Source organism: Macrotis lagotis, chromosome 3 (genome assembly GCF_037893015.1).
Source record: "Macrotis lagotis isolate mMagLag1 chromosome 3, bilby.v1.9.chrom.fasta, whole genome shotgun sequence".
In the NCBI taxonomy this organism is placed as follows: Eukaryota; Metazoa; Chordata; class Mammalia; order Peramelemorphia; family Peramelidae; genus Macrotis; species Macrotis lagotis.
The window spans coordinates 132555112-132627200 of NC_133660.1; the positions used below are offsets into that span (position 1 = coordinate 132555112).

Sequence of the window (72089 nt, forward strand, 5' to 3'; positions counted from 1 at the left end):
CTCCATCAACAATGCATTAATGTTCCATTTTTCTCATATCCCATCCAATATTTGCCATTTTTACTTTTCTTTCCAATTAGCCAATCTAATTAGGTAGAAAGTAGTATCACATAATTGTTTTAATTTGCATTTCTCAAATAAATAGTGATTTTGAGCATTTTTATTATGGTTGTAGATAACTTTGATTATTTCCTCTGGAAGCTTCATCTTTTGATCATTTATCAGTGGGAGAATGACTTTTAATTTTTATATATTTGACTCAGTTATCTGCTAGTTTGAGAAATGAGACCTTTATCAGAGAAATTTGTTTCAGTTACTACTGCTGTCTTTCCCTCCATCTTGTTCTCTCATTTATTCTATTGTCTCTTACGTTTCAACCTATCCCATCTCAAAAGTGCTTTGCATCTGACTATCCCCTCCTTCAATCTTCTCTCCCATCTGTAACCCATCTCTCCCTTCTCTTAATCCCTGTCACTTTAACTTTCCTATATAGTGTATATGTTATTCCTTTTTTGAACCAATTTTGAGTAAGGTTCACTCATTGCCCCCCTCCTCCACTTCCACCTCTTTCCCTTTTTCTTGCCTCTTTTATGGAAGGTATTTTTCCCCCATTCTACCTCTCCCTTTCTGTTTCTTCCAGTAATTACCCTCTCTTTTTTTTTAGGTTTTTCAAGGAAATGGGGTTAAGTGATTTGCCCAAGGCCACACAGCTAGGAAATTATTATATGCCTGAGGCCGAATTTGAACTCAGGTACTCCTGACTCCAGGGCCGGCCGGTGCTCTATCCACTGTGCCACCTAGCCGCCCCCACCCCTCTCATTGCTTAATTTTATTTTGTAGATATCATCTCATCATATTCAACTCACACTTCTACCCCCATCTATATATACTCCTTATAACTGCCTTAATAATGAGAAAGTTCTTATGAATAATCAATATAATCTTCCCATGTAGGAATATCAGCTGTTTAACCTTATTAAGTCCTTTATGATTTTCCTTTCCTTTTTACCTTTCTAAACTTCTTTCATTTCTTGTATTTGAATGTCAAATTTTCTGTTCAGCCCAGGTCTTTCCATCCATGATGCTTCACAAAGTTCTCTATTTCACTGAATATTCATCCCCCCAGTACTAGGCTCAGTTTTACTGGGTAGGTAACTCTTGGTTGTAATCCTAATTTCTTTACCCGTTGGAATATCATATTCCAAGCCCCCCAACCCTTTAGTATAGAAGATACTAAATCTTATGCTATCCTTACTGTTGCTCCATGATGCTTTACAGTTATTTCTGAATGCTTGTAGTATTTTCTCTCGACCTTGGTTCCATCCATAAAGCTTAAAGGAAACATTAGGAAATATGTTGTACTTAGAGTCAGTAAAATTGGTTTAGATTTCGACCTTGAACACTCATTAGCTATACGATCATGGATAAGCCATTTTACTTCTTTTATTCCAAGTTTCATTTTCTGGAAATTTGGTAAAATACTGCCTGTTCATCCTTCCCTATAGAGTTGTTGTGAAAAAATTTCTATGAAAACATTGGAGTAAAATGTAATTGTGATTTATTATTCTTGATCACTTTTGATGCCTCAGTTTCTTCTTTGTAAAATGATCTAGAAAAGGAAATAGAAAACTGCTCCAGTTTTTCTACTAAAGAAAAAATAGACCTAACTGAACAATAACATATGAAAGGGATAGAAAAGCTATGCAAGTTACAAGGATTATGTGATTTTCAAGACTAGGGAATAGGATTCCAATTTCATTGCTTCAAAAACTCCATCTCCCAGTTTTGGTAGGCAGCTTCTTTTTCAATTTATAATTTGAGAGAGTAGTTAAGACAATGAAAAACTACAGAGCAATCCTGGGTGTGACAACCAGTGTTTACCAGAGGAAAAATTCAAACCCAGGTTCTTATGTTATTGAGGACGGGTCTTTAACTCCTATACTACCATGTCTTTAAAAAGACAGTTAAATGAGCTAAAAATAACTGGCACTGACACTTGCATGGAGTTTAAAAATCAAATTTATCACTAGGTTTTCCTGCTAGTCACTCACTTGAGGTATCCCAAATCTCCTCTGGTGTATGTTGCACATACCAGGATGGGAGAGTAGTATTGTGGTTCCAAGACAGTACAAGTCAAGTCATTTTGTATTAAAGACTCCATGTCTGTGGGTCCACTCAATTGGGATTTTGCTCTGTCTTACTTTTGAATGTATTCTATTTAATTAAAAGCTACTCACATGTCTTCATTAAAATGACCTTGGCTCTCCATGAATAAAGACAAACATGTTTGAATGACATGTGCAAGATTTACAAAAGAGAATCACTGAGAAACTAAACAAGGAAGGTAGAAGGTAATAGTCTATTATATACTTCTAGGTGTGCTAAGGGCTTTAAAGATATATCATTTGATTCTCACAACTTTTAGAAATATGTGTTATTCCATTAATATCCCCATTTTTCATTTGAGGAAACTGCCACATACAGAAGTTAAATGACTTTTCCAGGGCCACACAACTAGGAAGTGTCTAAATCTAGATTTGAACTCAGGCCTTCCTGATTTCAGTACTTGACTCATTGTAGTACCCAATTACCTTATAAAAAGCATATGATAATAACAATGTATGATAGAGTAAAATATTAAAATATCTATGAAATGTCTCTTTGTAAGCTGAGATATCTCCTAACTCTAGACTGAAACTATGAGTAGGGCAATTTCTTCAGGATAGAACAGAAGATTAATAGTCAGGCACATGATAGATGTTTCATTAGTTTACAAAGCAGTTTTATTATGTAGGGCAACTAAGTGGATCCATGGGTAGTGACAGACTTGGACTCAGGAAGTTCTGAGTTCAAATCCAGCCTCAGGTACTTACCAACTGTGAGACCCTGTCAAATTATTTAACCCTGCTTGCTTCAGTTTTCCCTCAGTGAAATAAGCTGTAGAAGGAAACAGTAAAGCACTCTATGGTCTCTGCCAAGCAAAGCTCAAATAGGCTTATGAAATGTCAGACACAACTAAATAATAAAAACAAAATTTTAAGTACAATTTAAGAGCCTATAGCTTGTTAATGTTATTTTTCCTTGAACAGGAAAAATAGTGTAAAATTAAAAAGAAAAAGTCATAACTTTTGACAGACTTTCAGTAGTACCAATCACCAGGAGCTGAAGCTGAGATTTTGGCAGAAATCTCATTGATCTGGGATACATAGCACATGGTTGGAAAACCATATCCAGTGTGAATCCAGGAGAGTTGACATTTTGCCTCATTGTCTGATAGCAGACTTTTTTGATTGGTTCTGTCCTCAAATAGTTCCTCATAACTGGGTGAACAAAAGCAATAACTATACTTCACAAGAAGCAGTCCAGTTACTTTTTTTTTTTAGTTCAGTTACTTCTTGAGAATGGAACCCTTGGGATGGCTAGGTGGCACAGTGGATAAAGCACTGGAACTGGAGTCAGAAGTACCTGGGTTCAGATCTGGTCTCAGACACTTAATAATTACCTAGCTGTGTGGCCTTGGACAAGCCACTTAACCCCATTGCCTTGCAAAAAAAACCTAAAAAAAGAGAGGATGGAACCCTTCTGCCATTATTGCTTCATAGCTCTTCCAATCCCATTCCCCTGGCCCAGTCTTTACTGCTCCATGCATCAGAGAGGAGAGGCAGATATTTACCAAAGGGAGACATTAAATTTAGCTGCAAACGTTTCCCTCCTTTCCTTCTCTGTATCCAAGACCTTAACAGAGATGGTCAGGAAAATTCAAGAGGATATGAGATCAAGGTAGAATGAGAGAAGAAACTAGAATTTAATTAAATCTCCTAATGTGATTTAGAACTTGACTGAGACTTTTTTTTCCTTATCTGCCTTAAATTTGTGCTGGGTTTAAAAATGTAATTGTACCTTTCTGAAGATAGACTAAAGAGAAATATGCTTAATATATTTAAGAGGAGCAGGAATTTAATAGTGAAGCACAATTTTCACATTTGCAATGGTCTTCTAAGCATTGACTTGTGCATAGGATGAAGGCTTTAAAATAGCAAAATGGATAAACAATTGTCACCAGGTTTTTGTTGCTGTTTTGTATAAATCTCATTTCAAATAGATGAGTTAAATGGACCGACTTTCACATCTCTTTGAGTTCTCGCAGTTAAGATTTCTATGAGAGGAGGTGTCTAGGTGGCATGGTGGATAGAGGACCAGCCCTGGAGTCAGGAGTACCTGAGTTCAAAACTGTCCTCAGACACTTAATAATTACATAGCTGTGTGGCCTTGGGCAAGCCACTTAACCCCATTGCCTTGCAAAAAAAAAAAAAAAAGATTTCTATGAGAGTAATAAACTAGAAAAGAAAAATCTTTTTTTTTTTCAATTAGAAGAAACTATTGAATTTTGCATTTCTCTGTTGTTAAACCAGTTCCCCTATCCTGGATATGCCTTTCAGTTTATTTTAACTCCACTGAACAAGAATATATTTGTGCCAGGCACTAGCTATCCTTATTGTTGAAGATAGAAGTATGCTTATATCTTCAGCATTCTCTGCTCTCAAAGAATTGATATTCTACTGAGGAACACATTATGTACTTATATCTAAATTCAGCATATTTACAAAGTAAAACCAAAGAAATTTAGAGGAGGAAAAGTCATATGAAATTCTAGAAAAACAGATTAATGCCAGACTGAGAAGGGCTTTAAATACCTTTCACAACTGCTTAATCATAAAACTTCTTTCTGGAGGGGAAAACATTCCAAAAGTGAACAAATATAATCCAAATTTCATTTCTACATAGTAAAGTAATAAAGTCTGTATTATGCTCTATGGTATCATGCCCCTGGTGTACAATACATTTTATTAAAATTAGACATGCCTAGGCCCAGGTAATATATAGTAATATAGCAAATATGTGGGAACATAATTATTTCCACATGTTGCTTCATTGTTTCAAATTAAGCCTTTTTAAATATTCATCATGATCAAATATTAATATAATTGCTTCTAGTCTCAAACTTCAGAAGGTACAGAATGAAACCCACATTTACTCAACAATATAAGCTTCATATTCATCAGTACTTCAAAGATAACACTGCTGTCTCAGACACACTTAAATATAATCATCAGAGGCAGACCATTCATCTCTTCTTTAACCAATCAAAGAGTTTTTAAAATACTATTTCTGAAGCTGAAAGCAGACATATAATGTAAGTAGTGAATTTGATGTCAAAGGATCTAAGTTCAAATCACATTTCTGCCAATTTCTAACTGTATGCTTGGGCTAGTCATCTAGGTTTTGGTTTCCTCAGGTTTAATATGAGACTGTACTAGATGGTCCCTTAAGTCCCTTCCTTCTGTTGTCATATTGGGACTCTTAATCAGAATTCTCATCAGCATGGGGGGAGATGGTTAAGATATGAAAGTTACCACATTAATGTCCGAAGTCAAGTTTTAGTCACATAAAATCAAACAAATCATAGAAGCAGAGACTTTGAGAGTTAGAACCTTGGAAACCATACTATCTAATGAACACAAGTAAGAATTTTCCCTATATATCCTTTTCAAGTAGAAAACCAGAATCTACTGTATGCTCTACAGGGATGGTGGGATTATCAACCAATTGAATCCTTTCCAACAACAACAACAACTGCTGACAGAACTTAATTCAACTGGTTTATTTAGATGTAGCATTTCTGGTCTGCTGACTTGTAGCATGGATTCCTTAATCCATTCTGATGAGTAATGCTTTTGGGTTTTCTAGTCCAGAAATCACATCATTCTCTTATAGGGAAACAATTCCTGTTCCGAATGATAAGTTAATTTTTCAATTTATTTGTTTATAAATGAGGAAAACATTTCTTCCCTCATGCCTTTCTTTGACATTTTTCTGGCTATTCATTAGAGAAATAAGCACATACACACATACACATGTAAAAATACACACAAATGCGTAGAACCACATATATAAGAATGTATATATCAAAAAACACATCTGTGCATGTGCACAAGCATAATAAATGTAGCCTTTTATACAATCTTATATCTCAAATACTATATATATATATATAATATATATTTGTCAAAGATATATAGCATATTTATATGTGGTTATACTTGTATAAATGATATACATCAAATATAATATTAAATATATATAAAATACAAATATGCATGTTCATAGTTATTATAAGACTATAACTCAAAGTTATTCTGTTCTACTCTTCTCTGATTATTCTCAACCTTATAACCTCAGGGTCAGTTGCCTCACTTACCCAATCAGTTGTTAGATATTAGAATTTTCCCTAAAGAATATGTCATTTATTTATGTATGTATTTGTTACCACCCTAATTCAGTCCTTCACCACTTCTCACCTGTATTATAGCAATTGCAGCCCACTTTGTTTCTTTACACTTCCAAATTCATCTTTCAATCTTCTACTTTACTGGCTTTCCTAAAAAAAAGTCTAACCAAGTCAGATCTGACCATGCCACTTCCCCATTTTGTGAACTCCAAGTTCTTACCTCAAGTTAAGTGGTACAGTGGATAGAGTACCAACTCTAAAGTCAAGAGGACCTGAGTTTAATTCCAGCTTTAGATACTTGACACTTACTAGCTATGGGACCCTAAGTCACTTAATCTGTTGTCTCATGTCCAGGACTATTTCTAGTGCTCTTGATCTTGTCACTGGACTAAGATGGCTCTGGAGGAGAAAGTGAGGCTGGTGACTTAGCACAGCACCCCATCCCTCTCAAATATGCTTCATGTGTATGTCATGGCATACACCACATTCCTAGTGTCATGGTCTTCTTCGAGAATAAAGAACAAAAAAGAACAAATATTAACTCATATTTTATACCTTGACACCAATCTATATTCCTAGTCCATAACCTTTCATAGAGATGAATGATGCATTAACTGATTACTATAACAAAAGACTGAGCTAAGTATTAGAGATACAAATATAAAAGTAAGACAATTCTTGAACTTCCAAGGACTTCATATTTTAATATCAGAAGCAACACAGATAGAAAGTTTTAGTTGAAAGTTAAATGGAAAATACCCATGGTTCTTAGGTACAACAGCAAAGCAAATGGTAATGTTTCTTTTATATCATTTCTGCTGATAAAACAAAAACATTTCTGATGTTTAGCCTTTTGAGAATGCCAAGCATTCTTTTCTGATATATTGGTAGATCAGTTTTGAACACCTGTAACAGTAGTTGCCAGACTTGATCTATATAGGTGTGGCTTCCTGGGAGGATGGCTGACAGCACTGGGCTGAAAGCACTACCATTTTAATGCTTTGGAGTTCAGGGTACTGGATGATTGTCTCCATCAGAGTCGGAGAGGATATGGTGGTCAAAATGATGAGAGTGATTTAATTTGCCTAGCAAATGATGCCTTCTGTCTAACCACTGGGAACCTTACAGATTCTACATGCTTGCTTACCTACCCTACTTGTTGCAGTTAGGTATTAGTTGGTTCAAGTGGCTGACTGCTTCTCCACAAGAGTTTCTTCCCTAAAATCCTTAAAGCAGTTCTAATTGTTTGGGACATATTATAATCCCCAAGACTCCTGTGTCTGTTTGTGGTAGTTTTATCAGCGTTTATTAATGGTAGTGATGAGAGAAATGGTCCCATCTCCACAATGATTTTTCTCCTCATTTATGGTGGTGGGGATTAATAATTTTGGTCCAGTTACATTGATCTTTTTAATTCTTCCTTATTCAGAACTTCCCATTTCCTATCTCTGTTACTTCATTCTAGATGTCTACTATGCTTAAAATATTCTCCCTTTACTTTTCTAAGCATAGTAGACATGCTCTGGAAGATTCAAGGGTCACTTCCTACAAAAACCTTTCTTAATCTTCCTAGTTTCTATGCCTACCCCTCTTGCCTTTTACAAATCATCTTGCATCCATTTTGTCTGTGTATTTACACTCACACATTAAATTCTGTCTTCTGGACATTTTTATTTAATCACAAGATTTTCCCTTCCATATATCAAGATCATCTAAGATTCTTTTGACCAAAAATGACCCTATGATGATGAACACTTGGCAAGATGTAAAATTGCAAGTTGTATACTTGCTAAAATTATTTTCCGTGGTGATGGAGGAGACCCAATGTAGAGTTTAGATCCGAGAGGAATTCCCAGTGGGTAGTGAGGTCCTCTAGATAAATGCTCCTGTTTACTAATGTCATTAGGCTGACTGAATGAACCTTTAGATTAAAGATTCTCCCTGAAGACCTGTTATTGATGACTTATTTCAATGCAGTATTGCATGACAGAACAGAGGATAGGTTGCTCAAGTGGCAAGAGTCAGGTGTACAAGCAGACAAACTGCTCTACTGGCAGGGTCCCTCAGGGTTGAATTATGTAAAGGAAATTCTCCAACCCTTTGGTTGAATATATTCTGCTGAATTTATAAGAAGACTTGGATGAGATCTGCACAACATATATAGGTAAATATGAACTGTTATATTTATCTTTAGAAGAAAGACTGAATATTGAGGTCCTCCAAATGCTCCCGTTTGTTAATGTTGAATTGAAGAGATCATATATCCATTTGGGTCTCTAGCTTGTTAGAGACAAGGACTGTCTTTTTTATATTCATGTATTAATACATATCTTATACAGTATGTATAATGCTTGTTGAATAATTCGATTATGCTTTTTTGAAATGTATACCGTCACTATCCCTCATATATGGTACAGCCAGACAAAAGAAGCTCATATTTTTGACATGGTTACTATTTTTTTCAGTAATTCTTATTGTTTTCATTTTTAAATGAATCAGCATTTGCTACAATCAGTGATATCCAAGATGCTAATTGAAAAAAAATAAGTTGCTAATTCCATTTTCAGAGAATCAAGGGCCAGTATTTTAGCTACTATAGACAATGGTATAAATTAGAAGATGTCTATGCAGGATTTTATTTTCTGCAATTTATACTCTTAGAATTGTCTGAGGTGCAGAAAAGATAAGTGACCCACATAGAGTCACCTAGCCAGTATATAGCAGAAAGAGGCTCAAAGCCAGATTTTCCTTTCTCCAAAATTAGCTCTTTATCTACTAGGTCAGGCTATTTAAATTCACTCACACATGCATGCATGCATATGTAAACATACATAATATATTTACACTGCACATTTATATATTATATGAAAAATACACAATATAGATATATTTATGCTTTTATTATTCAGTCATGCTTAAATCTTTGCATTTCTAGGCAATTATATTAGAATGGTTTGCTACTTCTTTCTCTAGTTCTTTTTACACATGAGAAAACTAAAGCAAATATGGTTAAGTGTTTTGCCCAGGATCACACAACTAATAAGTGTCTAAGGTCAAATTTCAACTTAATTGCTCCTGCCTCCTGACTCTCTATCCATTGTGCCACCTTGTTGCCAGAACGATCATGTGTGCTTGCATCTATGATAATTGTCTATCATTCTCAAAGAAGACTAACTTTCAGGAGGTGTGGCCATGACAGGTACATGAATTGGATTTGAATGAGGTGGGTGCTACTATGGTAAGTCACAAATCTCATTCTCTCCTCCAGAACCAATCTGGATCAAGTGACCAGATATGAATGAGGATAACTGGAGATGGTCCTGGATGTGAGGTAATTAAGGTTAAGTGATTTGTACAAGGTCATACAGTTAGTAAGTCTCTACTGTCTGAGGTCGAATTCGAACTTCCATCCTCTTGACTCCAAGAGGACTCTATCCACTGCTCCATCTAGCTGCTATTGTATATAATATAATATATATACATACATATCTAAACATATATCTTCTCTGCTAATATGCATAAACCTGAATACAATAAATACATGCATGTTTAGGTGTATATTATCCTATATATATATATATATTTAATATATGTTAATAGAGTAATACTATATATATACATATACTAATATATGTATAAATATCTATAAATAGGTAATCTAAAATTTATGCTTTTTATACTCAATAAATATTGACTGATTGATTGATCTGTATGGGAAATTATATATATAGACAATTTTTTCCGCTAACCTAAATAACTAGTCCATGACTTAGTGCATAAATCCTGGAAAGGTTTTTTTAAGTACATAAAATATACTTGGAGACTTGACCAGGTCACATAGCTATTTAATGTCAAAGGATGGATTTTAACCCAGTCTTTTCAGATTCCAAGCTCAGAACTCTAACCACAAAACTTCCAATAACATAGTTCTATTATATCACATAATACAATTTCATTATAATAATATATCAGTACACTAAGCTACCAATCTTCTTAATATCATGATTTAATGTAATATATTTCCTTCTTTTAAACTTCATAGTTTTTAAAGAAAATGCTAGAGAGGAAAATAAAAATTGTGGAAATGAGCTATGGGTGACCTGTGTGGTACCCAGAAGAATAAGCTTTAAATGGGGAGTTTTAACTGCTTTTTTTTTGGGGGGGGGACTGTTCTTACTTGTCAGTGTACTCTTTGGCATACTGAAAAATAAACATATATAAATCTTCTCTGTTGAAGAGGCAGATCCATAAAATTTTGTTTGCATAAGCACTGTAACCCACACATACTCATCTAAACTATGCAATATGCCTGGATCTGAGAAACTGGGCCAAAAATCATTCTCAAAGACTTTCAAGATTAAATGATTGTCTTAGGGGGAAAAAAAGATCCTCCTAATGTCTTTATCACTCTATTAAAAAGACATATCTTCGAAAAGCTTTGGTCAGTATCAAAAGCATCTCCATCCAATCTGTTGTTGATGCTTCTAATTATGTGCTACATTCCTCTAAAGTCACTTCCTCTGTTTTCTCATCTATAAAATGGTAGGAGCACCCAGCTAGATACTACAGAAATTTGCATTTTAACACTGAGAAAGACACTATATAAATATGGCGACTAAATAGCCCATTGCTGAATAGCCCAATAAAATGCCTCTCATGAGGAGGGAGAGGGGACTCATCAGAAACATCAATAATGAAGTGCATATGTTGCTTACAAAGCTCCAAAGGGAAGTTCTAATTAATTTTATCCCTGTGAGTCCTATCCAAATCTCTTAGATGCCAATAATTTTCATCCCCTACTTTTAGCATTTAATCATGGCTATCCCCAAATTTTCATAGCTTATCTTTTTCACACTTATTTTTTTCCCAAAACAAAATAATCAGTTTTTTGAATAATTAAAAAAAGAAATTCTCTGGTTTTGTTCAGTGGTGAGGTTTATATCACTCCTTAATTATCTGAACCATCAACTCAGTAACTGGTGAATACAATCCCCTTAATTCCCTTCCATGGTTACCACTTGTGGTACAGTGAAGCATGGCAGAGTACAATAAAGCCCCATGGAACATGATGTAAAGGGTGTCAAACAAATAAAGACTGTCAATGTGAGCTGGCCACTTACAGACGAAGCTTAATAATGTCTGCATTGGAAGGTTTAAGGCACAGCATGTGTTCTGGCTACACCAAACCCAGCACACGCTCCTGGGTTTCATCTATTAAATGACATTATCTACACTGGATGATCTATAAGAGATTTTTAAGAGCTTCATTGTTAAATGGATATTTTTAAAGAAAATAACAGATAAATATTTTTATAATATTTTGTATTTTTGTTCAGAAAATTGTTGTGTTATCCTAAGAAAGGAATATTATCTACAGAATGAATAGTGATAAAAATGACCTTTTTGATGCTTGAAAGAATTGTGCTTATATAAATCTTTTCTAACAAAGGTGCAAATTAAATTTACTTTTTGGAAGAAGATATCATTTCACATATGTATATATGTATAAATATAAAATGCATATGTGTTTGTAAATTGACATACAGATATGCATAGATATATACACATAAATACATACATATACAAATACACATTTATTCTGGATCTGGGATTTCATCTCTTTAGAATTACATATTAGCAACTCTCTTGTAACTTAGTCTTTTTGTTGTTGTTATTGTTGTTATTATTGTTGTTGTTGTTTGCAAAGCAATGGGCTTAAGTAAATTGCCTGAAGTCATACAGGTAAGTAGCTCAGGTACTCTTGGGCCAGTGCTGTGTCCACTGTACCAGGACCTAGCTGCAACTGTAGCATAGTCCTTTTTTTAAAAAAAAAAATTATTCATATAAGGCAATGGGGTTAAGTGACTTGCCCAAGGTCACACAGTTAAGCGACTATTAAGTGTCTAAGGTCAAGTATGAACTCAAGTCCTGACTCCAGGGCTGGAGTTTGATCCACTGCACCTCTTAGCTGCCCCCATTGTAACTTAGTTTTAGAGTGTTAACCATGGCAGTGATAAAGAGACATTGAACCCCAAACTGAAACATTCTTAGGAATTGAATCATTCAATTGTGGCAGTTTATTTCAAAACCCATGTGGTTTCCAAAGCCTTGGGTGCTCTGAGCATCACAGCTTTAGATCTGGAAAAATTCTTCATGGTCCTATATTCTACCATACATCCAATCCCCATCACCATGACCTCCGAGGTTATCTTAGAGTTTAAAGTTGGGAGAGATGTTACAAACAATACAATCCAACAACTAATTTAAGAGATCAGGAAATTCAGACACAGAGAAGTGCATGATTTCCCCAAGATCACACAGTAACAAGAGACAGAACCAAAAATGAACTTCAAGCCCTCTGACTCAAAAATCTGATATTCTCATCCCTGAGACACATTTTCCCCATATTTTTTTTCACTATTTTCACCAAACTGGGTCAGAATATTCCATGGGAAGTTTTAGATAAAGTGAGATTGACTCATGTCAGCAGCACACAAATGAAATAGAGAACATTCAGGACATAGAATAGCCAGTGATTAAAATAGACATCTGTGGTTTTCATTAGTTCAGAAAACAGGGGGGAAAAAGAGAAGAATGAGTTGTTAGAGATGGATTTAAAAAAATGTGAGGAAACAAAGAAAATGAGGTATAACTATCTGAATAGTAGAAAAATAATAACTGGGAGGGCTCAACTTGAAAGAATCAGAAGGAACTTGAAGCTTTCTTATTACCTAAATTTTTATCATAAATAATTATACACTTACTTGATTGGACTACAGGGTCTATCACTTTTGAAAATAAGTTAATAACAAACACTCTTTCAGTCCTCACTTTCCCATTTCTGACTCATTACATCCATTTCTTCCTTCAAAATGCAACTTAGATGACTCCTCAAGGTGGTTGCAAGAGTTCAAATTCTTCTTCTGATATTAGCTTTGTGTATAATGTGTATAATTTCTCCCAGTAATTTCGTATAACTTTCTTGAGCCTTTATTTTCTTATTTGGAAAAGGAAAAGTTGAAATTAGATGGTTTCTAAGGGTTTTCCAGGTCAAAAACCAATGTTCCTATAATCTGTGACTTTTCTTGATGGTTCCAAGCACAGTCTTCCCACCTTATAGTGCTTTCTCCCTCTTGAAAATACTGGGAGAAAGAAAGCTACTTGATGGTAATGACAGTATGTTCTTTGTCCTTATATTTTTAGCATTTCTAACAGTGACTAGCTTATAAGATATCCTTAGTAAATAAGTGAATTAATATTTTAAAAGTCTAAAATCAATGTTTGCTATATTCCAGGGGCACCTAAATGGTACAGTGGATGATAGTACTATTACTACTACTACTACTACTACTACTACTACTACTACTACTACTACTACTACTACTACAATACTATCACCACCACCACCAGCGCCACCACTACTACTACCTACTACTGCTGTTATTGCTGCTGCTGCTACTGTCACTGCTACTTACTTCTTGACTAAATGACTGACTGAACTAAGGTAATTTAGATGGGGTGGGTAAATAAAGGGAAAGAGAGGAATTTTGGAATATCATAAATGCTATATTGTTTCTACTATTATTACTGAGCTCAGAGTAAAATTCAGAGAAAAACAGAAAAATTGGAAAATGGCAGCGAAAAAAACACAGGGCATCAAGTTGATGGGACAGAAAGTATGGTCTGGTCTGATGATTTGAAACTCCCTTGATATAATGGATAGATGAGTTTGCTCAACTAGAATCACTCATTCACTCCAACAAGACACTCTTTTACAAGACTAGAGTTCTAGAACTAAGTAGATTAATTTCCCCAGGGAGTGAGAGAATTATTTTTGCTTGGATCCAGATAGCAAATGTTTGTTGAATTGAACTAAAGGTAATTGTCTGCCTTCTCTGCATAGTTCCACATTAGAAACTTATTCTGATAGCTTTCCAGTCCAAATACATATTAATGTATTCATTCATATCTAATATAGCAGTTTTTAACTCTAAATATAACATTAAAATACAGGTTTTCTAATGTTGCTTGGAAAGTAATGATGGTGTTTGTCTGTGTCTGTGTGCGCGCGTGTGTGTGTGTGTGTGTGTTTGTGTGTGAATGTGTTTTAATTTAAAATTTTGCCATTGTAGTGAACTCAAGATATGGGGCTCCCTACAGATTTGCAATTTGCCTGTCATTTAAGAAGTAGAATGAATAACTCAGATATTAAGTGTTTTAAAATGGTTAACCAGAGAGACAGATAGACATAAAGACAGACAGACAGCCTAGAGACAAGGACATACATAGAAAAGGAGACATAGACAGATATAGAAGAAAAGAGATAAAAATTAGGTTATTCAGTCAGTCAATTAGTTAAGAAGCAAATAGCAGCAGCAGCAGCAACAATAATAATGGTAATAGAGATGGTGGTGGTGATACTAGTAGTAGTAGTAGTAGTAGTAGTAGTAGTAGTAGTAGTAGTAGTAGTAGTAGTAGTAGAAGTAGAAGTAGTAGTAGTAATAGTAGTAGTATCATCCAATGTATGACTTAGGTGCCCCTGCATAGTAAAAATTAATTGAAGGTTTTTAAAATATTCATTCACTTATTTACTCAGGATATCTTATATGCTAGTCACTGTGAGAACTGCTAAAAATATAAGGACAAAGAATATTTCTCTTACAGAGAAGATATATGGAGTTAGGTATAGATAAAAAGGAAAATGAGAGAAAAAGACAGAGAGAAATAATGAAAAAAGAGAAAGGGGAGATATTTAGAAGAAGGTGGAATTTATTAATGTGACGCCAAATGATAGCAAAAAGTAACTTATAAATGGGATGGAAGAATTTTAGAAATGTAATAATAATAATCCATAGAGTTCAGAATGATATGAATAAAATGTACCATATAAGTAATTATATATTTAAGTAGATACATATGTTCATATAGGAATTCTATAAAGTGTACATAACCATTATATAATATGTATGTACCTATATATATATATATATATATATGTATATATATATACTCTATATAGTTATATGTACATAAGCATTTATCTAGTACATATGTCTATTTCTACATCTATACACAAATATATACACACTCGCATGTATATGTATATGGTTTGATCAAATCTGTTTTTCCATTGGCATAGAAATTCTTTTTGAGGTGCTGTCTTCTGCAGAACAAATCAAAACCTTGCAATTATCTGATCCACTGTGAGGGTAAGTAGCTTTCCCAGGATAAAATAATCAGTATTATGTTAGAGGCTTGCCTTGAACTTCAGTCCTCCTCACTTAAAGCTGACACTCCGCTAAGCCCTGATTGTCATTCTAAGACAGTATATTACAAAATCCTAAATGCAGTTAGAAGTTTTAAAATTTTACAATTGTGCTATGTTTTGGGATCCTTATGTATAAACCTAAAATTGAAGACTTGGTATGTTAAAAAGAGGAAACTTTTTATTTCAAACACTCTTTAAAAAAAAGAGTTGATTAAAGTTTGAAGTTAGCACTAGAATTCTGAGAATCATACTATTTTCTCAATAGTCAAATTTGGCATGCTAATTTCCTAGAGGTTGTTCAATTTCAGACTAAGAAAGTGTGTAAATGAAGAAATGTGTCTCAAGGAAAAGCTTTACAAAGGTCCCAAAGCTTCTTCCTTGCTTTATTTCTCACTGTATTTTAATGCTTCATGTGATACTAAAAATGAAATCCATGAATTAACCACATTCAAACTAGTAGAGCAGCTTGAAGTCAAATCTGATTATAGCCCAGTTCAAATAAAACCCAAATAGGCAGTAAGAAATCTAATGCCATCCTGTTCTATGATGCAAGAATACAAACTCTTCCTCTGAGAGCAAGGGTAAAGACAGAGATGCTACAAAAAGTTCAAAGAACTGGGTCAGAAAAAGATGGGTGCAGGGATCATCACTTGAAGATGAACAGTCAAAAGTCCAGGCTGCCTGATTCTTTGACCTCTATAATGACTGAGCTTGAAACCATGCTGTTTTTTTTTCCCAGAAGTGCTTTATCTTTTTTGCTTTTCTTAAAAACTGTAAGAGAACAAAAATATCAAAAATATGAATGTTGATCTAATTCAAAGATATACAGAAATTTTGGAGAATTAAATGGACTAAAAGAGAGAAAGAAGTTATAAAATATTTTCAGAGATATTTTATCTTAGTGGATGAGAAAGCAAATCATTCTTTTTGGTAAGAGAAAGGGAATAGTACTTCAGATTTGGAATGTTATATAAAAGGTCAGCATCAGTCATTGTTTCAATTGTTTCTTCTTTACTGGTTTTTTTTTTTCAATATGAGCAAGAAGACTGGTGATCCTCTCCTCTGGTGAGGCACACGAAAAGTTGATCACTTGAAATCTCAATATCATACTTATTGATTCAGCTTGTAATGTAAAATCATCTCTGATCCTTAGTGATTTTATCTCCTCTTATTGGAGATCTGAAGTTAGAGTACTAAACTCAAAAAGCTTACTTTAAAGAGGGTTATGAACTTCTCATCCATCAACAGTTGTGCTTGATTTAGACATTATAGAACACTATATACCTCTAATAGCTACTCCCTCATCACTCCTTCCCTAGCTTTTTAGTTTCCTGTTGTGTTTGTCTTTCCCCATAGACTGTAAACTTCTTGAGGGCAGGGTATATCTGCTTCTTATCTATAGTCTCATTTCTTAACACAGTGACTGGTACATTATTGGAACCTAATAAATATTTATTGAATTGAGTTGTTGATGGTTGGGAGAGGTAATAGCTAGAATTGTTAGTGATAAAAACACAAAACACACCAAAAAAACCCCACTCACAATCAATAAATATATTTTACATGTAAAAAAGAGAGCACTGCCCTTCCTTTTTTTGCTCAGAACAGCATGATGTTAACATGCAGCACAATCAGGAACTAAAAAAGTTATTTCTGGAATGGCTACACCAGATTGTATTTGTATTCTATTAATTTGAATTTTTTTATTTATTTACACAGAAATTAGTCAAGTTCTTTCTTCACAAATTTTTGTCACTTGTCCAAGATGCTATTTGTGTTGTTTAAAAGTTAATTACCAATGCAGTGCATAGAGCATGGGCTATGGAGTCAGGAATACCTGAGTTCAAATCCTGCCTCAGACACTTAATAATTACCTAGCTGCATGGCACTGAGCAAGCCACTTAACCCCATTGCCATGCAAAAAAAAAAGTTAATTACCAATGCTATTTTCAGAAAATTATGTATTATATTTTTCCAAGAGTAAATACATTTAAATCCAATAGGTTTGGTTTTTGAATTGTAATTCAAACAATTTTGTACTGTATTTCTTTGGGGGTACAATTTGAAATCTTCATGGGAAGATTTGAATTTTATGTTTCATTTTAGATGTGTCAAAATGTTAGGATCCCTGATAAAGTGCAATGTTTATGCCAGAGGAGAGAAGACAACTAGCAGTTCTAACATTTTATTGAATTTCCCTTATCCACAAAAATCTTAAAATTAATTTTAAAAATACCATTCTTTCAAGCTCATTATTTTTCATTGACCTTTACAAGTACCTTTGAAATCTATTTCCAGGTCCTTATTCTCCAATGAATTTCAAACATATTAAATATGTATGTATACATATGTTTGTGTGTTTGTGTATGCAAAGTGATTCCTGGACTTATTGTTCAATATTTTTATTCACATCAAAGAAATAGAAACTATATAATAATTTCTTTAAAATCTTTGAAGTTATTTTTATTTGAAAGAGGGGCCATTATAAGTGAATATCTGTGAATTCATGGCAGAGGTAATGATGATCAAAGAGGATTCATCTGATTAGGCAGTTCCATCTTCCTATTGAAGGAAAACATACTGTAAGACTTGGCTTAAGTTCTAAGGACAATGAAGTATCCATTGCAATATTAGAAGAATGAGAGGGGGAGAAATGTGCATGAATAATGATTGCTTCTGTTAATGATCATATTACATCTTCCTACCACCACTGCTGCTTAGAACAGAAATGACTCTTCTGCTTTTTACTGGAATGATAACTTTGCTTGGTTCCTGGATTGTTTGTCCGGGTTGGAAAATAGCTTAACTCATTTCTGAGACCATAGAATCATTCAAATCCATTTTCCACATAAAGAAACTGAGTTTGCAAAATAGTTGGCCATTGAGGGAGTGGAGTCAAAGTCTGAGCTTGTTCATTTGTTTAGTTGTTTTGTTTTGCTTGTTTTTTTCTATGACCTTTAGTTCATATAAGAGAAAATATAAGAGAAAAGTCAGTAAGTCAAGAAGTATTAATAAGCACATTAGGGATTCATTAATGAGTTAACATGAAATCATCATCTGTGAAGACTTCCCTGAACATGCTTCTGGTCTCAATGTTAAAATCATTTATTCTTCCTCAAACAGCTCAACACACTTTGTAGTTTTTTGGGCATTTGTATTTTCTATCAGATTATATACTCCTTTAAGAGGGACATGTATATAACCTATCTTTGCATCCCTAGAAACTAGCCCTTTTGCATTGTTGATATTCAATAAGTAATAGTTAAACTGAATTGAACTGAAGTGAATTATACTGAATGAACCGTAAAAGTCAGTCATCCATAAAAAACTAAAGCAGTCATGTTTTTTCCTTTGACTTCTGATTTACTGTGCATCAGAATAGGACCCTCTTAATGTGGAAAGTTTTACTATTGGAACTTTTGTATATCTTATAGATTGTGTCTTAAATGAAATACTGAAAAATATCACAATGATCCTGGACAGTAAATATTTTTATTATCCTCATTTTACAGGAAAAGAGAGTGAGACAGAAAGAAATTAAGTGACTTTCTCAGGATCACATAGAAAATTGGACCATATATGAACTCAGATCTTCCAGAGCCAAGTCCAATAGTCTATCTATTGCCCCACCTACATGTACATGATCATACAGTCACATGATCACACATACCTATTAGAGGTAGGTCTTGGACTGCCATACTACTTCTCTGAGGTGGTTTTAACCTGCATTATTAGGAGCAAATAATCAGGGGTGGTGAAGCCCTGTTATATCTTACCATAATCAGATAACATTTGGAATAATGTGTGCAGTTGTGGGTACTACATTTTAAGAAAAGTTTAGACAAACGAAAAGAGAGGAGTATTACCAGAAAATGTTGAAAGACTTTGAGAACATTTATACAATGATTTGATTAGGAAATTAGAGGTGAATGTCAAGGAGAAGAGAAACCTTTGGGAGCAGAGAGATGAGAACTATCTGTAAGTATTTGAAGAACTAGAAGAGAATTTATGATTATTATGCTAGTCCTCAAGGAAAAATCAGAAGTAAAAATTTAAAGTCACAGAGAGGCAAATGTAGACTTATGGTTAGGAAAATTTTCTGAAACCTTCTCTATTAAAAGTCTTCAGGGGAAGGTTAGATGAACAGTTGGGGATTTGTCAAGTTGTAGAGAATATTCTTGTTTGTTACCTTCTATTCCTTTCTAGTCTTGCAATATAGTTTAATTGAATTGAGTTCCATTGAATTTAACTAAAGTCAATGTATTTAGCCCTCAGAATTTTGCCTATGATATAGAAGGGGCTTAATTAATGCTTACTGTTTTGACTAAGACAAATATTTTGCTCTGAAAGATTTATAAGTTATTGTGGGAAATAAAAGTAACATTAGTAAATTAGCCATGAGAAAATAATAAAATGCTGAACCAAACAGAATAGTTTGGAATTTTAAAGAGAGATCAATGTTATTGAAACAGATAATAAAGGCTTCCTAGAAGAAATGAAACTTTAAATGGACTCTAAAAAAGGCATGATTTCTTTTTTAATAAGAAAGATATTATTATTTATTTGAGTTTTACAATTTTTCTCCTAATCTTGCTTCCCTCCCCCCACCCCCCACAGAAGTCAGTCTGTTAGTCTTTACATTGTTTTCATGGTATACATTGATTTAAGTTGAATATGATGAGAGAGAAATCATATCCTTAAGGGAAAAAAATTATAAGACATAGCAAAATCACATAATAAGATAATGTTTGTTCGTTTATTTTTAAATTAAAGGTAATAGTCTTTGGTCTTTGTTCAAACTCCACAATTCTTTCTCTGGATACAGATGTATTCTCCATTGCAGATAGCCCAGAATTATGTCTGATTGTTGCACTGAGAGAATGATTAAGTTCATTAAGGCTGATCATCACACCAATGTAACTGTTAGGGCATACAATGTTTTTCTGGTTCTACTCATCTCACTCAGCATCAGTTCATGCAAATCCTTCCAGGCTTCCCTGAATTCCCATCCCTTTTGATTTCTAAGGGAACAAGAGTATTCCATAGCATACACATACCACAGGTTGTTAAGTCATTCCCCAATTGAAGGACATTCACTTAATTTCCAATTCTTTGTCACCAGAAATAGGGCTGCTATGAATATTTTTGTATGGCTGATATGTTTACCCTTTTTCATAACCTCTTCAGGGTATAGACCCAGTAATGGTATTGCTGGATCAAAGGGTATGCACATTTTTGTTGCCTTTTTGGTATAATTCCAAATTGCTTTCCAGAAAGGTTGGATGAGTTCACAGCTCCACCAAAAATGTATTAGTGTCCCAGATTTCGCACATCCCTTCCAACAATGATCATTGTACTTCCTGGTCATATTGGCCAATCTGAGAGGTGTGAGGTGGTGCCTCAGAGATACTATAATATACAGTTCTCTAATAATTAGTGATTTAGAGCAATTTTTCGTATGACTATGGATCACTTTGATTTCCTCAGCTGTAATTTGCCTTTGCATATCCTTTAACCATTTGTCAATTGGGGAATGACTTTTCTTTTTAAAAATTTGACTCAGTTCTCTGCGTATATTTTAGAAATGAGTCTTTTGTCAGAAATAGTAGTTGCAAAAATAGTTTCCCAATTTGCTACATTTCTTTTGATCTTGGTTACAGTGGTTTTGTCTGTGCAAAAGCCTTTTAATTTAATATAATCAAAATTATCTAGTTTTTTTTTAATGATATTCCCCATCTCTACCTTGGTCATAAACTACTTTCCATAGATCTGAGAGGTAAACTACTCCTTGATCTTCTAGTTTGCTGCAATATTGTTTTTAATGTCTAAATTCTGTATCCATTTTCATATTATTTTGGTATAGGATATGAAATGTTGCTCTAATCCAAGTTGCTTCCATACTAACTTCCAATTTTCCCAATAGGTTTTATTGATGAAAAAGGATTTTTCCCCCAATAGCTGGACTCTTTGGGTTTATCAAACAGCAGATTACTATAATCATTTCCTGCTATTGCACCTAGTCTATACCACTGATCCACCACTCTATTTTTTTTTAGTCAATACCAGTTTTGATGACTGATGCTTTATAATATAATTTTAGATCAGGTAAGGCTAAGCCACATTCTTTTGAACTTTTTTTTCCATTAAATCCCTGGAAATTCTTGACTTTTTATTTCTTCACATGAATTTATATAAACCTTTTTCTAACTCATTAAAGTAATTATTTGGAATTTTGATTTGGTAGTGCACTAAACAAGTAGTTTAGTTTTGGTAGAACTGTGATATTTTTATATTAGCCTGATCTATCTATGAATAGTTGATGTTTGCCCCACCATGTAAATCTGATTTTATTTGCATGAGAAGAATTTTGCTATTGTTTTCAAAAAGATTTTGAGTCTGCCTTGGCAGGTAGACTCCCAGGTATTTTATATTGTCTGAGGTTCCTTTGAATGGGATTTCTCTTTCTAGCTCTTTCTACTTTATCTTGCTAGTCATATATAGAAATGTTGAGGATTTATGAGGGCTTATATCCTGCTACTTTGCTAAAGTTGCTAATTATTTCTAGTAGTTTTTTAGATGACTTTTTGGGATTCTCTAGTTATACCATCATGTCATCTTCAAAGAGAGAGAGTTTTTTCTCCTCCTTCCCTAATCTAATTCCTTCAATTTCTTTTTCTTCTCTTATTGCCGAGGCTAGCATTTCTAATATGATATTGAATAGTAGTGGTGATAATAGACATCCTCGTTTCACCCCTGATTTTATTGGGAATACCTCAAGCCTATCCCCATTGCATATAATGCTTGTTTATTGTTTCATACAGATACTTCTTGTTATTCTAAGGAACAAACCATTTATCCCTACACCCTCTAGTATTTTTGGTAGGAGTGGGTGCTGTATTTTATCAAAAGGTTTTTCAGCTTTCCGCTCGCTCTGCCATGTTCCAGATTATGCTACTAAAATTGAAGGGATTAAATGTAGCATACCTGCTTGTAACTCTGGCCTTTGTTCTGAAAGAGTTGTGCTGATTGATTCAGTAGAAAATTTTCATTATTTTGTGAGTTGCCAAAATGACAAAAAGAAAAGAAAAAAGAAGGACTCGTTACATGTTTTCTAGGCCCTTTCAGAAACATGGTGTCATCCCTCTTGCTACATATATGTGCATATACAAGAAAGGTGATATTGTAGATATCAGGGGTATGGGCACAGTTCAGCAAGGAATGCCCCACAAATGTTACCATGGCAAGACCGGACAAGTTTATAATCTTACACAGCATGCTGTAGGCATTGTTGTAAACAAACAGTTTAAAGGGAAAGATTCTAGCCAAGAGAATTATTGTGTATATCAAGCATATTAAGCACTATAAGAGCAGAGATGGCTTCCTGAAGCAGGTAAAGGAAAATGATCAGAAGAAGAAAGAAGCCAAAGAAAAAGGCACTTGGGTTCAACTAAAACATCAACCTGCTCCACCCAGAAAAGCACACTTTGTGAGAACCAATGGCAAGGAACCTGAGCTGTTGGAAACAATCCCCTATGAATTCATGGGATAAATGACTTAAAAAATAACCAATAAAAGATTTCTTGAATTTTGAAAAAAAATGGGGTTTTTTTGGCATCTATTGATGCCTTATGAATTCTGATAGGTATGTTATTGACATAATTAATTATACTAACAGTTTTTCTAATATTGAACCAAACTTTCATTCCTGGGCTAAATCCTACTTGGTCATAACGTATTATACTAGTGCTAACTTGTTATAATCATTTTGCTAAGATTTTATATAAGATTTTTGCATCTATATTCATCAAGGAGATAGGTCTATAATTTTCTTTCTCTATTCCTGGTTTAGGTATCAGCACCATATTGGTGTTATAGAAAGAGTCAGGCAGAGTTCCATCTTCCCCTATTTTTCCAAAGAGTTTATATAGAATTGGAACCATTTGTTCCTTAAATGTTTGATAGAATTCACTTGAGAATCCATCTGGCCTTGGAGATTTTTTTCTTAGGGAGTTCAATAATGGCTTGTTGAATTCCTTTTTCTGAGATAAAGTTATTTAAGTTTTAATTCCCTCTTTAACTCCCTCTGAGCTACTTATATTTTTGTAAATATTTGTCCATTTCAATTAGATTGTAAAATTCTTTGGCATAGAGCTGGGCAAAATAATTCCAAAGTATTACTTTAATCTCCTCCTCATTGGTGGTGAGTTCACCTTTTTAATTTATGATACTAGCAATTTTGGTCTCTTCTTTATATTTTTTAGTCAAACTGACCACAGGTCTATCAATTTTATTGGTTTTTTTTTTTCAGAAAACCAGCTCTTGACACTTCCAGCCAAAATGGAGGAGAGAAGACAGGCACAGTTCTAAAGTCTCCTGAATTTTCCCCATCTATGATATGAAACAAACCTCTTAACAGAAATCCGATCCACAAAACCCAGAAAGAAAAACCAGGAGAAAGAAACATCTACCTCAGGCTTTGTTTTCCCTGGTCCTGGGCTAAGGGGAGTAGGCTTCAATCAAAGTCACAGACATGCCAATGAAAGCAACCAGCACCTCCTACTGGCCAGCCAGAGAAATTGCACTAAGTGAATAAACCTCTAGGGATCTCAACACCAAACCTCTGTGAACCAGCCCCCTCCCCAACTCAAGGTCTTAGCAAAATGAAGAAAGATCAGCAAAAAGGTGCATCCATAGAAAAATTCTTGGAATGAAAAGACCCTAACTCAGAGAGACCTAGAACCTCTGAGGAGAATATGATCTGGTCTCCAGCACAGAAAAACTTCCTTGAAGAAATAAGGAAGGAGTTTAAAAATCAATTGGAAAATTTGGGAAAAGAAACCCAAGAGATTATTAACAATTTGTATCAAGAAAACAAATCATTGGAAAATATAATTGGACAAATGCAAAATGAGAATAATTCTCTCAGATCCTCAATTGGGCAAATGCAAAAAGAAAATAATTCTCTCCAAAACTCAATTAGTCAAATGGAAAGCTCTTTCAAAAATAGAATTGACCAATTGGGCAAGGAGTTGCAAAAGGTAAATGAAGAAAACTCTTCTAAAAAAAAAGAATGGAGTCTGTGGAAACTAATGACTTCATGAGACAGCAAGAGCCTGTTAAACAAAACCAAAAAATAGAAAAAAAAATAGAAGAAAATGTAAAATACCTCATCATCAAAACCACTGACCTCAAGAATAGATCGAGGCAGGGCAACCTAAGAATTATTGGACTTCCTGAAAACTTTGAAGAGGAGGAAAAAAAAAAGCCTGGACTTAATTTTACAGGATCTAGTGATGGAAAATTGCCCTGATATCATGCAACTAGAGGGCAAATTAGTTATTGAAAGACTACATCCAGGGGTGGCTAGGTGGTACAGTGGATAGAGCACTGGCCCTGGAGTCAGGAGTACCTGAGTTCAAATCCGGCCTCAGACACGTAATGATTACCTAGCTGTGTGGCCCTGTGTAAGCCACTTATCCCCATTTGCCTTGCAAAAACCTTAAAAAAAAGACTACATTGATCCCCTCCAGAAAGAGATCCTAAAATGAAAACACTAAGGAATGCTGTGGCCAAACTCCAGAACTAACAGATAAAAGAGAAAATCCTGCAAGCAGCCAGAAAGAAACAATTTAAATACCAAGGAGCCACAGTAAGGATTATACTGGACCTGGCTGCATCAATGTTAAAGGATTGAAGAGTTGGGAATGAGATATTCCGAAGAGCAAGGGAGCTGGGAACGCAGCCAAGAATCCACTATTCCACAAAGCTGAGCCTTCTTTTTCAGGGGAAAAGATGGACATTTAATGAAATATAAGAATTCCAAAAATTCTTGAAAAATATTCTTGAAAAGACTACAGCTAAATAGAAAATTTAGACATCAAACAGGAGGTACAAGATACACATGAAAATGTAACCAGAAAGGGGGGGGGGGGGGGGGGGGAAGGAAAAAACTGCTATCCAATAACTTGAAACTGGCTATATCCCAGCATAAGAAAAATACTTTCTTAACTCTTGAGAATTGTAAATCTAACAGAGACAATATACCTAGCCAGAAGTGATAGATACTCATGACTTATCCATGAGACTGCTATCCAATGGGATGAAACTGGCTATGGGAGAAAGACTCTAATAACTCTTAAGATTATATTAGACAGAATGTATTTAGCTATAAGTGATGAATACTCATAATTTTCTATGACTAAGAATGATTTAAAAACACCTTCTCCTTAAAAAGTGGGACAGGAAGGAGATAGGAGAAGGGAGGGGATTGAATGGGATAAATCTAATTACACTAAGAGATACAAAAGACCTGTGGTAATAGAGGGTAAGAAGGGAGGAGATGAGAAACACCTGAATCTTCTTCTCATCAGACTTGGCTTAAAGTTAACTTCCACATATACTCAGTTAACTTAAAAAACATCTAACCTTTCAAGTATTAAAAGGGGAAAGGGGGAGGGAGGGCAGAGAAAGGGAGGGGGAGACAAAGGGGAGATAACAGGAGGGCAAACACACTGAAGGGGGTGGTATTCAGAAATAGAAAAACAGTTCTTGGTTTTATTTATTAGTTCAATAGTTTTCTTGCTTTTGGTTTTTTAAATTTCTCCTTTAATTTTTAGAATTTATTATTTGGTATTTAATTGGGGGACTTTTAATTTGTTCCTTCTCTAATTTTTTAAGTTGCATATTTAGTTCATTGATTTCTTCTTTCCCTAATTTATTCGTGTAAGCATTTAAAGATATAATATACCCTGTGACATCCCCCTTGAGTGTATCCCGTAGGTTTTGGTATGTTGTATCAGTATTGTCATTATCTAGGATGAAATAATTAATTCTTTCTATAATTTGTTGCTTGATCCACCCATTGTTTAAAATGAGGTTATTTAGTTGCCAATTAGTTCTGGGTCTATATCTCCCCCTGGCCCAGTATTGCATATGATCTGAGAAACATGTACTCACTATTTCTGCCTTTCTGCAATTGATCATTAGGTTTTTATGTCCTAGTACATGGTTAATTTTTGTATAAGTGCCATGTACTACAGAAAATAAAAGCAAATTCCTTACTATCCCCATTCAATTTCTTCCATAAGTCTATCATGTCTAGGTTTTTCTAACAATCTATTTACCTCCTTAACTTCCTTCTTGTTTATTTTATGATTTGATTTATTTAAATCTGAGAGTGGGAGGTTGAGGTCTCCCACTAGCAGAGTTTTGTTGTCTATGTCTTTCTGTAGCTCTTTCAGCTTCTCCTCTTAGAATTTGGATGCTGGCCTATTGGGTGCATACATATTTAGTATTGAAATTATTTTATTGTCTATGGTACCTTTTAGGAGGTTATAGTTCTTATCTCTCTTAACACTATCTATTTTTGCAGCTGCTTTGTCTCAGATAAGGATTGCTACCCCTGCTTTTTTCATTTCAGCTGAAGTAAAATTTATTTTGCTCCAGCCTTTTACCTTTATGCTATATGTATCTCTCTGCTTCAAATGAATTTCTTGTAAGCAGTATATTGTAGGATTCTGATTTTTTATCTACTCTGCTATTTGCTTATGTTTTAAGGGAGAGTTCATCCAAATCACATTCCAAGCTATAATTACTAACTCTTTATTGCTCTCCATGCTATCTTCCTTTTGTTTGCATTCCCCCCCCCCTTTTCCCTTTATCCATATTCCCCAGTGTTTTGTTTTGGAATACCACCACCTTCAGTGTGTTTGCCATCTTACATCAACCCCCCCTCCCCTTTTTCCCCCCTTTCCCTTTTCCCATTCTTCCCTTCCTTCTGTTAGTTCTCCTTTTTTTTTCTCCCTCCCCATCCTCCCCTCCCCTTTTCCCCTTTTAATGCTTGAAAGGTAAGATAAATTTCTTAAATTTCTTAAATGTGTCTAAGTGAACTTTAATTCAAGTCTGATGAGATGAAGATTCAGGTGGTTCTCACCTCCTCCCCTCAATTACCATAGGTCTTTTGTACCTCATGATGCAATGAGATTTACCCCCATTCAATCTCCCAACAACCTCCCTTCTCCTTACTGCCCCCTTTTATAAGGAGGTATTATTTTTAAATCATTCTATCTGAGTCACAGAAAAGTTATGAGTGTCTATCACTTCTGGCTATGTATATTCTCTCTAATAGAGTTACAGTTCTCAAGAGTTAGGAGACTTCCAAGTGGGTATATAGCCAGTTTCATATTATTGTATAGCAGGGTTTTTTTTTTACTTTTTCTTGTGTCTCTTGAGCTTCCTGTTTGATGTCCAAATTTTCTATTTAGTTCTTGTCTTTTCATCATGAAATCTTGGAAGTCTCCCATTTCATTAAATGTACATCTTTTTCCCTGGAAGAGAAGGCTGATCCTCTGCTCTCATCTCCCAGTTCACCCACAGTCCCCTGAGACAGACTTTCTTGGTAGGCTTCTTACCTCCTCCCTTCTTCCCTTCTATTGCAATAGGTCTTTTGTACCTCTTAATAAATGAAACTTACCCCATTCAATCTCCTCCATCCTCCCATCTCCTTACTGTACCCCCTATTTAAGGAAGTATTGTTTTTAAATCATTCTATCTGAGTCACAGAAAAGTCTTGAGTTTCCATCACTTCTGACTAAGACTCTGGCTAACTCTCTAATAGAGTTACACTTCTCGAAAGCTATGAGAATCTTTCTCCCATGTGGGGATGCAGCCAGTTTCATCTTATTGGATAGCAGTTTTTTTTCTTTACACTTTTATATTTTTTTTACCTTTTCATATGTCTCTTGAACCACCTGTTTGATGTCCAAAATTTTCTATTTAGCTCTGGTCTTTTCATCAGGAAATGTTGGAAGTCTTCCATTTTGTTAAATGTTCATCTTTTCCCCTGAAAGAGAAGGCTCAGCTTTACTGCATAGTCAATTCTTGGCTACATTCCAAGCTCCCTTTCTCTTTGGAATATTTCATTCCAGACCCCTTAATATTGATGCAGCCAGGTCCTGTGTGTAATCCTTGCTGTGTCTCCTTTGTATCTAAATTGTTTCTTTCTGGCTGCTTGTAGGAACTTCTCTTTTATCTGATAGTTCTGGAATTTGGTCATATCATTCTTTGGTGTTTTCATTTTAGGATCTCTTTCCAGAGGGGATTGATGTATTCTTTCAATAACTATTTTGTCCTCTGGTTCTATGATATCAGGGCTGTTTTCCATCACTAAATCCTATAATATTAAGCCCAGGTTTTTTTTTCTCTTCAATGTTTTCAGGAAGACCTATAATTCTCAGGTTGTCCCTTCTCCATCTATTCTCAAAGTCAATGATTTTGCTGATTAGTTATTTTACATTTACTTCTGTTTTTTTGATCTTTTGGTTTTGTTTAACAATCTTGTTGTCTTTTGAAGTAATTAGTTTCCACAGATCCCATACTTGTTTTCAGAGAAGAATTTTTTTCATTTACCTTTTGCAACTCCTTTTCCAATTCTATTTTTGAAGGATTTTTCTATTTGCCCAAGTGTAGTTTTGAGAGAACTATTTTCTTTTTGCATTTTCCCAATTGAGGATCTGAGAGACTTATTCTCATTTTGTATTTGTCTAATTGTATTTTCCAAGGATTTGGTTTTTTTGTTTTTCTTTTTTTGTTATTGCCAGGTGTTAATTTTCTCTTGGGTTTCTTTTCCCAAATTTTCCAATTGATTTTTAAACTCCTTCCTGATTTCTTCAAGGAAGTCTTTCTGGGCTGGAGACCATTTCATATTCTCCTCAGAAGTGCTAGATCTCTCTGGTTTGGAATTTATTTCTACTAAGTATTTCTCCATGGGTCCCCCTCTCTATGGCCTTTCTTCATTTTCCAATGATCTTGTGTCTGGGAGGTGCTGGCTCTCAGAGCTTTGCTTTTTCAAAACCCTAGAGGCTTTGTTCACTTGGTTTAGTAATTCCAAGTGTGCCGGCCAGTAGGAGGTGCTGTTGCTTTTTCTGGAGTGTTTGAATGCCTCTCCCTAATCCTGGTGGGGGTGAGGGGGGAGTGAGGAGGGGCAGCAGGGTCTGAGTTGACCTTGAACAATGGGCTGAGCCCTGGGGGAGGGAGTTAATCTGCCTTTCCTCTGAATGAACTCTGTTGCCCACGCCTGAGCCTGAGGGGGTGGGGGAGTGTTTACCATTTGTTCTGGGAAGAATCCTCTGCAAAAAGTTTGGAGCTCAAGTCTAGAGCCCAGCTGGTCATTTTCCAGGCATGCTCTGCAACTCTCTGTGCTGGAACTCACCCTCCCATCTACCAGAGTCACTCTCCCCCTGGAATGATTTTGCAGTTAAAGTTGGTCCTCAGACCCTTCACTCACCAAAGTCTCTGTGGCTAAGGCCAGGCCTCTGGTTTTACTCCACTGATGTCCCTGCATTCACCCTCTGCTCTCTGCTGCTGCCATGGTCCCCTGAGACAGACCTTGTTGGTAGGTGTTCTTCTCCTAGCTTCTTTTCTGGGTTTTGTCAATTGAGTTTCTTTTAAAAGGTTTCTTTCATGTTATTTTTGAGGGGAACCAGGAGCACTTAGTACAGTGCCTGTCTTCTCTCTGCCATCTTGTCTGGAAGTCTAGCCTGCATTTTCAAAGACAGTGAGGTGGCCAAGGCATGATTTCAATATGTGTCAATAAACTGGAGGGTATTCCAGGTGAGGAAAATACTATGAGCAAAGCAAAGATGAGAATGAATGTCAACCTTAAAATTAGGAACTTTTATACCTGGGGTAACACCATAATCTGCTCCCATGTCAAGTGATAGGAAAAAGTAACTTTCCTTGTGAAGATGACATATTGGTCTCTATTAGTACAGATCTAGGGCTATCACATGGGTGAAACTGAAGCTGCCAACAAGAAGAGAGAAAATGAGATAGTTTTAAAGTTATTTTTGGTAGTCTGAATTTAGAAGAAAACTAAAGAATTATATCTTCTTGACGAAAAAGTGGGTTGATTTTTCAGTAGTATGCAGAAAATGTAAAAAATTGTAGGGGCAGCTAGGTGGCACAGTGGATAGAGCACTGGCCTTGGAGTCAGGAGTACCTGAGTTCAAATCTGAGCTCAGACACTTAATTACCTAGTCATGTGGCCTTGGGCAAGCCACTTAACCCCACTGCCTTGCAAAAAACTAAAAAATATTGCAGAAAATTTGAGAAAGATGAAGAATATAAAGGAGTCACTATAGCTGTCCAGAAGAGAAAAAGATCATTAGGGAAAGAAGTTTCAGAAGAAATACAAATTTTAAATAACTATTTGGATACTTCCCATTAGGGATTTCAGGGAAGAAATAATGCTAAAATTTTATTTTTTTAAATTTTATTTAAATTTGAATTAGTTATAGATTTAGAGTTAGGAGAGATTTCCAAGACCCCATAGCCCAACTGCCCCCCATTTTACAGTGAGGAGACATTCCCAGAAAAGTTGTCAGTCAATAAACACTATGCATGATAGTCTGTGATGGGAGGAAGAAAAACAGAAAGGCAAATGACAATTCCTAACTTTGAGCAAATAAAGATCTAGCAGGGGAGACAAAATGCAAACAATTTTGTACAAACAAGGTAAAGACAATGAATAGTGATCTGGAAAGGCTTCCAGTTGAAGGTAACATTTAACTTAGGACTTGAAAGAAACCAGGGTATAAAGTAAATTAAAGGAATTGCCCAGTCACACAGTAGTGATTTCCCGAAGCAATCTTTGAACCTTAGAGTTTTCTACTCTGCCTTTTCTACCATACTGTCAGTTTTCCAATAACGTCTCCTTTGTTTACCCCAATTGATATTTTATATTATTTTTCAATAACATGTTATGGAAGTTTTTCAACATTCATCTACATGCATATGCATAATAAGTTAAATAATTTCCTTCCACCCTCCCTTCCCAACCCCCTCCTCTAGTGGTGTGCAATCTGGTGAATATTGTACACACATGTTTGTGTTTAACATTATAACAGAGTAGTCATTTTCCACATGAGGAATTAGGATTAAGGGAAAAGAAAGAAAACCATGAGATAAGAAGGAAAAATAAGAGAAATTTTTAAAAAGTGAATGCAATGTTCATTCAGATTCTTTATTGTTTTTGTTTTTGTTTTGTTTTTAATCCCCTGGATGTAGATAATATTGTCCAATAGCAGGTCTCCTAAGGTTGTCCTAGCTCTCTGAATTTCTGAGAGAAGTTGCATTCATCAAAGTTGATCAACTCATAATGCTGTTTTTAATGTATTCAAAGTTATTTTTGGTTCTGCTCCCTTCATCCATCCTGTAATTCTTTCCAGGTTTCTCCAGAGTCTGACTTTTCAGACTCAAGTCAGAACAATAGTACTCCATAAAATTCATATACCATGAGTTGTTCAACAATTTCCCAGTTGAGGACATCCCCTCAATTTCCAATTCTTTGACTCTACAAAAAGAACTACTAGGAATACTCTGAAACATTTTTCATGATTTCTTCTGATATTGCTAGGTCAAAGGGTATGATAAGTTTTGTTGATCTTTGGAACCTCATAGTTGTTCTAATTTCTCTAATCAGTAATTATTTGCAGCATTTTTTTCATATGATTATATATATATATATATACAGATACATATATATATATAGATATAGATATAGATATAGATATAGATATCTTTAAGTTCTTCATTTGAAAACTGCCTGTTCATATCTTTTGACCATTTATCAATTGGGGAATGGCTTATAACCTTAAAAATTTGATGCAGTTTTTTATATATTTTAGAAATGAGAGCTTTATCACAACACCTAGCTGTGAAAATTGTTTCCCAGTTTTCTGCTTTCCTTCTAATCTTTGCTGCATTGGATTTATAAATATAGTTAATATCATCCATTTTTCAATTTATAATGTACTATATTTCTTATTTGTTATTAAATTTTACCCCTTTCCAGAGATCTGACAGTAATTCCTGATCAACACATCTATAGAATTGTCTTTTTTGTCTAAATCCTGTACCCATTTTGAACTTATTTTGGTATAGAGTATACAATGTGAGTCTATGCCTAGTTTTTTGCTATACTCTTTTCAATTTTTCCAATAATTTTTGTCAAATAGTGAGTTCTTATCCCAGAAACTAATGTCTTTGGGTTCATCAAACAGGGGATTACTGTAGTCATTTACTACTATTTCTTTTGAACCTATCCTAATTTACTGTAACGTCTCCTTCGGATCTTTCATCAATGGCATGTTTATGTTCCTGGAATGCTGAAGGCTGTATCTGTGAATTACAAATTCTAGCAAGTTTTTTTTGGAAAATATTTTAAATATGGACCGAGTAAAGGGTTGCATGCCCTTTGTTCAAGTTTACATTGAGCTAGTTTAAAGAAATTCATTGCCATGTCAACCACAGGATGATTCATATTTTTTTTGTTCACAACAACAATCAAATGCAATGTTATAAATAGAGATCTATACATTTGGAAGAAGCATACACAAGGACAAAAATATGGACTATACCATAGTTTTGATATAGAGGTCATAGAGCTACCAAGTTGCAAATTGTCACTAATGAGCAGATACTGTAATCTTGCCTGAATGAAAATTTTAAAATGTCAATTGAAAGTATTACTTCTTATTTTAATGTCTGCTTAGAGGTAGATTCCCCTAAATGGTAAACTGAATATTACCTGTAGATAATATTTATTTCAAAATTGCATAAACAATTTTTTTTGGTTTTCCAGCTGACATGAATCTTGGAATATTTTGAGTCAAAAAATTTTATTTTATAGATGAAGAAATGGAATTACATTGTAGAAAAGTGACTGATCCAGGGTTTCATACTTAGTAAGGCTCTGAGGTGTTATATGAACCCAATTCCTCTCCTAGACTCCAAGTACAGTGCAATATTTACTATATATATATATATATATATATAGATATATATATATATATATCTATATATGTATATATAAATTCAGTACTGCCTCACTTAATTCAATCTATACTTCTTAAGGAAAATTCTAATCTAGTCTTTGTAGGATCTCCTTTAAAAAACACAGGGATCCTACCCCCAAAGAATGTGCATTCCTTATGGCTTAGGGAGCGGATAACAGGCAGTATCTAGATAGTCTGGCAAAAAATGAGGGATGCTTGGAGGCTTCCAAGGTATAGTGAAGAAAGGTACAGTTCTTTAGCATGGTGGAAGGAGGAATAAGAAAAGTAAACACAATTTATCCTGGAGAGAAATGGAGGACTAAAACATTGACAGATGAGAAAATGACTTATAGATGTGGAGAGGGGAAGGGGATGCATGAAGGTGCAAAGATAGGAGATGAATTTTCTAGTTCAGGGAAATTGAGTAGTTCTATTTCCTGTAGCCATGCTTACATATAACAAAGCAAGAATATAAATTCACAAAGTTAAATAAGGATAAAATATGAGATTAAAATCAAACTATGGATAGGGAAAGACCTTTTTAGGCCATTTCAATATCTTAGATGACAAGGACCAGTTCGGAAAGTATAAGTAAATAATATTTGGTCAACACTTTCAGGCAAAGAATTTAAAATCATTATCTAAATTTATCTTCATAACAACCCTATAAATGCTATTATGTAATTTTTATATAGAAAAACCAAAGCAGAAGTCTAAATTTCTCCAGGGTCACAAATAACCAGTCAGGATTGGAAGTCAAATATGAGTTCAAGTTTTACTAACTCTAGGTCCTGTGCTCACTCACTGCTCCATCTAGATAATTAGTAATAATATGATTAATGTATGGTATTTTCTGGCATTAGATTTAGTAAGGCTTCCTAACAGAGTAAATGTGGAGGGAGAAGCAGGAGGAGGACAGCTTAGCTAAAAAAAACACTCAAACATTTGAGTCTTGTTAATAGGGAGAAATATGGAAATTTGGAAGAAAAGATTTTTTTTTGTGGGAAGGGGGAATGGCAAATTATTTGGAACAAACTGAGTGAGATATTTTAGGCCATTCAGGTGGAGATATCAGTTAACAATGAAAGACTGGAATTCAAAAGAGAGAGAGAGAGAGATTAAATATGGGAATTATATGTGTAGAGGTGAAAATTAAATCTAACTAATTATATGATGATATGATCATCAAGGGAAAGAAGAGGTCAGAACAAAGCTTTGTGGGGGGAGGAGGGTTAGATTCATCATTTGGGAGATGGATGATGAACCAGTAGAGAGTGTAAAGTAGCAATAAGACAAGAAAGAGATATATAGGGATGAATAGTTTCATAAAAGTCAAAGGAAAAGAGAATATTCAAGAAAAAGCATAAGTTCAAGACTTTCAAAAGCTATAAAAATATTGAAGAAGATAAGAACTAAGAAAAGGTTATTGGATTTAGTAGGAAGTTATTGATTCCTGAGAGGATTTCCACTGAGGTCTATCTGAAAGCCAGAGTACAAGGAATTAAGTGAGGGGGAGGAGGAACTGGAGTCAAGGAGTACAAAAGGTACTTTCTAGGAAATAGAAAAGATTTATAAGGTGTTAACTTGAGGGTGGGGCAAAGTCAAGGGAGGAACTTTTCAGGACAACAAATACCAAAGAAGAGGTTTTGTCAGCAGGAAAGAAACTGGCAAAAAGAGAGAGAGGTTGAAGAGGAGTGAGGGAATGATTGTAAGGGAAAGCCCCTAGGAGAAATGAAAAATGGATGGACTAGAAGGCATAATAGAAGGGTTAACTTTGAAAAGGAAAATCCTTCTTTGTTTTCTGAGAATTGGCCAAAGGTAAAACCTGAAGGAAGAGACTGAATAATTTCACGATGCCAAAGTATATGTGAAAATTCATGATAGATAGCTTTATATTTCTTGGTAATGTAGGAGACAAGGTCATGTGGATAGAAGGAAGATGACAATAGTTTAAGGAATTTGAGGAACAAAGAGATTGCTTAGAAATCAACTGGATGGTATAGTGTATACAATTCTAAACTTGACATCAGAAATACCTGAGGTTTGAATAATTCCTCATAATCCCACTAATTGTGTGTCCCATGACAACTCACCTTACTTATGTCAACCTTGATTTCTTCCCTGGTAAAAGTTAATAATTATAATACTTCAAGGTTTGTTGTGAATAATTCAATGAGATTCATATGTGCATATGTGTTTTGCAAAATTTAAAGCATCATATAAATGGCAGCTATTTTAAGCTATTATTTATTCAGAGATGCTGAGAAACAGGATTGAGTGCATATCAGAGGTAATTGTCACACATCAGAGAAGGCCCAGCCAAGATTAGATAAAGAGAATCCATGGTGGACCTAGTTGGCACAGCTGTGTGCCTTTTGGAGGGTAAAAGTGATAAGGAAAATCCAAAATTCAGCACTGGCATGACTTAAATCAAGGCTGTCCAAAATGTGACCCATGGGTCACATGCGGTCCTCAGTGCAATATTATGCCATCACTTGTGTTTTTACTAAATGCTTTAGCAAATATGTTGAGCTATGGCAGAATGCTAACTAACATGGCTAATTAAAATATATTGTCTATTATTTTAATAAAACCTTTCAAAAGTAAGGTTGGACTATCCTGACTTAAATGATCAAAAGACAAAGAGGCAAGGAATCGCAGGATGAAAAATGGTGTACTATCAAAAGAAATGTAATATACCCAATTCTGCCTCCCTCTTCATCTCTTCCCAGTATAATATGCTTTGTTAATGTCTTAATATTTTTATATCATCACATCAAAATCAACTTATGCTTATAACTTTGTTTGGGAATGCTTGGTCACTGAGATAGGGCTGTCCAGCCCTGTTGCACCAGCCACACAGGCTCTTGTTCTCCCACTCTTCCATATACACTTGTGTTAGAATCCTCTCAGGTGATCTGTTTTGCTGTTGGTCCACTGAGTTGGGATCCAGGGCCCTCAACCACAGACCTCTGCTGTAGCTGAGAGTCTCTAATTGACTTACTCCATGCTCCTCCTGCACTGGTCTCAGGTCCCTGAACTGGGCCATGCTCCCCCCGCCACCCTAGTCAGACCTTTCCTGAAGTCCTTTCAAGGTATCTTAAGTGGGAAAATGCTCCACTATATTCTTTTGTAGATTCTGTCACTCCAGAATCCATTTAGATGCTTGATTCACATTATTTTGGAGGGATGGCTGGGAGAACTTAGGGTAGCTCCTGACCTCTCTGCTGACTTTGCTCAAATGCCCCCTTCCAATACCACCACCTTGTTGAGTGATTGAGATTGAGTGATTAATTAAAAGAAGATAAGGAAATGTTTTCCTTAAGACATAGTATACCATGATCTTACATTTGAAGAAACTAGGAATTCCAATAATAAAAAGAAAGAAAAATGTGCATTTTAGGCTTTGTAGGATAGTCTGTAAAAGGTCCCCAAGGTTAATAGGGGCTTATTGGATATGAAGAATAGACAGTAGGCCATTTTAAGGATACTGGAGAGTTCATGAATGAAACAAACAAACCAGGAAATATAGTTCAGGGCCAGACTATGAAAAGTATTTAATTCTAAGTTGTCTTGTTTGTGAATTATTGCAAGACTGGGGACCTATTGAAAGTTCTTGCATGGGAGACTAACCAGGGCAAATGTTTGCTTTAGAAAGCTCCTTTTGGTAGCTGAGTGGAGAATGAATTATAGAGAAGAGTTACAAGAATCTGAGAATCCATTTAGGAAGTCAATGTGGTAGATAATAAGAGAGTCTGATGTAGAATATTGGGAATGAAGGGAAGTGAGTGAGATCAGATATTTTAGAGACAAAACATTAGTGAGTCTTGAGATGGATAGGATATGGAGAATTTACTGAAGGGAGAAGACAAGGCCAGTGTTAATACTGATGTTTAGAACTTGAGTGACAAGGTGCTATTTCCCCTCAACACAAATAGAAAAGATAGAAAAAATAAATGGGAAGATGAGGGAGGGCAGTAATTAATTCTATTTAGAAGTATTCTTATATAATTACTCATTTTAGTTCATATATATTTTAAAAACTCCCCCATGAGTTTAGTTTTATTAAAGTTGTGCTTACATGAAAACAGAAATATACTCAGACAAGTCCCTTTGAGTTGCTCATGGGTGAATTCTCCTTTGTCAGTATATTGTGAATTCTCTCCCTTCAAAATGTATTTTCCTGTCTCACAGAATATCTTTTAATTCTATCCAGTGTTAGATGCTCAAGAAGAGCAGTTTCACACACGATAGCTTTAAAGATCTCAGCAGTCTGATTTAGCTGGTTGTAAGAAACATGTAGCGCATGAATTGAACTGGAAACATCTGTATGGATTTTTAACATTAGTCCCTGATGTGGAAAAGACAGGTGTTTCATGTTGCTGGTTTATACAATTTGAGTCATCTCTAGCCTTGAAGGCAATGGCTTAAAAGGGAAGGAAAAATGAATTGTTATCTCTTTTGGTTCCTCATAAGCAGTGATAACATGCAAAGACTAATTGCCTCTCAACTCTTCACATATCCTCTGTGTACACAAAGTACACATAACCTCCTTTATGTACATAGTGTCTCTCTAACATATGGCATGTTGAGGCGAGCTTTTTGCCTCTTCAAACAACTGGGTGGAGTGGTTTGTCTTTCCTTACTCACTTACAAGTATCTAGAAACCTTGCAATATGCATCCTTTTTACTCATTTGCTTTTTAATTTTTTTATTAGTACTAAGATCAGCCAACCTCATATGATAGCTGAAGACTTTTCACCTTCCATTCTATTTATTTCACAAACCTTTCTTGTATTGAATGGATGGATGAATGAATGAATGGTGAATGATTGGATAAGTATTTATTTTATAGAAAACATTTATTCATCAAACTTTTGCTCTGTTCTTCAAATTTCCAATTGATTATTCAGCTTATTGCTCATATTTACACAGTTTGGTTTTTGTTTTGTTTTGTTTTGTTCTTTAAGGAACCTTCCTCATAAGAATCCTGTAAGATCAGCATTTGCTCTCACTCATAACAAATGCGGGAATTAACAGGGGAAAGTGATGGCATCGGCCATCATCAAGAAATAATTCCAAGGCCATCAAAAAGGAGAATGACTTGTTTTGGGGTTATATGATCATTAGTTTAGAACTAAGAGTCTATGGGTTCAAATCCGGTCTCAGACACTTAATAATTACCTAGCTATGTGGCCTTGGGCAAGCCACTTTACCCCATTTGCCTTACAAAAAAACCTAAAAAAAACCCAGCTAAGAGTCTTTCACATTTTTTTTAGTGGAGCATTCTAAAGTTCAGAAGTAAAGTTCAAAAGAAGTAAACAGGAAATATGTTAATGAAAATTAATTTCCCAGTATCTTAATCAATTAACCCAAGCTCCCCTCCTGCTTATAAGAAAACTGAGAAACAGAAATGTTAAGTGACTTACCAACAATTACAAAGCCAGTAAGTATCTGAGGGAAAATTAGATCTCAACTCTTCCTAACTGCCAGCCCAGAATTAAATCTACATATTCATATCCAGATAATGAAATACATGAACACATATTATACATGTGTATACATAAATATATACATATTTGCACAGATATGTATAAACATTTCTTGTAAGTGTATACATGTGCATACATAAATATATTTCAAAAGGAAGGAATCATTTCTTTTTATAGTAATGCATCTATATGTAAATGAAACATAATTATAGACCTACATCTATACATATGGATATATAATGTACATATGAATATATCTACATGAATATTTATATGTGTGTGACTATGTAAAATGATGCATCTGTGCATGCAGGTCTGTATATAATTGCATTAAGAATGTCTAAATGTATAAGTTTATATATTCATGAGTATATATTACTGTATATGTATGTGTGTGTGTGTGTAAGCTTCAGTAAAAAGGAAGCTCTCATGTGACCCTCTTCACACTCTGCAATACATAAAAGGAAACAGAGTATTCCCCCCACTGAAAATCTTCAAGGTTGGGTTTCCACAGTTCAAGTAAATTGCAGAAGGGATTCTGGTTCAGGTATAAATGGAAGTATTTGATCTTTGAGGTCCCTTCTAACTCTCACATTTTAATACAGTACTTCATGATTCTGGTTGAATAAAGTCTCCTGACCTCAAAGTCTGTGGCTTTCTCATTTCATCAGATGGTCCACCAATTAATTTCTTCTTCTCATTCATATATTATTATAGGGTTGGTTGGTAATTCAGTGAATACAGCACTGGCCTTGGAGTCAGGAGGACAGGAATTCAAATCTGACCTCAAATACTTGAGACTTACTAGATGTATGACTTTGGATATATGCCAAGATTTGTATTGCCTCATATCCAAGGCCACCTCCAGTCACCCAGATTCATATCTGTCTAAAGGATTCAGATGATTCTGGAAGAGAAAGTGACACTAGTGATTTATCACAGCACCCCCTCACTCAAATCCAATTCATGTGTCAAGCCATCACCTCCCTGAAGTCATGGTCATTTTAGAGAATTAAAGCCAAACATCATCACCATCATCTATACCATTTGGAAGATGTTTGTTTTTTATTTCTTCTTACCAATTTTATAAGATCATACAAAATTAGACTCTATTTTCAATATAAAATGCATGGCCCACCTAGTCACACATTCTACCACCACCATCACTCCTATATTGAATCTAAATTTTGGAAAAAGAAAAGAAGGAATATTTTTTACATAACCTTTCTTCAGCCTGAAACCAACCAGAAACTGAGAGTTGAATTATGAGGGGGAGAGAAACAGAGACAGAGACAGAGACAGAGACAGAGAGAGAATGAGAGAGAAGAGAGAGGAGAGAGAGAGAGAGAGAGAGAGAGAGAGAGAGAGAGAGAGAGAGAATAGTTCCTTACAATTTACAGGTATAATTATCATAAATATGGGGAGGGGAATCAAAAGCATTTGGCATGAATTTTTGAAACCACACTTAAATTTTTGTAAGAATTTTTTTGCAAGAATCATGGGTGTTGCACATTCAAAATGAGATTGTGACACCAGAAGACAGTGAAGAAAACCAATTCTTTAGAGTCTGCTCAGTGAGTCTGATGTGAATCTTGGAATTTCAATTACATCAAAGTACAGACAGGACAATCAAGTTATTCAGTGATCACTCTCTGTAACCCTTACACTGCTTTCTTGCTCCAAGAACAAGCTTGTAATCTATGATATATTTGTTGTTAGCAAGCCTATCATGGAATTTTCAAGGAAAGAATTCTCTTGAGGAGAAGAGATAAACAAATGGAAGAATAAGAAAGATAGGAATGTATAGTCTTAATTTACTATGTTTATTTCAGAAGTTTAGTTAAAAAAAAGTTTTGAAAAAAATCCCTCAACTTACAAAGTATATTTAAATAAAAAATTATACCAACTCTAATTAACTACTCTTTTTTAATTTTATTTTGCAAGGCAAATGGGGTTAAGTGGCTTGCCCAAGGCCACACAGCTAGGTAATTATTAAGTGTCTGAGGCCGGATTTGAACTCAAATACTCCTGACTCCAGGGTTGGTGCTCTATCCACTGTGCCACCTAACTGCCCCAAATGAATTACTTTTGATTAGAAAAATTAAATATCCATTTATATAGCTGACATAGTTCTTGCATGTTGTCCTAAAAGACCAAATTTCTCTCTTTTTTTTTAAAAAACTTTTTTTGTGTATTTTGGGGGCTTGCTATATAGTGACTATCACATGTTTAGTGTTTAATAATTGATTATTGCTAGACTAAGACATCTTTTAATTCAAAGTGCTTTCTCTATTTTTTCAAAGCTTTGCTAGCACCATATCGATATCCCTACAACATTGACTACTCTGGACCCCCACTACTATTTTCCCAAGTTTCCCTTTTACCCTTTAGACAGTTGGAGGATAAATAGTCTTTGTGTTTGGTTCAAATATCCAACAATCAGGGTGGCTAGGTGGCGTAGTGGATAAAGCACCGGCCCTGGAGTCAGGAGTAGCTGGGTTCAAATCCGGTCTCAGATACTTAATAATTACCTAGCTGTGTGGCTTTGGGCAAGCCACTTAACCCCGTTTGCCTTGCAAAAAATTTAAAAAAAACCCAAATATCCAACAATTGTGTTCTGTTACTTTTAAGATTGTAAGTACCCTAGTTCCATGGCATTACTTACTGCTCAGATTACCTTTTACTAAGGAATATTTACTTCAAAGTCATAATAAGAACATCCCCGGGCCCATATCTGAGGAGCATAATCAAGCCATTCTTTAACATTTCAATCCCTAGTTTCACAGAGTTAACCTGATGGTTGAGTACAACATCTGGAATACTGAATGCCTGGTTTCATTTACTTAGGACGTTAAGACTGGGGCTGTAATCCCTAATCTAAAATTGGGAAAGGAAAAAAACAAAAAAATACAAAATCTCAAAGTTAGTTTCTTGTACCCATAGGACTTTAGAGGAGTAGAAAGTGATCTATACTTAATCAGTTTACTGCATCTTGCTTTTGCTGGCCATGATTGATGCTTTTACCCCTAGATTCTGTATTCTATTTAAGCTCATAGAAGGAACAAAAAAGAATCATGGGTGGGAAAATCTAAATTTTTACATTATCTAGAAAATTCAATATAAAAAGTACTATAAATATATATGTATGTATAATTATACAATGTGTATATATTTATGTATGTGGGGATTATATAGAATATATAGAAACATATTGAATATATGTATATGTATTTAATATTTTATTATTTAATTCAAGATTTTTAAGTAAATCATAAAATTTAGAGTTGCAAAAAAACCATGATGGCTATCTAATTCTATCTAGAGTGAATATGGTACAAAGAAAGCAACACTGAATTTGTAGTGAGAATCTGATTTGGAATTCTATCTTTACTACTGTTTTGTAGGTAATATGGACTTGATCAAATTTTAAAATCTCTCCTAGTCCTTCTTTCCTAATTTATTAAATGAGTTGGTTAGATTGCATAATTTCTAAACTTTTCTGCTAATTCTATGATTCTCAGATCTTCTCATTTTACAGATGAGAAGCATGGGTCTCAGAATGAGAAATGACTTATTCAAGTTAGAGAGCTGGAATCTAAACCTTAGTCCTTTTTCTCCAATTTCAGTTCTACTAGTGATATCTATTTTCTTTTAATTGAACTACCTGATTCTTTCCCTTTATGTTTAGGTATATCCCAAATCATGAAATGGATTACTCTGAAATTTCTTATTTATTGTCAGGTTTATGAATTAAGGTGATTTATTTCTGGCAACACCTAGATGGTAATAATCACTGAACCTATAGTCAAGAATATCTGAGGTCAATCTATCGTCATACAGATACTAGTTGCTCCACTGAGCAAACAACATTGGGCAAGTCTGTTAAACTGTTTGCATCAGTTTCTTCATTTGTAAAAGTAAATTAAAAATAGTACCTATTGCTCCCCCCATTTCAGGATTGTTATGAAGACTGGATGAGACAATAATTGTAAAGTGCTAAGCATAGTGAGAGGCACATAGTAATCACTTTAGAAATGTTAGTTATTATTAGCTAATATCACAGGTTTTAAATGCTTCTTTTCTATGTTCTATCTACATTCAAAGCAATATTTGCATTGGAATTTCCTGTCATTTATTAGATAAACTTTCTTTGGGGTGTATTCTATTCTGCTATGAAGACAGGAGAATTTTCCCATCAAGTTCACTAGCCTAGCTGAAAATAAATACTGACCCAGTGTTTGAACTAAGTCAAAAAGGAAGTTGAAGTTTAGATTGAGAGTTGGGAACAAGGAATCTGAGAGGGGAGGAAAAATAATATTAACTCAAGAAAAACTTACAAAAATAATTATACATATATATATATATACGCATACAAATATACAAATATTTCTAAACAAGAGTAAGATTGGGATGAATGTGTTCATTAATTTCAAAATGTTGCCATAATTTAACAGATAAATTCTATTTACCTGATATGTTGTTTGCTGCCTTAATGAATGAAAATTTAAAACTGAAATTTCTTTAGCAAAGTACCATCCTGCTTTCACCATATCTCTTGGAACATGTGCACTCTTGATATAGCAAAATAGTAAGTTTCTATAACTTCAGTGAATATGTGTATATAGCTGCACAATGTTTCTTCACCCTGTCATTCTCTATCAGTTGCCCCTTACTGTTCTTTGTATTCCCAGTGCCTTGGATATTATAAGTGGTGAATAAATGCTTTTTTGACTGAATGTTGTCAAGTCTTTTGTGGCTTGCTTGAATTGTTATTATAATATATATTGAGTTGAATTATTCTGTTCCTGTTTACCAAATAATTGGAATTTCCATTCTTTATGTTCTTTTCCTAGCCAGAAATCATCTGAAATATAGTATTCATTTCTCTGAATGCCACATATTGGAAAAATGCATTTATAAGCTGAAAAATGTCTATAAAGTGACATGGTATAGATGCTAAAGTTCCTTCAATAGCATTTAAAGGAACTATGAATGTTTAGTTTGGAGAAGAAAAGATTTAGTGAAGATAAGATGACTATATTCAAGAGATATTTAAAGGCTGTCAGAAGGAAGAGAAATTAAATTTGCTCTCATTAGTCCTGGGGGAAGAACTAGAAATAATGGATGGAATTTGCTAAAAGACAAATTTAGGTTTGGAATATGTAAAACAAAACTTATTGATATCGGCACTATTAAAACATGGAATAGGTTTTCTGAGGTGAGATTGTGTTCCTTTGTCTTTGGAGGTCTTTAGGAAATTGTGATAACCACTAGTTATATAAATGATGGACACAATTGTTCAGGATTGTGAGGTGGCTATGGTTGATAACACAAAACAAAGAGTACAGTGAGACCCAGGAATGCAGAAATAGAAGGAATTTGCTAATGAGTTTTTTGAAGAAGAGCAGGCTTGAATTTGTCAGTGTAAATCCACCTGCATGTTTGTATATTTTAGGAAGAGAAGGAAGCATTAACTTCATTAGTCCACATGGGTTCTTATTTATCCCTCAATCAATGAACTTAAGGGAAAGATAGCAACATTGTGGTCATGTCCAAAGTGCAAGCTTAGAAAGCCAGAAGCAGTTAGGTACAAAGTCCATCTAAATGACCCATGAGAGGGAAAGGCCCTTTTTCTGTCATTCATACATGACCCAGAAGACTCTGACTTCACAGAATTTGTGCCAACAGATCTAAATATGTCAGCAATTAACATTAAATTTTCAGTAACAGCAAAGGATTAAATTAATGAAAGAATGTGGGCCCTAGATGGACCCAGAGACATTAAGAATCTAAAGCAAATGGTTTAAATTTCTTTTCTGTTTTGCCCATATTGTGTACTGTTTTGTTTAGTTTTCATTGATATACATATTTCTAGTGCAATTAAAACTTTGTGCACATATAGAACATGTTCAAATCTATTGACTATATCTTGAATGTCAATTATGCCAAAACATCTAGGCATTGGAGATACAAACAAGAACATTAGACATAGCCTTATGTGATTAGAGAGATTATAGATTCTGAGAAAGGAGAAGATAAATATTTGGATAATGATGATTCAAGTCAGAAAAGACATATGTTTCTTTAAAAAAAGATATAAACCATGGTGCTTTGAGAATCCAAAGGATTGTTCTCATTCAGTAATGGACAAAGGAAAGGACCTATTCTTGTTTCCTGTTCTTTTCACCCATTTGGACACATCTTTAGTGATCATTATTTAGATGTTGACCCAAACAAAAATTGCTATTTTTGTTTTTATTCAGTCTATTCAATAAATATTTAATAAATATCTATGCCTAACCAAAAATAAAAATATGAAAACATCAATAGGACAGTTCATTTGAGAACTCCTGTTGCCATGGTTCCTGAGACTCATTGTATACAAATTAAAATCAAAGTTCTCTCTACAAAAAACCCTGCCCTTAATCCTATCTTTTTTTTAATAATGGTGCCATCACTCTCCTGTTCAAAACCTCTGTGCAATTAATTCCAGCTCTTCATGACCTCATTTTGAGGTTTTCTTGGCAAAAATACTTGAAGAGTTTGTCATTTCTTTTTTTCATTTTCTTTTTCAGTTGAGGTAACTGAGGCAAATAGGGTTAAATTGACTTATTACGGTTACTTAGTTAATAAACGTCTGAGACTATATTTGAATTTATGAATATGACTCTTCTCATTCCAAGCCTAGTTCTCTATTCACTAAGATACCTACTTGTCATTATTAGTATCTATTTTAAATCTTCCCTCCTTTCTACTTCTTGCACTTTTGCTAAACTCTTTGTATCTCCATTATACCCTTCTCTGCAGTGCCCACTGTCATTGCCCTAGTTTATATCTCCACTATCACTTCCTTGTACTATTTGACATCTTCCTAAGGGGTTTTCCTTATAGCAGTATTTTTTTTCCTCTTTAATCTATCTTTCACAGTTTCCTAAAGTAATCTCACTCTTCCACAATGATCTTTCTAATGCTCAAATTTGAAATATGTATTTATACTTTGGTGTGTGTGTGTGTGTGTGTGTGTGTGTGTGTGTGTGTGTTGGACAGTCTTGTAATTTTATCATTATACATCAAATATATATATATATATATATATATATATATATTTCAAAATTCCAGAGAAGAATTTTTTTCCTACTTCTGTAAATCAACATTTGCTATTTAATTTGGATTCCTAGATACTTGTCTCAGGGCATGTAGAGATTAAAAGACTTGCTCAGCATCTCATAGGCTACATGGGTCTGAGATAGGACCTAAGTATTCTTGACTGTAATACCCTTTGTCCATCCACTAAATGATACTATCACCCTTACCTATTCCTCTACTATTGATTGTAGGATTTTTTTTTTGCAAGACAGATGGGGTTAAGTGGCTTGCCCAAGGCCACACAGCTCGGTAATTATTAAGTGTCTGAAACTGGATTTGAACCCAGGTACTCCTGACTCCAAGGCTGGTGCTTTATCCACTACGCCACCTAGCCGCCCTGATTGTATGATTTTAAAAAAAAATTCCCCTTTATGATGGCATTCAGGATCATATACCATCTGGCTGCAATTTATCTATCTTCTAGATATCATGCACTATTCCCCTTCATTCATATACAGTTAATTTAAAAAGCCAACTCAATCTTTCTCTGATTCCTGCTTTTCCTACTTTCATATACTTGTGTGTCCCAAGCAGAATTACTCTTGCAGTTCACAATCTCTACCTACTGAAATCTTGTTGCTTCTGAGGTACCATCTCCTTGTAAATATGCTATTTTCTAAGCTGGAAGTAATGGACAAAATATGGTAGGGATATCTTACTCATACTTAGATAAGAGGTTTTTCATCCAGAGAAAGAAGTGTGGACTTCAAATGAAGACCAAAGACTATTACCCTCAATTTAGAAAAGAAAAAGCCATTATCTTAATTTGTAATTTTACTATCTCTTATATTTTATTTTTCTTCCTTAAGGATATGATTTCTCTCTCATCACATTCAACTGAGATCAATATCTACCATGGAAACAATGTAAAGACTAAGAGAATGCCTTCTGTGGGCGGTAGGGGGAGGGAAGCAAGAATGGGGGGGGGTTGTAAAACTCAAAATAAATAAAATCTTTCTAACAAAAGAATAGAAAAAAGTAAATAAAATGTTAAAAATAAAAAAGAGGTTTTTCCAAAATTTTCATGATAACCTTATGAACAAGACATAAATATTCAGCCTATAACTGATAGAATTTTTTTTATTATTTTACCTTTCATTCAATGTTCAATTGAAACTGCTTTCTCCAATATTACCAATATACTTTTAATCATCAAATGTGACAACTGTTTTTTTGTTTCAGTTTTCATCTTTCTTGAATTCTCTATAGCATTTGACAATATTGGCTCTCAACTCTGGGTTTTTGTGACCCCTTTCACTTGACGCATATATTTCTGACAACTCCTTCTTAGTATTCATTTCTGCATCATCATCTATAATTTGATCCTTTACCTTGCCTATGCCCAATGAGTTTGCATTGGACCTTCTTTTTCTCTGTGATCTTTTTAGAAACCTTATCATCTCCCATGGGTTTAATTTCTATGTAGATCACTGCCAAATCCATTCTTTAACCTTATTACCTCTGCTGAGCTCTGGTTAGTATTACTTACTACCTAACAGACATTTCAAATTGGATCTCTGTCAGGCATCTCAAATTCATCATATACAAAATCGAATTCACTTTCTTTCCCCACAAATTCAACGTATTCCTAACATTTCTCTTCTATTGAGCATACTATTTTTCTCCAAATTAATCCAGTTTACAAGATTGGAATCATCATTGACATATCTCAGATATCTGGTGAATATCTAAGTCTTATCATTAATACCTCCATAACATCTTTCCCATCAATCTCTTTCTCTACTCATATGCCCATCACTCTAGTCCATGTCTTTTCTTTTTGCCTGAACTATTATAAAAACCTTCCAATTTGTCTCCCAATTTCATTTATCTTCCATAAAATCATTTCTAAACTTATACATTTCTTCCTTTCATATGTTCCATAGTCCATCTAATATGACATTTTTACTGTCCTTCAAATATGATATTTCATCTCTCATATCTGCACATTTTCCCTACCTCTTAGAATGCCTAGTTTTTTCATGATTCATCTATAGTTCCACCTTTTCTGATAATTTCTTATTCAATTTGCCTCTTCTAAAGAGTTTCTTATATTTATGAATGTCTTTCTGATATATATATGTATACAATTTTAATTTATTTCATTAAATGCTTCCCCACTTGCCCATAATTTTTAATATTTTTAAATATTTGAATCCCAAACTATCTTCTGTTTCTTCCATATCTCCCCTTCTAGAAAAGGCAAGCACTTTGATTTTGATTATATAAAGGAACCCATACAAGATATTTACATATTAGCCATGTTGCCTATTAAAACAAAATAAAATAATAAACATATGCAAAAATAAAGTAAAAATTTAAGAAAATTAAAACATATGTTCCAATATGATTGCCAAATTCATCAATTTTCTTTCTGGAGAACAAAGAAAAAGCAGGAACAGGATCTCTGAGTCAAATAACCAATGATTTTTTTATTGGTTGGGTTTTTTTATTTTATTTTTTTTAATAAATATAAAGCCTCATTGAGAATCAGGTAAAGATGTGATTAGTGTTATAAATCTGCAATTTGATGTTCTGCTCTTCAAATGTTTCTTATATACATGATTCAAGATGAAGAATGTGTATAGGGAATAATCAAACTAGTACATTTATTAGCTTCAGTAAGACAAATAGACAGATGTCAGCTATAAAGGCTCACATAGTCCCTTATCAGGATTGTATTGATTTTTACTAAAACATGATTCACAGAAATATGAGCCTAAAGCTTCTTTAATCTAATAAATCAAAGAATTTCCTTGGCTAACTAATTTTAGCTCAAATTTTTCATGTAAAACTTTGAGTGTTTATAAATAAACAGTGGATATGACTTCTCAATTAAATATGTAGCTGTCCCTTTATGTCAAATCATTTATTCTTTGAAAAAAATGGAGCAGGTAAATACAGAAAGGCAAACCCTTTGTTTTTATGCTGTGCTTAAGCCTGACTTAGACCTCAAACATGCCTATTATGTGCTCATGTGAACTGAACTTAAAGAGCTAAAGAATAGTTTTTTTTGGAAAGGTAATATACTTAAAAGAAACAGCTAAGTGACTGTGCTTTAACCTGTCACACACCAGATTTCATATTCAATTCCAATGGATGGTCTTTATCTGGATACTAGACTGCTTTCCATGCTGCCTGTGGGGCTGAGATAGGCTGCCTAGAAGTAGGTTAGGAAACCTCATGGGAACAGCACTCTTGTTAATATACATTTCCATTCTTTTCCTTCTGCAAATAGGGGTATATGCCAAACGCATTAAATATATTATGTGCCACATATGGAATGATTGGCCAATGTGATTTAGATGAAAGGATTAGGCTCTTAACTAGATTTAGGTTAACCAGTAGCAATGAAGACTGAATAGGTAGTAATGTGATTTCTGTCATGCCAGAAGAGTATCCCCCCCAAACTCCTTCAAAATACATGTTCTTACAGATATGTCAAACTAGAAATTTAATAAAGAGGCATGAATTTATTTCTCTCAAATACAAAACCCTTAAGAAAGGTAACATTCAACCAGCAAGGATTTTTCAAGTGTCCTTTGTGTTTTAAGTCTTTCACTAGGCATGCTTTATTAAAACCTCATCAGCCATTCTCAGTGAAGTATGAAGTATATGTATGCTCTTTCCCAAAAGCATATATAAGAGCACTACTGAGCTAGTAAATATCTGAATCCAACTTCTTATATGATCTTACCAGTGCTTTCTCTTCTTTGCATCACACTTTGTTCTGCAACATTCCACTGTTTAAATAGATAAACAATTCTCCTTCCAACTCAAGTATTCTATGATCATATGAATGTATTTTCTGTAAAAAGAATAGGATCATATAATCATGGATTTAGGTTCATAGAACTGGAAGAGATCTTAGAAATCATATAATATAACATCCTCTTTTTACAGTTATCTAAAACAAATGTTTTATCATTTCTCCTAAATTCATCCCCCCCTTTTTTTTACTTCCCTATTGTTGCAAGCACTATCATTCTTTCCATTTCCCTATTTTCATAGCATGAGAGTCATCCTCCATTCATTCCTCATGTCCAATTGGTTGTCAAATTTTATTGATTGTACTTAAATTTCTCTTGTGTCTATTGCCGTATTTCTACTCACATTAATCCCATTCTAGCCCGATTCCTAATCACCTCCTGACAGAGTTTCTAAAATGGTCTCCTAATTTAGTTCTTCCCTTCCCTAGTTTAACCTCCTTACAACTCCTAAATTTTTAGTCCTCAAGGTCATACCAGTACATATCATTCTTTTATTCAAAAAGTTCTCCACTGCCTTTAAGATCAAAAACAAAATTTCCTATTTAGCATTTAAATTCTTTCACAGTTTGCTACAAGCCTAACTTTTCAAAAATACTTGCTTTTCTATGTATTTGCATAAACTCTCTGACATGACTGGTAACTTATTCCTCTTAATCCCTTTGTTACCTTCCAGTCTCAGCCCTAGTGGTACGTATTTCAAGATGTATTTCCTGATTCCCCTATTTGTCAATCATACTACTAAGAACTCTGCATTTATTTCTCATGTAATCTTTCTTACTCATCTCTGAACACTTGACATCCTTCTAGTAAACCCACTACAAACCCACCGAAGAAAGGAATTGTCTCTTTTTTATACCAGTATCTCTAGCACCTAGGGCAGTACCTAACTCATAGCAGGCTATGAATAAATACTCACTGATTGGTACTGACACTAAATCATACTTCCTGGCTTCATGGAGTTTATCAGTCATGACTTAACTACAAATTATAAATCAGAGTAGATTATGATGAGTACAAGGTTGAACTCAAGAAAAATTTAAATGGAAGAGAACTTATAACTGGAGGAGGAGAGAAGTAGTGATCACTTTCATATGAAGAGGGAGTGCATTCCAGACTCAGAGAATGGACTACACAAATGCAGAGTTAAGGGATAGCAGCAGTTAGAGTTTAGAGTTCTTATTCCCAACTGATTGGAATTTAATTATATGAATCTAGTAATGCAAATAAAATGTAATAGAAGCAAAAATTTAATTAAAGTATGGAATGAAATAACTCTAACAAATAAAATATTAAAAATTAGGACAGGCAGCATAATTAGAGGCTGGAAGACCTGAATTTCTGACAGATACAGACTATGTGACCCAAGTCAAAATCTCTCAGTGTGCCTGGCAACTCTCCAGGTTTATAAATTGCAGAAAAGATTCAGACCTCAATGAAAGAAAGAATTCTCTTTCCTTGGAGCTTCCTATACCAAAGGACTTATAGATTCAATTCCTATCCTAAAAGTGATTCCTTTCATTAATATAAAAATATTCACTGACTTATGACCTGCTATTGATTAATCTTGTGCATTATTTAATGAAATTTCTTTAAAAATTGTCTTTATCACAAACATCAATAAAAATGTGTAATTAATAAACCACACTATTATGCTTCCTTGAAAATATTTTTAAAATAAAATGTATATTCAATCAAAGTATTTTACAAAGAATAGTAAGTGCAAAAGATTTTTGTATCATTAATAAAATAATTTACAATTTAATATTTCATCTTTTTAATGTCCATTATGTCTATATTATTTCATAATCTAACATTTTCATAGAGTAGAACATGCACATAATTAATAAATAAATAATTAAACTATGTATAAAAATGAACTGTCAAAATACCTTGGGAAAACATTAATCTAGAACAATGAGAGATTATGTGACTTGGTCTTGGTTATATAAAACTAGAATAAATTAGGAATTAACTTGTTGTCTTTAGATAATTCCTATGCTGAAATAATTTTGCCTTCTTTGAACATTATGATCACTATTTCTTGTTAACCTTGTCCTTCTCCTCCCAAAGTAAAAAGGAAATTAAAAATATATTTCCATAACTAAACTTACTATTTCTGAGGTTTCAAGCATAATTGAAGTTATCCAGTCAGTTTGTAGAGGACTGAACTTATTAGTCATTTTTTGCTACTGAAGAAGACCTCATCAATTAACCAAGTGATTGGTGGCATGACTTGTACAGTTATGCTTATTATAGTGAGAGGAGTGTTGTGCAGACATTCTTCTCACTTGCCTTTAACCAGAATAATTCTACCCCATAACCTGATTGATTGGAAACAGAACTATTTTTGATGGTCTGGCTGCTGCCAAGGTCTCTCTCTTTTTAAAAAATATTTATTTAAGGCAATGGCATTAAGTGACTTGTCCAAGGTCACACATCTAGGCAATTTTGAAGTGTCTGAGGTCAGATTTGAACTCAGGTCCTCCTGACTCAGTGCTCTATCTATTGCACCACCTAACTGCCCTTTGCTGTAGTCTCTTGACCTTGCGTTGTTTTCACTTCCTCCTATATCAGTGAGGCATTGCAGTGTATTATCAATGCTAGTCAAGCACCAGCTTGTGATATCTAGCAAAAGAATCCAATAATCCAATACATCCATGTATGTCTCTCTCCAGACTAATGGTCAATTCAGCCTTTCTTCTGAATTATACAAATGAGAACTTTGAAGACTGAAGTGGAGGAGATTTCCATGTGAACAGTAGTTGAAAATGTGTCAGTCAGCCCTGAGAGATAGGTGAATACTAGTTTGAAAGGATGAGAAATGGCCTCCCTTGCCCTTCACTGATAGAAAGGGAGCCAAGTTAATCCACAGTGGCAGAGATAGGCACCATGAGGTGTGCAGTGCAGTAACACAACTGATCCTGGAGAAGCTGACAGAAGCCACAGGAAAAGTTTTCTTTTCTTTGTAAAGGGTAAGACCACTCTGGAATAGGTTTGCCCGAGGAGGGGACCTGTACCCTGGAATACTTAGCAATTCTAGCATCTGATTAGAGCTCCAGGGAGTGTATAAACAGCAGAGAAAAATAGTCCTGTGAATGGCAAGCTAATATTGTCTTACTGTTAAAGTTATTGCAATAGCTCACAGGTGGAAGGTCTGAAAGGAAAGGCTGTGCTGACAGTTTATCAAGAGCCAGGTTAGGATCTATCAAATTGTGATTTTTCTGTCATCAAGATCTGGATTTGAAATTTCCAAGGGGAGATAGGTGAAAGAAGAGCAACAAAGAAAAAAGTTGAAGTTGAATGGTAAAACCTTAGACTGAGTAGAAGACAATGAAGAAGAGAAATGTCAGAAACAAAGGAATGTTATCAACATAAATTCATTGGAGCTTATTCCATGTGGAAATGTTACATTACGGTCATAAGAATTTTACTTTCATCTTACAAGATTTCATTTAATTCAGTTAAGCTACACAAGCATATATATTAATATTATCAACCTTTCAAGTACTACATCAAATGATGGTGAATGAAGACATACATGTGTATTTATAAGGAAAATTTCTAGTTCATTCACAGAGAATGAGATATTTGTCTTTTACATTGAATAAAATTTTAATGATATTCCAATAAGATACTTCTATTTCTCTACCATGTAGAGCTGTTAGTAAAATGATTGTTTTATTTTGTCAAAGTCTTTTCTTACATCTATTATATAATGAAATAGTAAGGATGGTTGTTTTAATATCATTAATTATTTTAATTTCCTGATGTTGAACCATCTTGCATCCTTAGTATAATCCAATTTGATTACAATAAATAATATCCTTACTTACATAATAACTTACAATAGTCTATTTAATATGGTTTTACTGTAAATTTTTTTTTGCAAGGCAATGGGGTTAAGTGGCTTGTCCAAGGCCACACAGCTAGGTAATTATTAAGTGTCTGAGGCTGGATTTGAACTCAGGTACTCCTGACTCCAGGGCCAGTACTTTATCCACTGCACCACCTAGCCACCCCTACTGTAAATTTTTTATCAATATTTGTTAACTATTTATCTGGTTCTCCTTTGCTTTATCCTTCTATGACTTTGATATTAGGACTATATTGGTCTTATTAAAAAGAGTTCAATAGAGTCTTGTCTGTCTTAATATTTTAGAATGATGTGTATAGTATATTGTTAAAAACTTGTTAGAACTGTCCAATAAATCTATAAGGACTAGTAGTTCATCCACCTTTAACTTCCTTTAGGCATATCATTACTGAAGGAGAAAAGGAAAGGAGAATAAGAAATAAGTGCAATCTGTTATGAACATAGATAAAACTTCTACTTTGAAATGTTATACTCAGAATTATTATTCTGAATATTATGTCTAAAAATGTCTAGGTTAAGAGAATTTTTTTAAAATTTTGCTTTAAAATTCCCTTCAATATGCTCCTTTATGGCTCTTTGTCACCAATATCCTGGCTTCCATCAAGTTTACTTAAAGTTTCTCTATTCAGGTAATTCATAGTTACACACCCTAGCAATAATGGCATCTAACATCAATATGTTATAGGAAAATGCATGTGCATATACAGAAGTGAACACTCACACATTTGTGCAAGAGCACATACACAATGTATCCAACTTACTAAAGGGGAAGAAAGGTCATGCAGAAGTAGTGGGGACCTGAATAGAAGGAATCCTTTAGCCAGCACTTCCAAGAAATAAAATAAAACATGTATATTTTATAACCTCATCCTAACATTGCTAAGGAAAGCAGAAAATTAAACAATTCCCCACACATGGAGTCTGTCTGATAAAACTAGTTTAATAATTTAAAACAAACCTTTTCATTTCCTTTCATTTCTGTGTTCCTTCTTTCCTTTCCTCCTTGTTTGTTTGTTCCTTTCTTGTTTCTCCAATTTGTTTTATTTATTTCTGCAAAGCTGGATTATACACTCTTTCAATCAGAAAATTCAAAAAAAAAATTAGGCAGAATTACAAAAGAACTGTTTAGTTAGATTAACAATATTGACTAGATTTTGAGATGCTTGATTTCAATCCTTTCATTATCATATCCTCTAGCTAAATTCCATGAGATACTAATCAGAATACTTGTTTTAACATTCAAACAGAGCAACCCTTCTAAAAATGTGTAGACATGAGAAGGAGTGGGAAACTTTGTGAAATTTTTCAGAACAAATGCACCAATTTACTTAGTTTTTCATTCTGTCATTTTTCTGGATCACTTGGAAAACTTAACACCTAATTGTAAATTTTTCATGCACGAGACTTTATGCCCATAAATCCTATTACTGAAGAATGAGATCCATGCAATTTATTTTTTTTTTAAAGTGTACCCCCTAAGGTCTGCCTGAACTGAATTTTGTCATGTGAATTTTAGCCTGATGAATGGCACTACTGTTGGCCCTGTCCACAAATTCTGACAACCAACTTTGCCATTGACTGGAGTATTTTTGTTTTTCATAGAATCCCTTATCACATTAGTGGTTTTCTAATCTCTTAGCCAATATATGGTTTATCATTAATGTAATGCATTCTCTTCAATATTGCTGCTGCTGTGAACAATGAGTTATAATGATATACATTTCATGACATTCTTACAAATAACTATTCTTTTGACTCAAGATTTGTTAATACTTATTTTTACCCTATTCAAATCTGGAGACACATGTAGTCAAATTTTTGAGATCAATAGAAAGCTATACTCTGTATATCTTAATGCAAGTTAGCATTTCACATGTTCAATGCAGACTAAACTTCTGCCTAGGATTGCTTTTCCCAAAATGGGTGGTATCGTAGAGATCATTAATTTATAAGACAGGCGATATGGATTCTGAGGATGTTTTCTAGCCTTTCCTCTTTATCTAAATGGAAAACCTTAGGAAACTCATTTTTGCCTGTTATGCCTCTATAAAAAAATCCTTTCTAGATTTTATATAAGCCATTTTGCCTGTTATGCCACTGTAAAAAACCCTTTCTAGATTTTATATATATATATATATATATATATATATATGTATTCTCTTTTTTAATGGCTATCATTTATTCATATGGTTCCATCTAAGAATTGAATTGTCACAGTAGGTGTTTCATTATAACTGTTTAATTCGGATAAATTCTATTAAATGAATACTCTGTAAAACCCATTCACTAATAGGATCATTGTTTAAGAGATTGGTTTGTTGGTTGTTTCTTGTCCTTTATTATCAAGGAAGACCAAAACACCAAAACTATATTAAAGTTACAGTGTGTCTGGCTGTGACTGATCATACCAATATGAGCTCTGAATGCTCTACCACAGGTTGGGCACAAATAGTCTATGTGATCACCTGGAGTGAGTGCTCTTAAAATTGTGTATTTCATGTTTCCTTTGAGTTGCTTCCATCCTGCCTTGTTCAAAGAGCAAAGCACCCTATCTGATGAGGGCATACCAAGCTGTACAGACCTGTGTCAGTGTCTGCTATGCTGTAACCTATTCCAAAAATTTAAATAGAATTCTTCTGTGTGTTCTTACATTACTTTTTCATTACAGTAATTACTGGGAAATTATGAGATCATTGTCCACTTAGAACCCAGGCAAGCACACTGTCATGAAACTGATGTACAATTCTGCTGAACTTTTCTGGGCAACCAAATTTTGATATAATTCTCCATAAGTCCTCATGATCAATGATATCAAAGGCCTTGGTCAGATCCACTCTCATTGTATACAAGCTCTTGTTCTACTCCTGGCTCTTTTCCTTGAGTTGTTGGGTACCAAATACCATATTCTCTGTTCCTTGACCATTTCTGAAAACACACTGACTCTCAGAAAGATGACCACTATCCAGGGCAAGGATTAGCCTCTTAATGAGAACTCTGGAAAGAATCTTGACAGCAAAAACTAAGAGACAAACATTCCTGTGATTATCACAAGATAATTTATTCCATTTTTCTTTATAGAGATAGATAATGGAGGTATCCTTGAACATCCTTGAGCCTCTTCATACCATATGGCCTAGAAAATTTCAATTAAATTTGTTTATGAACATTGGCCCCCCCACCTTGTAAATTTCAGATAGAATAGAATCAGCACCAGGTTCTTTGTCATTTGAAAGGAGTCTAATGACATTCAAAACCTCTTCTTCAGCTGGAACTTCAGTTAGGGAGTGATCGACTTCAACTTGAGGTAAATGGTCAATGGCTTCAGCACTGATTGGTGGTGGCCTATTAAAAACACTATGGAAATGTTCAAACCACTTCTCTAGGATCATGTCCTTAACACTAATCAATGTGCTCCCTCAAAATTAGGGAGTAAAGATGTCTTGGCCCTTAAATAGCCTTCAAGGCTATTTGAAAGCACATTGGAGTGTTACTATCTTCATAAAACTGAATTTCTTCTGCCCTCTTATTGAGTCAAGAATCCTGCATCTCTGTAAGCTTCACTTGTACTTTACTTTTGATGGAATTAAATTGTTAAAAATAGATTAACTGTCCAACAGATAAACCCAGTGGATTTCTCATTTTTCATTTATCAGCTTCTGTATTTCCCCACCATTTTCATTGAGTCAGTCTTTGATATCTGCAAGTGTTTTGACCCAAATGAACAAATACAGTGCTATACACCAAATCTCTGAAAGCTTCCCACTCCTTTTATGCTCTACTGTTGCCAACTGAGTGTTGTCTCCACTTTTCCTCCAAGTTAACAACCTATTGTTCTCACTCTGAGAGGCAATCTAATCTCTTGACAATAATTCTGATAGTCACTTTGCCTTGAGGCTGACATTTTAGTTGAATTTGAATATTTAGCTTGAAGAAGATGAGTCTATTATGTGTCTAGCACTATGCACCACGCATTGCTTTTATCATTGTCATGTCTCTTTTCCTTACAATCACAGTCTATTAGATGGCAATATTTGTTCTGAGGATACATCCAGGAAGTTTTCCTGTGTTTAGGTAAATGGAATACAATGTGATGAAAAGGTCATGAAATTCACAAGTCTTCAGTAGCAGGTAACCATTGCTATTGCTCTTTCCAACTCCATTCCTCCCAAAGACTCCCTGCAACACCTGGTAGTCTGAGCCTACTCTAGCATAAAAATCACCCAGATTTATAAGCTTGTTCACTTTTGGTACCTTGATGGGTTTCTAGGGTCTTTAAAAATTTTTTCTTTGACTTCAACAGAATTCATCATGGTAGGAGCACAAGCACTGATGATGGTGGCATTCACATTGTCATGAACCTGTCTCACTGCTATTGCTAGATAGACAAGCTTGTTGACTAGATTAGTTTTGATTGTAAAACCTTCTGCAATTTAATGGCACTCCCCTTCACTGAGACCTATTCAGAAAAAACAAAACAAAACATGTATTCACCTCTGACTTCAGTAATCTGACCTTAATTTGCCAACCTTGTTTGACTCAGGGATGCTTATTTGTATATGATACCTGCTAAAGTACTTTTTCAGCAAATTATTCATTTTTTCATATCTATTGGGTCTTGTGCTATCCATGGGCATGAAGACATTCCATGTAATTACGGTGAATAGAATCATGTTTTGAAGAAGTTTTTGTATATTTGGGAGGGGGTTGATTGGGAAATGGGATCCCTACCTGCTGCAGTAATCCATCTAAGTAAATATAGATAATTATATAATATACATAAATAATTGTATAAGTATGCAATTTTAGGGCACCTTTTCTAATCCTTTCCTCACACTAGTAGGTGAGCACTGAGTTCTTTAAAAGGGGCTTTTTCAGGGGCAATTAGGTGATGCAGCAGATAGACCACTGACCCTGGAGTCAGGAGGACCTGAGTTCAAATCTGATCTCAGATACTTAATAACTGCTTAGCTGTGGTGACTTTGGGCAATTCATTTAACCCCATTGACTTACATAAATAAAATTTTTTAAAAGGCTGTTCAATGGACTATTGAATCCCCTTGTTCATACTACTGAGGAAATAATGCTAAGTCCTAGATTACCTGTGGGCATTCTTGTGACAACATCACCCATTTATTGGCACCTGCTACTTCAACACTTGTCTGTCACCACAGGTCTCTGAGATAAGAATGATAAAATGATTTGGGTTATGCTTTTGGTTTGTGCTTAAATTTGTTTAAGTGAGGCAGATTTTCATGAAGTTTCAGCCTAGATGAACCTAGATGCAATGGATGAGTCTGATTGTTAACCAAGTTCCAAATTCCACAGCTCCTGCAACAGATGCCAATTGGAATGACTTGTATTCATCATCCCATTCCACCAATGGAAATCTTCACATGGATGGACTAGACAACCCCTTTAACTTAGCTATGAACTTGAGATACCTTGGTTACCCTCAATCTGATTTAGCCTATTTGACAAAATGATTTGCCAGAATGAGACTACTGTACATGCTAAAGCTTGTTGATGACACAGGTGAGAGTTAGGTGACTTAGGTTGACAGCAATGATGAAAATAAGCCCTGAAAATTAGGGCTTGGCAACCCTCATACCAAAGATACTAGTCTTCTTTGAACATGCCTTATACCCTAGATTTAGAGATAAAAGGGTTCTCAAACGTCAATTTATCTGACTTTCTCATTTTACAAATTAAGAAATAGAGGCCAAGTAAATTTAAATGACTTACTCAATGTCATACAAATTACAAGGAGTAAGTCCAGATTCAGTTCCATGTCCTCTTGGTTTCCATTCATTTCTTGCTTATGCTTCCTTCTATCCTCTAACATAGTCCCCACTCTGGTATGGGCTCTTAACACCTCACTTCTAAATTATTGTTATAACTTTTTGTTGGCTTTCATAGTTCAAATTTCTCCCCCTTCCAGTCTACCCTAAGCTCAGCAGTCAAATTTATCTTGCTTAGTGCAGGTTTTACCATGCCACCTCTGTTCAATAAAATTCATTGTATCCCTATCACTTCTAGGTTGGAAGATAAAATTGTCTCTTTGATATTCAAAATCCTTCATTATTTAGTTCCTTCCTATCTTTCAAGACATTATCCTTCTTCATTTCTGCTGAGATACTGTTCCTTGAATGAGATACTGCTGCTCCTTAAAGGAGATACTTCATCTCCCTATTTTATGCATTTTTCTTGATACTTGTAATTCTTATAAATTTTCCTTTTGTTAGTTCTATTTCCTGACTTCCCAGGCTTTCTTAAAGCCTAAAATACAATCCAACTTTTTATATGTAAATATTTTATTTATTTTCCAATTATATAAGTAGTAATTTCTACATATCATTTTTGTGAGGTTTTGAATTTTACAATTTTTCCCCATCTTCCCTTCCCTCCCCCAATCCCCCCACAGAAGGCAGTCTGATAAACTTTACATTGTTTCCCTGCTATACAAAATTGAATGTGTTGAGAGAAAAATCATATCCCTGAGAAAAAAATAAGATATCAGATATAGCAAAATAATGTAGTACATAAGACAACTATTTTTTTTTAAATTGAAGGTCAATATCTTTGGTCTTTGTTTAAACTCCACAGTTCTTTCTTTGGATACTAATGGTATTCTCCATCACTGACATACTAAAATTGTCCCTGATTATTGCACTGATGGAATGAGCAAGTCCATTAAAATGGATCATTGCCCCCATGTTCCTGTTATGGTATACAATGTTCTTCTGCTTCTGCTCATCTCCCTCAGAATCAGTTCATGCAAGTCTTTCCAAGTTTCTCTGGATTACCATCCCTCTTGGTTTCTAATAGAACAATAGTGTTCCATAACATACATATACCACAATTTGTTCAACCATTCCCCAATTGTTGGACACTCACTTTATTTCCACTTCTTTGTTACCACAAACATAACTGATATGAATATTTTTGTAAATGTTGGATTTTCCTTTATTTTATGATCTCTTCAGGATACAGACCCAGTTGTAATAATGCTGGATCAAAGGATATGCACATGTTTATTGTCCTTTGGGCTTAATTCCAAATTACTCTCCAGAAAGGTTGGATGAGTTCACAGCTCCATCAACAATGAGATACAGTTCCACCTTTTACAGAGGCCTCTAACTATCCCATTTATTGCTACAGTATTTCCTCTGTTATCCTCCTCAATTTATCATATACATACACAGGCATGCATGTATTCATATATAATGTAGTAATGCACATATATGTATGTGCAGGTATATTTTACATTATATATATATGTATATATATATATATATATATATATATATATATATATAGTTTCTATAAAGTTTTTTGCATGCTGTTTCTCCCACTAGACTCAGAACTCCTTGGGATCAGAACTTCTTTAGAACAATGTCTGATACTATGGCACCAACAAATGCTATTTGGCTTGAATTGAATATGAATCCAAATTCTGACTTTTTGCCAACACACTCTGCTACTCACAACTTCTATCCATTCAGCACACGGCATGAAAGATTGTGTATTCTTCATTTCACTGACTATATTTTCTACAATAATTGTATGTCATGTATTTTAAGTACAGGTTAGATGGAATAAACATGAAAAAGCAAATTGTCAGAACCCATTTAAGGGAGATCAGGAGATAACTTATAAAAAGTTTAGTAAAGAATACAAGGTTAAATGGACATATTGCCAAGTATCTATTTAATTTGGAATAACTCCAAACTTATGTGTGACCTTATCACTTATTACTTACCTTTTCTAGGTCTTAGTTTCTTAATAAAAACATAGAAAGGGGGTTTCTTTAGCTATTTCATCTGCTCTACAATTCATTGAAATGACTATGGTATCTGGAAGGTTGTGCTAATATTCCTGAAGCCTTAGCAGATCCTACCAAGTTAGAAATGTTTTTCAATTCAAGCGTGGTGATAGACTGTGTGTGTTTGTGGTTTGGAGGACAATTTCAAAGAATTTGAATAGGTTCTCTAGCAGGATCTGACAGACTCCAAATTGATGGTTCAAAAATTGTTTTTATTTGCCTATGTCATTTTTTTTAGGATTTTGCAAGGCAAATTGGGTTAAGTGGCTTGGCCAAGGTCACACAGCTAGGTAATTATTAAGTGTCTGAGGTCGGATTTAAATTCAGGTACTCCTGACTCCAGGGCCGGTGCTCTATCCACTGCACCACCTAACTGCCCTGTGACTATGTCATTCTTAAAGGTAAATTAGTAAAAGGCAGAGGGATGGTAATCTGCATCTATGAAGGGTGTATCATCCATATCAATGAAATTAAGACTAAGTTGTAGAATGGTGATGAATGCAGCAAAATGAGATAATGAGAATATTTTGTAAAAGAAGAAATCATTACACATGTTTAAGTTATTGTAATAAGAATTCTTATTTACATAGCATTTTAAGTTATCTAAATTAGAAATCAAGTTTTACTCACCTAATAACAAAACACAAAATAAGTGTGTATATATATATATATATATATATATATATATATATATGTGTGTGTGTGTGTGTGTGTGTGTGTGTGTGTGTGTGTGTGTATTCCAAAACATTGGGTTTTGGGTTTCTTGACTAAGGAAAATATAAACACACACATAAAAACATATATGATGTTATTGTTTGTCCTTTGTTCTCAAAGAAGGCCATGACATCAGGGGTTGATGTCATGACAAGCATATGAATTGGATTTGAGTGAGGGGGATATTGTGCTAAGTCATCAGCCTCACTTTCTCCTTCAGAGCCCTTTGGGTCCAGTGGCCAGATATGAATTAGGTTGACTGGAGATGGCCCTGGATTTGAGGTAAACAGGGTAAAGTGACCTGTACAAGGTCACATAGCTAGTTTAGTGTCAAGTGTCTGAGACTGGATTTGAAATCCCATCCTCTTGGTGCCAAGGCCAGTGCTCTATCCACTGTGCCATCTAGTTACTTAAATGAATATGCATGTTCTATACTCATAATAATGTGATATGAAATGATGACATGATATGATATGATACCATATATGATATGATATGGTGTAGTATGGTTTAGTATTGTTCAGTACTGTGCAATAAGATAGATATGATGTCATGTAATATGATAACATAATATACTATAATACAATATAACATATCAGATAATATGACATAACAATTACAATTAATCTCTGTATTTAGATATATATTCAAATAGATGCAGAGAGCTATAATCTCCAGATTACCCTCCATATTTTCAATCTTTATCTCTTTAATCCATCATTCATTCTTCTGTAAAAGCATTTGTTCAGTCACTTATATATGCATATGTAGATATATACATACACAAATGAGCATGCATATAATGTTCATAATGTATACCATGGTTTATATATCTCTATAATATCTTTGTGTATAATTATGTATGCATGCATGTGTGTGTGTATATATTTATCTGTCTGTCTCTCTATCCTTGTTTTGTTTGTATGTTTGTATGTGTGAATGTTTCAGAGGAAGAAACCTACCTGAAGGGAAAGGGGCAATGACATACAATGGCTTTGTTATATTGGAATTCCTGAAGGACCAAGGTCTTTCTCTTAGACCCAGTGTTACTTCTGGTATTAATCTCAAGTGTGGCTTCTGAATACACATTTTATTAAAGACTAGCAGTATTTCCTTTGAGAACCTTGTAAGATGCCATAGACCAGAGTCACTTTGAAGTTTATTGAGATTAGATTTTCCAGTGTTCATGATCAATCAAAACATTTAGTCAAATAGAGAATCACGGATATTTCAAAACTGACACTTCATTTCAGCATCCAACTTGTCAATCAGATCTCTTCATATGCATCTGGATGGTAGATGATTGTCGAAATTATACTTTGTAATTTGATTTTAAAAAGGAAGATACAAAAACTAATTTCATGTATCAAAAATGAAAAGGGTGAATGTACCATCAATGAAAATGAAATTAAAACAATTATTATGCATTATTTTGACCAATTAGGAGCCAGTAAAACTGATAATCTCTGTGAAATGGATGAATAATTATAAAGCTATAAATTGTTTAGATTAATGAAAGAAAAAATAGAAAACTTAAATAACTCTATATTAGACAAAAAGAAATTGAAAAGGTTTCAATGAACTCCCTAAGAAAAAATTCTCCAGGACCAGATAGATTAGATAGATTTAAAAGTAAATTCTACCAATTATTTAAGGAACAATTAATCTCAACAATATAAAAACTATTTTTAAAAATAGATAAAAGAGTTCTATAAAATTTCTTTTACAACACAAATATGACTTTGACTTTGATACCTAAACTAGAGAGAGCAAAAGAAGAGAAAAAAAGAACTGTCAATTGCCTTAATGAATACTGATACAAAAATTTTAATTAAAATACTAGCAAGAAGATCAAAGCAATATTTTACAAAAATCATTTACTGTGACCAAGTAGGATTTATACCAGGAAGGCAGGGCTGCTTCAAGAGTAGATAAACTAGCAGCATAATTAACCATTAAAATAGCAAGAACAGAAAAAATCATATGATTATATCAATTGATGCAGGAAAAAGCTTTTTATAAAATACAAAACTTGCTCCTATTAAAAACATGAGGAAGTGTAGAAATAAATGGAGCCTATCATAAAATGATAAATAGTATCTCTCTAAAATCAAGAGTAAGCATTAGCTGTAATAGGTATAAACTTAATCTCTTCCTAATAACATCAAGAGTGAAACAAGACTGTCCATTATCACCACTATTATCCAATATTATACTTGAAATGCTAGCTCTAGCAATAAGACAAGAAAAAGAAATTGAAGGCATAAAAATAGGTAATAAGAAAACAAAACTATCATTCTGTGAAGATGATAGGCTAGTATACTTAGAAAGTAGAGTATCAAATTAAAGAAAAAAAAGTTATTGAAATGATTCACATCATCAAAGGTGTAGCATATAAAACACCCTCAGAAAGTATTAGTATTTCTCAGTACCAACAAAACTAGCAGCAGGAGATAGAGAAATCCCTTCAAAATAACTAGAGATAACATGAGATTCATATCTCTCTTTTAAGCCAAACCCTATGATTATACAAACACAATCACAAAACCCCTTTTACACAAATTAAGAAAGTTTTAAATGATTGGAGAAATATTAATTGATCATAGACAGGAAGAGTAATTTAACGAAAATGGACAATGCTACATGTTCTAATTACTTATTCAGTGCCATACCTATCAAACTACTAAAGAATTATTTTATACAACCAGAAAAATAATGTCCAAATTCATCTAGAAGAACAAAAATTCAAGAAAATTAAGAGAATCTCCAATTCTTGTTTCAAATATTTAAAAAGTAGTAATTAACAAAACAATGTGGTCCTAAATAGGAAACAAAGTGGTGGATCAGTGGATAAATTAGGTATGCAATACAAAGAATTCAATGACCAAGATAAATTTGAATTTGGGGAAACTCAAAGAGCTAAGTTTTGAGGGAAAGTATTCAATATTTGACAAAAATTACTGGGAAAACTCAAAAGCAGTTTGGCAGAACCTGGTCATAGACAAATATCTCACAAAATGAAGTGAAAATGTATCAATTCTTAGACAGAAAGAGTAAGTTGGGAAAGCATGAAAAAATATACCTGTCAGATCTATGGATAAGGGAAGAATTTATTACCAAATATATACAGAGGGGATCACAGGAAGTAAAATAGCTAATTTTGATTACATGAAAAGAGAAAGCTTTTGCACGAATTAAAATGAAGTCAAAATTAAAAGAAAAAAGGAAACTAGGAGGGAGGGGATTTACAGAAAGTTTTTCTAATAAAGGCCTTGCTTCTCAAATTTTTAGGGAACTGAGTCAAACTTATAAAACACAAGAGCCATTCCCTAGTTGATAAATGATCAAATGATTTGAAGAGGCAGTTTTCAGAAAATGAAATCAAAGCTATTAATAGTCACATTGCAAAAATATTTCAAATCACTATTGATTAGAGAAATGAAAATTAAAACAATATTACCTTAAAACTTTATAATTGGTTAACATAACAGAAAAGGAAAATGACAAAGGCTGGAGGGGATGTGGAAAAATTAGGACACTCATATATTTTTGTTGCAGTTGTGAACTAGTAAAGCCATTCTGGAGAATAATTTGAAACTACCTCAAAAAGCTATAAAACTGAGTACACTCTTTCACCCAGAAATGCCACTATTAAATCTCTATCCCAAAGAGATCAAAATATTCATAGTAACTGATAATGTTCCATGTGATTGTGATGCGATATTTTTATACTATAAGAAATGATAAGCAGGATCATTTCATACAAATTTGAGAAGATTTATATGAACTGCTGCAAAGTTAAGTGAGGAGAACAAGGATACCATTGTTATCATTATCAGCAATATTGTAAGGACAATCAGCTTGAAAATATTGTATGCCCTAACCACAACATGGGAGTGATGATCAACTTTAATGGACTTGCTCATGATAACAGGGCAACAATCAGGTACAATTTTGGGATCTCTGTGATGGGGAATGCCATCTTTATCCTGACAAAGAATTGTGGAGTTTGAACAAAGACCAAAGACCTTTAATTTTAAAAAAAATGTTGTCTTATGTAATTCTGTTATATCTCATACTATATGTTTCTTCCTTAAGGATATGATTTTTCTCTCATCACATTCAACTTAGATCAATGCATTCTATGGAAATGGATTAAAGACTAACAAACTGCCTTCTGTGGTGGGGGGGAGATGCAAGTTTGGGGGAGGGAATTGTAAAACTCAAAATAAATAAAACCTTTCTAAAATTAAAAAAAAGACAGCTACTATGATCAAAATAATTGGTCAAAGACAATTTGAAAAAAAAATTCTATCCACCTCCAGAAAATGAACTGATGAACTCTGAATGAAGACTGAAGCATGCTTTTACTGTCTTTATTTTTATTGCTGTTTGCCTGTTTTCTTTTGCAACATAGTTAATATGGAAATGTTTTGCATGACTTCACATATATATAAATGATATCAAATTGCTTGCTTTCTTAAGGGGGGAAAAAGACAAAAGGGAGAAATGGATTTAAAACTCAAAATTAAAAATAAAATATGTTAACATTTTTACAGTAATTGGGAAATATTTATTCAAGATAAATAAAAATGTATTTAAAGAAGAAATTATATTTCAGTATCTCAATGCTTTGGATGACACCAAAATGTATGTTTCTGAGGGTAGAATAAAAATTTGTTTCTGTTTCTGATAGGTCTCTGTGAAATTTTGTGAAGTTCTTTTAACTCACTAGAAGAGTGAACAACTTTTTCCCCTTCTCACTATGCAACTGTATCAAACTGAAATTCCCTTCCCACCCCGAATTTTCCTTCAAGTGTAGGGTTCCAATGAACCAGAAAATGTAAAATAACTTTCCATGAAGCCTGCCAACTTCCATCTCCTTGTGACTGAAGCCATAACTTCCTCCCTGGATGCCATGAGCCCTGACTTTTTTTTCAATTGGTTTACTGTTACCCAAAAGAGTGATTAATGCCCAGTGATTCTTAGAGGGGAGAGAGAGAGAGAGAGAGAGAGAGAGAGAGAGAGAGAGAGAGAGAGAGAGAGAGAGAGGAACAGAGAGAGGGACAGAGAGAGAGAGAAACAGAGACAGACACAGAGAGACAGAGACAGAGACACAGAGAAACACAGAGAGACAGAGAGAGAAACAGAAAAACAGAGACAGAAAGACAAAGAGAGACAGATACAGAGACAGAGGGGGAGAGAGAGAGAGGGAGTCAGTGTTAGTTTGACATAAAAGAATGTCAATGTGAGAGGATATTAAATGATATGAACCTCCATGCAAATTTTCTATCTGGTTAAAGAACTTTCATATAAATATATAAATTTAAAAATATATAAGGGAGGACAACATTTTACATACTACTTTTGCAGGAGGGTTTTTTTCTGCCCCTCCAATCTGTGCTAATTATTATTCTTCTCTACTCTGTCCACCAAAACATAGTCTGTAGCATATATATATTTACAGAAGTAAAGAATCTTCATGAAGGCATGTTTTATCTAGTTTTTCTTCAGAATCTAGCATAGAACCTGACACCTAACAATAATATTATTTAATTAACAATAATATTAATTAATATTAATGAAACTGGTAAGTGGTGCAATGGATAGAATACTGTACCAAAAGTCAGTAAGATTCATCTTCACGGGTTCAAATGTGACCTTGGAAACATTCTATATGATCTTGGTCAAGTCACTTAACCAAGTTTGCCTCAGCTTTCTCACTAGTAAAATGATTGAAGAAGAAAAGGAGAAACCATTCCAGGATCTTTTCCAAGTAAACCTTGAATGAGATCATGAACAGTCAGGTATGACTGAAAAACAACTAAACAAAATGCTAACTGACTCATTTTATGTAAGGTTTTAAATTGTGCAAAACATTTCTCTCTCTCTCTCTCTCTCTCTCTCTTCTCACACACACACACACACACACACACACACACACACACACACACACACACACAAAACACCTGAAATACTCTAAAATTAACCAAAAAATTTTGGAATACTTATAAATGCTTGTTGCATAAGGCAGGTCTAATTGCATGAGGCAGGTCTAAGTATTTTTTTATGTTTTCAGAAATTATTCATCAGTGTCCTTGTCAATTTGCTTGTTTTCTTTTGTAGTTTCAGTAAATTTAGGGAAAATGCAGCCTCTCCTTCTTGTGATTTAACTATAATTTTGTACATCTTTATCCTCTTCTGTCTCAGTCTTTAAGATGTTAAAGTTTTATTCTAGATGGTACTCCTCTAAAAACCAAACTTTTTAAAGCCCTCTTGGAAAAAAAAAAAATAAAACAGCCCAAACACGTAAACAAAAGACAAAGGAAATGCTGAAATGCTGTAACTGTTCCCAGATTATCCCCCTTTGCCACTTTGCATGTAGGGAGTGTATGAGGTCATCTGGAGAACTGAGCACCTAAATTTAAATTTCCAGTGCACGAGAGTTTACGCACACAAATCCTATTACCAGGTAATGGGATTTGTGCGTATATCTTCAGTGCCCCATTTGGAGAACTCACCCCCTGCTAGCCCAGACAAATGTGTCCCATGAATGCAAATCTAAATGAATGGTCTCCCTGTTGGCTTTCTCCTTAGTCTTCCCTCATGGGATCCCACCATGAATTGGAAGGGATGCTGGCAACCATATCTGTTGATGTCTCTGGCTGAGACTGTAGAGAAATAACATCTATATTGCCTCATTTGAATCTTCAAAAACTGGCTTCAAGTCCTCTAAAGAGTGGATATCTTAATTCTCTTTCCAAGAAAAGCAGCATGAAACTTGAAAGCATTAGCACTTACTGTTGTTGAACCCTGTCATAGGCTTCTTAGTTTGTTCCAGGTAAACAGGACAACCATGCAGTGATTGTGTGGCTATGATTCTGTTTTGAAGGCACAGTGTAAAAATCCTCCATCTATAACTAGTAGATTTCTGAGCCATAAAACATGAAACATGTGGTTTAGTACTTTCTAATATGTGGTAGAAGTGGGAATATAGATACAGTTTAAAGTCCTGGGCTCAGCTACTTATGCTGACACACATTATCTATGTGATAGTTTGTCCCTTAGAACCATGATTATGATCAACAATTATAGACTTACTGTGACTAACAATTATAGACTATAGACATATCTTCATAGTTGGAGGGAATTTACCTAGCAAGCCTTTCTAAGGGGGGGGGAATTGTACTCTATAATTCATTCAAACATGATATTATATATTAGTTATTTATAAACAAATGTTAAAATAATTATCCTGGTCCACTACATAGATTTTCTGGAGAGCTTTTGGGTAGATAAGAACAAATTGCACACATGATGATATGTGATCTGGACTACTTGAGGTAGTCACAGTGCTACTGAAATAAAACCTAACCATTGGTGCAGTTGTCTTGTCACCCTACTATTCTATTATGTCCTTAAAGGCAAGTATATGGCTTAAATCACTAGGTTAGAACAAAAGAAAATCTCATTCAAAACCTGCCTTTCATCTTTATGAAGCTATATGATAATGGTAATACCATTTAAACCTCTCTTAGAACTCAGTTTCCTTTCTGTAAAATGATATGATAAAGCCTGCAGTACTTATTTCACAGGAATGTTGAGGGACTTCAAGGAATAAATGAAATGAGGGAGGGAGGAAAAAAAGAATGGAAAGAAAGGTGAAAGGGGAAAACGAAGGGAAGAAGAATATTGACCATGTCTACAAGTCCAATATTGCCCTAACTAAATTTCAGGAAGGAAAGATGGAAGGAAGGAAAGAAGGAAGGAAGGAAGAAAGAAAGGAAGGAAGGAGGGAGAGAGGGAGGGAGGGAAAGAAGGTAGGAAGGAAGGAGGGAAGGAAGGAAGCAAAGAAGGAAGGAAGGAAGGAAGGAAGGAAGGAAGGAAGGAAGGAAGGAAGGAAGGAAGAAAAGCAAAGAAGAAAAAAAGAATATTAGCCTATTCTTCAAGTTCAATATTATCTTTATTAAACTTAAGGAAAAGCAATATTGATCTAGAATCAAGGAGTTAACCAAGGGGGTATAGTTAAAAAAAAACAATGTGAAGGACCCATTAGATTCAGAATGAAACATAAGCACATAGTACTGGACCTTGCCATTTAGGAGCTTGAATTCTACAATAATATGATGGATGGTAATATATACATTTAAAAAAAGTAAATACAAAGTAAATTGCCTATATTCAATAGGTAGGAGGGAGAAAACTAGCAATTAAGGGGGAGAAGAAAATACTCTCATGAACAAAGAACTGAACTAAGGTTCATTGACTTAAGAAAGATTATACAACTTGTAAATTTTTGAGCCATGATTTTTATATCTATCTAGATCTAAATCTATATATCTCTATCTATCTCTATATCTTTATCTCTCTCTCTCTCTCTCTCTCTCTCTCTCTCTATATATATATATATATATATATATATGTGGCTATATCTATCTGTCTAGCCATATATGCATACATATATGTGTATATATATGTGTGTATATATATATATAAATTATATATATATATATATATATATATATATATATATATATATATATCCTGGTTTCTACAAATCTTTGTCTCTATGACTTTCTGTCTCTCCACCTATTCTCTGATGCTTTTCATCTGAAGCTTTAACTAGAATAGTGTGAATCAGGCTTTTTCCAAGGTTTCCAAATTTAGTAAGTGGTGAATACACAGAGCTAAGTACTTGCTTAACAGGAATAGCACTAGGGAACCAGGGACCAGAACTGTGATTTCACTGGTGTCTTGGTGTTGAACTTCTATAATGTAGGTCAACAATTGCTCTACAACTTTTGGTTTTTGAGTTTCCTTAAACAATAATTGACTTTAACTAATATGTCTAAGGCAGGTCATGAACATCTCTGATTACTAAGTGAGCTCTCCAGCCACTATGCCATGTTGCTAAAAAATTGGTTTATAAAATATAAGAAGTTACTAGATGACATATTGTTCTTGATCCATCCCTGCATTTTTCTTTCTCAGACAAGATTTGTAGAATGTGCCAGGGGAGGGGGAACCCTAATTTCTTCTCAATTCTATTTATCCCTACAAAATATTTCAGAAATTTCATTTAAAAAGAACTTTGGATGCCATCAGTGGGAAAGGGAAAACAGAAAGCTAAGTTGATTAGTAAAGAACAATGCTGATAAATAGTAAAATCTAAATTAAATGGAGTAAAATCCTCTACCAAATGTCTAAAAATAAAATTGGCATCCTTAGACACTGGAAAGTCAAAGACAATTCAGTGTTACCCTAACTGACGTTGGTCATAGAGACTTCGACTGATTACAGATTTAGGTTTTAAGATCAAAAGCCAATCATTTCCTCTCCAAGGCAAAGAAGGCCAGAAATTTGAAGATGAAAATAGTATTGGAAAGAGAGTTTCACTTTTCATTGCAATAGTGAGTCTGCTGAGCAAGGAAATTAGTATCAGAGATGATATAATATTCTATCATTTTCTACCAGTGCTGTGGGTTATTAATCACCCAGGATGACTGCTGAGTATTTTGCAAGTGAATGCTAAAAATTAAATAACTTAATGAACAGTCCATGAAGTAAAATGTACCTCTTGGATTCCCTTTTGACAAGAACAAACAAATAAAGCAATTCACTTCATTATCATTGACTCATCATAGATGTAGAGCTCATGTTAGAAAAACTCTAGTCCAATGCCTCATTTTTCAGAAGAAAAAATTAAAGCTTAGTGTCATCTGACTCATGAGCCAGGCTGCTGTCCTACCATGCCATGCTTCCTTCTTTTTAAAAGTATTTGACCAGAATAAATACAGTTCTGAATTTTTCCCTTAGATACATATACACATGTTTGTGTATGAACACATTCAAATACAAACAAATACACACATTATGATCA

The 72089-nt window shown here is 34.3% G+C and overlaps 1 long non-coding RNA gene across 1 annotated transcript; it reads right to left on the reverse strand.

Moving 5' to 3' along the window:
* Positions 1 to 49576: 49576 nt before the first annotated feature.
* Positions 49577 to 58897, reverse strand: LOC141516245 (uncharacterized). Its single transcript, XR_012476647.1, has 3 exons — positions 58773 to 58897; positions 54632 to 54745; positions 49577 to 49837 (listed from the first exon to the last, which is right to left on the reverse strand). It is a non-coding gene; the product is annotated as an uncharacterized LOC141516245 (long non-coding RNA).
* Between the last annotated feature and the right edge of the window lie 13192 nt (positions 58898 to 72089).